General features: G+C 46.9%; 4 protein-coding genes across 4 annotated transcripts; 1 reads left to right on the top strand and 3 right to left on the bottom strand.

The window, feature by feature from the left end:
• The first annotated feature begins 640 nt into the window (after positions 1 to 640).
• On the top strand, positions 641 to 33,383 carry LOC116968432. The gene is made up of 5 exons (XM_033015200.1): positions 641 to 844; positions 8,111 to 8,818; positions 19,918 to 20,157; positions 24,817 to 24,877; positions 33,265 to 33,383. The coding sequence occupies exons 1-5, from the start codon at positions 641 to 643 to the stop codon at positions 33,381 to 33,383; spliced, it is 1,332 nt and encodes a 443-aa protein (XP_032871091.1).
• A 3,196-nt stretch (positions 33,384 to 36,579) lies between these two features.
• Positions 36,580 to 36,936, bottom strand: LOC116968433 (histone H2AX-like). The gene is made up of 2 exons (XM_033015201.1): positions 36,808 to 36,936; positions 36,580 to 36,705 (listed from the first exon to the last, which is right to left on the bottom strand). Exons 1-2 carry the CDS (start codon positions 36,934 to 36,936, stop codon positions 36,580 to 36,582), a joined length of 255 nt encoding a protein of 84 aa, XP_032871092.1.
• A 963-nt stretch (positions 36,937 to 37,899) lies between these two features.
• LOC116968632 (histone H2B-like) lies at positions 37,900 to 38,342 on the bottom strand. Its single transcript, XM_033015396.1, has one exon. It carries the CDS (start codon positions 38,305 to 38,307, stop codon positions 37,915 to 37,917), a length of 393 nt encoding a protein of 130 aa, XP_032871287.1. The 5' UTR covers positions 38,308 to 38,342; the 3' UTR covers positions 37,900 to 37,914.
• A 19,330-nt stretch (positions 38,343 to 57,672) lies between these two features.
• On the bottom strand, positions 57,673 to 58,317 carry LOC116968434 (histone H1-like). Its single transcript, XM_033015202.1, has one exon. It carries the CDS (start codon positions 58,315 to 58,317, stop codon positions 57,673 to 57,675), a length of 645 nt encoding a protein of 214 aa, XP_032871093.1.
• Between the last annotated feature and the right edge of the window lie 13,396 nt (positions 58,318 to 71,713).

Below are 71,713 nucleotides of genomic sequence, written 5' to 3' on the forward strand. Positions count from 1 at the left end.
GACTGATTCCTGGGATGGCAGGGCTTTCATATGATGAAAGACTGGATAGACTCGGCTTGTACTCGCTAGAATTTAGAAGATTGAGGGGGGATCTTATAGAAACTTACAAAATTCTTAAGGGTAGATGCAGGAAGATTGGTCCCGATGTTGGGGAAGTCCAGAACAAGGGGTCACAGTTTAAGGATAAGAGGGAAATCTTTTAGGACCGAGATGAGAAAAAAAAAATTTCACACAGAGAGTGGTGAATCTGTGGAATTCTCTGCCACAGAAGGTAGTTGAGGCCAGCTCATTGGCAATATTTAAGAGGGAGTTTAGATGTGGCCCTTGTGGCTAAAGGAATCAGGGGGTATGGAGAGAAGGCAGGTACAGGATACTGAGTTGGATGACCTATTCCTGCACCTATTTTCTATGTTTCTATGGACGTGCCCTGACCAAAGATGGCCGCCTCCCCTATCTCACCTCCCATTGACTTAAATGTGCCCTGACCAAAGATGGCCACCACCTGGAGAGGAGAGGGAAAAGAGATAGAGAAGGAGAGAGAGAGAAGGGAAGGTGAAGAAGAAGCCAGAGAAGGGGAGAGAGAAAGAGAAAGAAAGAGGGAGCGAGACAGAGAAAAAAATGAAGGTTACCATTAACTAAGATGGCCGTCCAGGGCTTCACTCCCATTGAGTTCAATGGAAGGCTGCCAGTAGCTAAGATGGCTGCCCGAGGCTTCACTCCCTATAGACTGCAATGGCAGACTGCCAGTAGACAAGATGGCCGCCTGCAGCTCCACAGGGAAATGCCAGCATCCAAAATGGCCGCCCCCGGCTTCTCTCTCATTGACCTCTATGGCTTGCTGCCAGTAGCTAAAATGGCGGGGGCGATGGGGGGGTGGGGTGAGAAGGGGGGGGAGAGAGAGAGGGGGGAGAACGTGACTATTTGGGGAAATGAGAGAATAGACGGTGAAAGTGGGAGAGAGAGGAGGGAGAGAAGGGGTAGAGAGAGGGAGGAGGGGTGTATGTGTGCGTATCTGGGGATTATTGCCTCCTCACCAACCCCTCTCCCTCCTCCTCCCCTCATTCCCTCTCTCTCTCCATCTCCCTCTCTCTCCCCATCTCCCTCCATCTCTCTCTCGCTCCTCTTTCCCCGGCGGCCATTTTGTTGTCAACCTCCATAGTTGGACCAATCTACAATACCTGCTTAATCTCACCCCTGGAGCGCTGCTGACCCCGGGTTCTTCCCCGGGAGAGCGCCCCGTTGGGAGGGAGGGAGGGAGGGATTGAGAGGAAGGGAGGGGCATGGAGGCAGACATGCTGAAGAAGACACTTACCCTGATGGTGGCCATTTTGTTGTCAACCTCCATAGTTGGCCAATCTTCCATCCTTCCTTAATCTCACCCCTGGAGCCCTGGTGACCCCGGGTTCTTCCCCGGGAGAGCGCCCCGTTGGGAGGGAGGGAGGGAATGAGAGGAAAGGAGGGCACAGAGGCGGAAATGATGAATTAATTAATAGGTTTATTGGCCAAGTATTCTCATACAAGGAATTTGCCTTGCTGCTCCGCCCACAAGTGACAACATGACATATAGTAACAGTTCGGAATGACATATAAAACATTAAACATTAATAATAACACATTAGCGATTAAACATGTGAATTAAATAAAATACCAGAGCAAAAGGGGGCGACAGATTTTTGATTACTACTCGTGGAAAAATAGCTGTTTTTATGTCTGGTTGTGGCGGCCATGACAGTCCGGAGTCGCCTTCCAGAGAGAGGGATTCAAAGAGAAGACACTTAACCTAACGGTGGCCATTTTGTTGTCGACCTCCATTGTTGGCAAATCTTCAGTCCCTCCTTAATCTCACCCTGGAGCCGTTTAAATTTCATCTCCTCCATTCTATACTTTTCTCTCTCTCTCCCCCCTCTCTCTTCTCTTTCCTCTCTCTACCCCCTCTCTCTACGTCTCTCTCCCCCCCGCTCCCCCTTTCCATCTCTTCCCTCTCTTTTTCCCTCTCTCTCTCTCTCTCTCTCTTTATAAACTAGTCAGCTAAACTATAATAAACTAAACAAAAAACTAAATCAAACTCTTTCTCCCCCCTCTCCCTGTCTCTCCCCGCTCTCTCTCTCCTCTCTCTCTCCCCTCTCTCTCTCTCCCTTCTCTCTCTCTCTCCTTCTCTCTCTCTCCCCTTCTCTCTCTCAAAACACTTACATTAACAGACACATGAGAAGGTTTTCCACAATGTTTTAAAGTCACGTTTATCGCTAGAGTTCGATCGACTGAATCTTCACACGTGTACGTTTGTTCCACTCTGTTGACATTTCCTAAATCAAAATAGAGCATTTCAGTTGAGTGTAGTTTATTGTCCCGTATAGCGAGGTACAGTGAAAAGCTTTCTTGTTGCGTGCTATCCAGTCAGCGGGAAGACTGACTCCGCTATCTTTAAGAGCCGTATTGAGCTCTCTATTGAAAGCATCCAGAGAACCGGCCTCCACCGCCCTCTGAGGCAGAGAATTCCACAGACTCACAACTCTCTGTGGGTTCCCTCAATAGCAAGAATGTCCTTCCTCAAATTTGGAGGACAAACCTGCACACAATAGTCCAGCTGTGGTCTCACTAGGGCCCTGTACAACTGCAGAAGGACCTCTTTGCTCCTGTACTCAACTCCTCTTGTTATGAAGGCCAACATGCCATTCCCTTTCTTCAAGCCTGCTGTACCTGCATGCTTAGTTTCATTGACTGATGAACAAGGACCCCCAGATCCCGTTGTACTTCCCCTTTTCCCAACTTGACGCCATTTAGATAGTAATCATATTTAGTATTTTGTTGCATATCCTTTGCATGCAATGACTGCATTGTCATTGAAAGAATATAAAGCAGAATAGTAAAAGCTTCTTTAGGTATCTGAAGAGAAAAAAAATAGTTGGACCATTGAAGACTGAAAAAGGGGAATTTATTATGGGGAACAAGGAAATGGCAGATGAGTTGAACAGGTACTTTGGATCCGTCTTCACAAAGGAGGACACAAACAATCTTCCTGATATAATAGTGGCCAGAGAATCTGGGGTGACAGAGGAACTGAAGAAAATCCACATTAGACAGGAAATGGTGTTGGGTAGACTGATGGGACTGAAGGCTGATAAATCCCCAGGGCCTGATGGTCTGCATCCCAGGGTACTTAAGGAAGTGGCTCTAGAAATCGTGGATGCATTGGTGATAATTTTCCAATGTTCTATAGACTCAGGATCAGTTCTTGCGGATTAGAGGGTAGCTAATGTTATCCCACTTTTAAAAAAAGGCGGGAGAGAGAAAACGGGGAATTATAGACCAGTTAGCCTGACATCGGTGGTGGGGATGATGCTGGAGTCAATTATAAAAGATGAGATAGCCGCACATTTGGATAGCAGTAACAGGATCGGTCCGAGTCAGCATGGATTTGCGAAGGCGAAATCATGCTTGACTAATCTTCTGGAATTTTTTGAAGATGTAACTCGGAAAATGGACAAGGGAGAGCCAGTGGATGTAGTGTACCTATACTTTCAGAAAGCATTTGATAAGGTCCCACATAGGAGATTAGTGGGCAAAATTAGGGCACATGGTATTGGGGGTAGAGTGCTGACATCAATAGAGAAGTGGTTGGCAGACAGGAAACAAAGAGTAGGGATTAACGGGTCCCTTTCAGAATGGCAGGCAGTGACTAGTGGGGTACCGCAAGGCTCGATGCTGGGACAGCAGCAATTTACAATATACATCAATGATTTGGATGAAGGGATTCAAAGTAACATTAGCAAATTTGCAGATGACAAAGCTGGATGGCAGTGTGAACTGCAAGGAGGATTCTATGAGAATGCAGGGTGACTTGGACAGGTTGGGCGAGTGGGCAGGTGCATGGCAGATGAAGTTTAATGTGAATAAATGTGAGGTTATCCACTTTGGTAGCAAAAACAGGAAGGCCAATTACTATCTAAATGGGGAAAGGGGAAGTACAGCGGGATCTGAGGATCCGTGTTCATCAGTCGATGAAAGTAAGCATGCAGATACAGCAGGCAGTGAAGAAAGGGAATGGCATGTTGGCCTTTATAACAAGAGTAGTCGAGTATAGGAGCAAAGAGGTCTTTCTGCAGTTGTACAGTGCCCTCGTGAGACCACACCTGGAGTATGTGCAGTTTTGGCCTGTTGGCCTTCATAACAAGAGGAGTTGAGTATAGGAGCAAAGAGGTCCTTCTGCAGTTGTACAGAATCCTAGTGAGACCACACCTGGAGTATTGCGTGCAGTTTTGGCCTGTTTGCCTTCATAACAAGAGGAGTTGAGTATAGGAGCAAATAGGTCCTTCTGCAATTGTACAGGTCCCTAGTGAGACCACACCTGGAGTATTGTGTGCAGTTTTGGTCCCGTTTTTTGAGGAAGGACATTCTTGCTATTGAGGGAGTGCAGCATCGGTTTACAAGGTTAATTCCTGGGTTGGCGGGACTGACATATGCTGAGAGGATGGAGCAGCTGGGCTTGTATACTCTGGAGTTTAGAAGGATGAGAGGAGATCTCATTGAAACATACAAGATTATCAAGGGTTTGGACACGCTAGAGGCAGGACACATGTTCCCGATTGTAATGTATTCATGCATATTCATTATATGCGAATTAGTTGGTCTTGTATATAAGTAGGGAATGTTGGGTAATAAATCTCTCTTGTGATCCAGCCAGCCTGCGTGTAAGTTATTGTTCATTCTACTGTCCGGAATATAACAAAATTGGCGACGAGGATGGGATAGAGTTTGTGAACTCATCCTTTAAATACAGTGCAGGACTGTTTTACAACACGCAGGATTGTTTAACAGTTTAAACAGTCAATACGGAGTTGTGTCGCAGTTGTTTGCGAGCTGGACACGAGAGGCCTGCAGATCCTTCTAGGCAGGGGGCTGTAGTAAAACAGCAGCTGGATAAATTGGCAAGAGTTTGTCAGGCTATCTCTATGTTGTGTCTACGTGGCAAGATGTCATCCTTGGGAGTGTACAAGATTATTGACTGAGTTTTCTTTGTTGAATTCCTCAAGCTGAATAGTCTTTGTACAGCTAAGTTTTAGGTGAATTGTTACACCAGAACAGACAGGAATTTGGGGTTTTGAACGGACCTTTTATTTAATTTTTTTTTTAAAAGAGAACGACACGATGGCAGCATCCACAGGCTACATTGGGAACCTTGGAAACTTTGACAAGAGTAGAGAGCCATTCAGCTCCTACATGGAGAGAGCAAACATGTTTTTCACGGCAAACAATATATTAGAGATTAGTGGTGAAGGAGAGATAGTGACTGAAACAAATAAGGCTGTTTGCGAACGCATGAAAGCAATTCTGCTCACGGAGATCGGTCCTGAAGTGTACGGCACACTCGAGAATCTCCTTGCACCGTTAAAGGCAAAAGACGTGCCATTCAATGACATTATAAATAGGTTGGAGGAGCACATCAACCCAAAGCCTCTGGAAATTGCAGAAAGCTATAAATTTGGCACTAGAAACCAGAAGCAGAATGAGACAATCAATGAGTACATTGTTGCCTTGAAAAACTTAAGTTTACACTGTAACTTTGGAACATTTCTTGGACGAGCACTACGAGACAGATTTGTTTGTGGTCTAGTGGATGAACGAATTCAGTCCAAACTGATGAACACTCCAGATCTCACATTCGAGAAAGCATGCAAGATTGTTACCACAATAGAGATGGCATCAAAGAATGCTCGCGTGTTTCGTCCACCACGGACTGCAGTGGCCGTTTACAGTCACAAGGCAGTGCCTATGGCCAAACCAAGAGGCGCTAAACCAAAACCAAAGTATGGCGGGGAGCCAAGTTTAGCCAGTTGTTATCGTTGCAACGGTAATCACTCATCACAATTTTGTCAGTTCAAAATGGCCAAGTGCTATAACTGCCAGAAGAAAGGCCATATCGCCTCAGCATGTCGGGCCAAGCATAAAACAGGAAACCAACAATCTGCGGGAATCAAGCAACAACACCGAAGAGGAGTTCACAACTTGGAGGTGAACCCAGATGGAAATGAACTTGGGTTGTACACCATTTATGCAACCAACATCGATAAGCCTACAACCAGCCAAGGCAAGGACTTTCGAACTAAACTATTGATTAATAAACAGTTAATCGATATGTGTATTGACACGGCAGCAGATTGTTCGGTCATGAGCAAAGACCTGTACGAAACAAAGTTCCCAGAGATACCATTGTTTGAGAGTAAGGTCAAGCTGAGAACCTACACGGGCGAAGTTTTGGAGACTTGTGGACAAATGAACTGTAAAGTTCAGCATAATGGTCAGTCAGTAACACTGCCTATCATAGTGGCCAGCTACAGAAATAAACCAACCCTCCTTGGAAAGGATTGGCTGAGTAGAATAGAATTAGACTGGAAGAACATTTTCAGCGTCAATTTATCCAAATCACGTCTTGAAAAAGTCATAAGCAAACATGCAAACATTTTTGCTGACAGTGACACGGGAATAACAGGGTACTCTGCACACATTCGACTTAAGCAAGATGTGAGGCCTGTGTATTGTCGACCAAGACCTGTACCATATGCACTAAAGCAACAAGTGGAGGTAGTACTTGACAGATTAGAGCGTAATGGAGTACTTGTGAAGACAGACCAGAGTAACTGGGCAACGCCAATTGTGGCCGTACCCAAGGCTGATAAAACTGTTCGACTATGTGGTGATTACAAATTCACAATCAACCAAGCCGTATGACGAACAATATCCGTTACCAACCTCACAAGATCTATACGCAGAACTTAGCGGAGCAAGAATCTTCACTAAACTGGATTTGTCTCACGCTTACGCCCAACTCAATGTTGACAAGGAAAGTCAGCAGTACTTGACTATCAACACACATAAGGGCTTGTATCCATATACAAAGCTGCCCTATGGTGTGAAATCATCCCCAAAAATGTTTCAGTCTGTCATGAATCAAATATTACAAGGCATTCTGCACTGTGTGCAACCAGGATGACCTATTGATATTCACAGAAGGCATGGTAGAACATCTGGAAATCGTAGAGCAAGTTCTCATAAGACTGAACTGCCACAATGTCAAATTGCGTCAAAGTAAATGTGCATTTGCACAGTCAGAGGTGGTCTACCTTGGACTCAAGGTAGACGCCAATGGACTTCGCCCAGTGAAAGCGAAAGTTGAAGCAATTGTGAATGCTCCAAAACCAAACAATGTGTCAGAGCTACGATCATTTCTTGGCATGGTGCAGTTCTATGCACGATTCCTTCCAGATTTAGCAACTGTGCTAAAGCCACTACATCATCTGCTACAAAAATACGTGAAATGGACGTGGGGAAAGGAACAGCAACGTGCATTTGACATCTACAAGGAAAACTTGACAAGTGACAAACTTCTTGTTCACTATGATACAACACATGAGATGAAACTTGCTTGTGATGTTTCAAGTTATGGTGTAGGTGCAGTGATCTTCCACGTAATGAATGACGGACAGGAAAAGCCTATTGCTTTTGCATCCCGCACCCTGTCGTCGAGTGAACACAACTATGTGCAGATAGAAAAGGAAGCACTCAGCATCGTGTTCGGAATCAAGAAATACCATCAGTTTCTTCTCGGCAGACCATTCACCCTGGTAACTGATCACAAGCCACTATTAGTGATACTGGGTCCCAAGTCAGCTATACCTTCCATGGCGGCATCAAGGATGCAGCGCTGGGCAATTTTGCTGTCCCAGTATGTCACAAGGTGGAGTACAGGAGCTCCAAGTGCAACGCAGTTGCAGATGCGTTGTCCCGGTTGCCCCATGAGAACTCTGATGTGGGAAGCGAGAACTCAATCTACACAATGCAAGTGGTAGATGAAGACTTTCCAGTGACTGCAACAGAAATTACAGCAGAAACAAAGAAAGACAATGTGCTGAAGTGGGTTTATGAACAGACATTGAATGGTTGGACTGAAATCGATAGTGGATTGAACTCAGTTCTGAACTCAGAGCTGAAGCCTTTCCATAATCGACGCCATGAATGATCATGTGAGCAGGGATGCGTTAAATGGGGTTACAGAGTGGTTGTACCAGAGTCTTTGAGAAACAAAATTATGAACGAACTTCATGCCGAACATCCTGGCATAGTAAGCATGAAATCAATTGCCAGAAGTTTTGTTTATTGGCCTGGTATTGACAGTGACATTGAGTCACTGGTGAGCAAATGTAGCGTCTGCCAAAATTGCCGGAGTAAACCACCAAAAACACCACTGCAACCCTGGTCATGGCCAAGTAGACCTTTTCAGAGAGTTCATGTAGATTTTTGTGAAAAGGGTAATGATCACTTTCTGGTGCTGGTAAGTCATTCCAAATGGATTGAGGTTAAACATATGGGGTCAAGCACTACTACTGAGCGTACCATAGATGAGTTGAGATCAATTTTTGCATGCCATGGTTTACCGGAAGAACTTGTTTTTGACAACGGGCCTCAGTTTCGTTCAGAACAGTTCAAAGATTTCATGCAGCGGAATGGTGTGAAACACACACTTGTTCCCCCATACCATCCAGCCTCTAACGGGGTGGCGGAAAGGTCTGTTAGAGTTGTCAAAGAGGCTCTCAAGAAACAGGTTTTGCAGGGTAGTTCAAAGCTCAGCATGAAACATCGTTTGGCTAGTTTCTTGCTGAAGTACAGAACCACACCACACACAACAACAGGTTACTCACCTGCAGAACTGTTGATGAAGAGAAGGCTAAGAATACGCCTAAGTCTAGTTCAACCCAATTTGGCTTTGAGAGTTGAACAAAAACAATTGTCAAAAACGTCACTTCGACTCCCACAAAAAGGAGAGGTACTTTTTGTACAAATAGGAAGCAGAGAGTGGGGATAAATGGTTCATACTCGGGATGGCAACCGGTAACTAGCGGGGTTCCGCAAGGGTCGGTGCTGGGACCCCAGTTGTTCACAATTTATATAAATGATTTGGAGGAGGGAACCAAGTGTAATATATCAAAATTTGCGGACGATACAAAAATGGGAGGAAAAGTAGGGGATGAGGAGGATAGGAAGAGTCTGCAAAAGGATATAGATAAGCTAGGTGAGTGGGCAACAACTTGGCAGATGAAATTTAATACTAATAAATGTGAAGTCATTCACTTTGGGAAAAAAAATGATAGGGCAAGTTATTTTCTAAATGAGGAGGAGCTGCGTTGTAATGCAACGCAAAGGGATCTAGGGGTATTAGTACATGAATCACTAAAAGTTAGTATGCAGGTGCAGCAAGCAATCAGGAAGGCCAATGGAGTTTTGGCCTTTATTGCTAGGGGGATTGAGTATAAAAACACGGAGGTCTTGCTGCAGCTGTACACAGTATTAGTGAGACCACATTTGGAATACTGTGTACAGTTCTGGGGTCCATACTTAAGAAAGGATGTACTAGCCCTGGAGGCAGTGCAGCGAAGGTTTACAAGATTAATTCCTGCAATGAGGGGATTGACATATGAGGAAAGGTTAAGTAGGCTGGAACTCTACTCTTTGGAGTTTAGAAGAATGAGAGGCGATCTCATTGAAACATATAAGATCGTGAGGGGCCTTGATCGGGTGGATGCACCGAGGATGTTCCCAATGATCGGGGAAACTAGAACTAGGGGACATAGTTGCAGAATAAGGGGGGGCTCTTTTAAAACTGAGATGAGGAAGAACTTCTTCACCCAGAGGGTGGTTAATTTATGGAATTCACTGCCCCAGGGAGCAGTGGAAGCAGAAACGTTAAATATATTTAAGACTAAAATAGATGGTTTTTTAGCTGCCAAGGATATAAGGGGCTACGGGGAGAGGGCAGGGATATGGACCTAGGTATGGTTAGTATAGTAAGACCTGAGTGATCTCCTGGACAAGTGTCGATCGCCTGGATTGGGGTCGGAGAGGAATTTCCCGGATTTTTTTCCCGAATTGGACCTGGGTTTTTATCCGTTTTTTTGCCTCCCCCAGGAGATCACGAGGTTCTTGGGGTGGAGAGGGGTGATAGCGGTATAAAGGGGAGGGTAGTGTCTTGTGTTCTGTGTCTTGTGTCTACTGTTTGTGGGTAAGTGTGTCTGTTTAGTGTTCAGCCATGAGCGAATGGCGGTGCGGGCTCGACGGACCTGGTGGTCTACTCTCGCACCTACTTTCTATGTTTCTATGTTTTACTTCAAGCCAGATGAGCATGTTCGTGTTCTCAGTCCTCCCAACAAGTCCAGTAGAGACAAATGGGACGTTGGGAAAATAGTGGAAGTGTGTGGAACAAAAAGATACTTAGTTGAAGTTGGAGATAGGATCAAAAGTGTTCATGTTGATCAAATGATTCCAGCCAAAGATGAACCAAAACTGAACATGAAGTCCTAATCCCTGAGTCTTTATCAGAAAGTGAGTTGGAAGAGCCAACTGTGATTGAAACACAAAGTTCAGTTAGTACAGACAAATAAACAGATTCCTCTGGTCAAAGTCAGAGTACTAAAAGAGAGCCAAACAAGTCTACAGTTGAGTCAACACCTAAACCTTTTTTTTTTTTTTTTTTTTTTTTAATTTCAAAATATACTTTATTCAATTGGAAAATATATACAATTTCTGAACCATTCAAACAAAATTCATCCGACATTTTCGGAGACTATACAAATTTTTTCCAGTACAATTTTTTTACATTTGTCAAATTTCACCAAACAGTCCCCCACCAGTGCCACTCTGTGGCCCCTGTCCAAGTAATAAATATATACAATGTGTACACAGTGCGAAAATTTCCATCTTCCAAATACATTTTCGTCGGCTATAGATTGTTCAATTCAATACCGTTTATGTCTTTTAAGTTCCACAAAAATGTCCCCCACCCGTGCCACTCATGTGGCCCCCTGGCGTGGGATACCTGCCCTTAATTTAATTTAATTTGAGGGGCGTCTCCACTATACCGTGCCCCCCATGTCCAGCAGCGGAAGGACCGTAGACTGTGGCCCTCCCCCACCGGGCCTTGGCGTTGGCTGCACCAAGCTTCAGCGAATCCTTAGCACGTACTCCTGCAGTCTGCAGTGGGCCAGTCGGCAACATTCCCTGACGGACATCTCGCTCTGCTGGGTGGTGAGCAACGCTCGGGCAGACCAAAGAGCGTCTTTCACCGAGTTGATGACCCTCCAGCAGCACTCGATGTCAGTCTCTGAATGTGTCCCTGGGAACAGTCCGTAAATCACAGAGTCCTCTGTGACGGAGCTGTTCGGGATAAATCGTTCCAGGGACCCTTTCATACCTCTCCAGACTCGTTTTGTAAACCCACACTCTGCAAAGAGGTGGGCAACCGTCTCCTCTCCATAGCAACCGTCCCGGGGGCAGCGTGCGCTGGTAGTGAGGTTCCGACGGTGCAGGAAGGATTTAACTGAGAGGGCTCCCCTCACCGCCAGCCAAGCCAGGTCTTGGTGCTTGTTGGTCAGTTCTGGCGATGAAGCATTTTGCCAGACAAGCTGGGCAGTCTGCTCTGGGAACCACGCCACCGGATCCATCGAGTCCTTTCCCTGCAGTGCCTGCAGGACATTCCGTGCTGACCACTGCCCGATGGACTTGTGGTCAAAGGTGTTGGTCCGGAAGAACCTTTCAACAGACGTCAGATGGGGCGGCAATGTCCAGCTGACTGGTACATTGCGTGGCATCTGCGCCAGGCTCATCCTTCGCAACACCGGGGACAGGTAGAGCCTCAGCAGGTAGTGGCACTTAGTGCCCACGTGCCTTGGCTCTACACTCCGCCTGATGCAGCCACACACAAAGGTGGCCATCAGGATGAGGGCGACGTTGGGCATGCTTTTACCCCCGTTGTCTGCCGACTTGTACATGGTGACCCGTCGCACCCGGTCCATCCTCGACCCCCAGATGAACTGGAAGACGGCCCGGGTGATCCCCGTGGCGTAGGAGGGAGGGACAGGCCACACCTGTGCCAAGTACAGCAGACCCGAGAGCACCTCACACCTGATGACCAAATGTTTTCCGGTTATGGAGAGGGAGCGTTGCCTCCACAGCTCCAGCTTCCTCCCCACCTTGGCTATCCGCTCCAGCCAATTCTTGTTACTCGACTCAGCCCCCCCGAACCAGATCCCCAGCACCTTCAAGAAGTCAGGCTTGATGGTGAAGGGGATGGAAGATCGGTCGGGCCAGTTGCCAAAGAGCATGGCCTCGCTCTTCCTGCGGTTCACCCTGGCTTCCGTGGCCGACTCAAACTGGTCACAGATGCTGATCAATCTGCGGACCGACCCTGGATCCGAGCAGAAGACGGCGACATCGTCCATGTACAGGGAGGTCTTGACCTGAATGCCCCCACTGCCTGGCAATGTCACTCCTCTTATGCTCGCATCCTTCCTGATGGACTCGGCAAAAGGTTCAATACAGCAGACAAACAAGACAGGAGAGAGAGGGCAACCCTGCCTGACTCCAGACCTTACAGGGAAACTGTCTGATTCCCACCCATTGATTTGGACGGCACTACGGATGTTGGTGTAGAGCAGTTTGATCCAATTTCGGATTCCCTCCCCAAAACCCATTTTGGAGAGCACGTCCCTCATGTACGTGTGCGATATCCTGTCGAAGGCCTTCGCCTGGTCCAAGCTGACTAGGCAGGCATCCACCCGTCTGTCCTGCACGTAGGCGATGGTATCTCTCAGCAGCGCTAGGCTGTCTGAGATTTTCCTGCCAGGTACAGCACAGGTTTGGTCCGGGTGGATCACCCGTCCCAGAGCAGACTTGACCCGGTTGGCGATGGCCTTAGACAGGATCTTGTAGTCTACATTCAACAATGTTATGGGTCTCCAATTCTTTATATCCTTCATCTCCCCCTTCTGCTTGTAGATTAGGGTGATGCTGCCCTTCCTCATGGAGTCTGACATGCTGCCGGCTAGAAGCATGTCGTTGTACACTTCCAGCAGGTCCGGGCCCACCCAGTCCCACAGAGCCGAATACAACTCGGCCAGTAAGCCATCGCTTCCGGGAGTTTTACTCGAGTCAAAGGAGCGGATGGAGCCAGTCAGCTCCTCTAGGGTCAGTGGTTGGTCCAGACTCTCCTTCTTGCTGTCCTCCAAGACCTCCGTGATAGAGGACAGGAAGTTCTGGGAGGCGGTGCTGTCTGTGGCCTTTTGGTCATACAATTCCGAGTAAAAGGATTTGCAGACCCTCATCATGTCTGTCTGCGAGGATGCTACCGAGCCGTCCTCCTCCCTAAGGCTGTTGATCACAGAGCTCCCCCTGTGAACCTTATGGAAGAAGAAACGTGAGCACGTCTCATCCTGCTCCACATGGCGGACCCTGGATCGGGGCCTAAACCTTTTTTTTTTAAATTTCAAAATATACTTTATTCAATTGGAAAATATATACAATTTCTGAACCATTCCAATAAAATTCATCCGACATTTTCGGAGACTATACAAACTTTTTCCAGTACAATTTTTTTTTTTACATTTGTCAAATTTCACCAAACAGTCCCCCACCAGTGCCACTCTGTGGCCCCTGTTCAAGTAATAAATATATACAATGTGTACACAGTGCGAAAATTTCCATCTGACATTTCAAGTTCCACAAGAGATGTCCCCCACCTGTGCCACTCATGTGGCCCCCTGGTGTGGGATACCTTCCCTTAATTTAATTTGAGGGGCGTCTCCACCATACTGTGCCCCCCATGTCCAGCAGCGGAAGGACCCTAGACTGTGGCCCTCCCCCACCGAGCCTTGGCGTTGGCTGCACCAAGCTTCAGCGAGTCCCTTAGCACGTACTCCTGCAGTCTGCAGTTGGCCAGTCGGCAACATTCCCCGACGGACATCTCGCTCTGCTGGGTGGTGAGCAACGCTCGGGCAGACCAAAGAGCGTCTTTCACCGAGTTGATGACCCTCCAGCAGCACTCGATGTCAGTCTCTGAATGTGTCCCTGGGAACAGTCCGTAAATCACAGAGTCCTCTGTGACGGAGCTGTTCGGGATAAATCGTTCCAGGGACCCTTTCATACCTCTCCAGACTCGTTTTGCAAATCCACACTCTGCAAAGAGGTGGGCAACCGTCTCCTCTCCATAGCAACCGTCCCGGGGGCAGCGTGCGCTGGTAGTGAGGTTCCGACGGTGCAGGAAGGATCTAACCGAGAGGGCTCCCCTCACCGCCAGCCAAGCCAGGTCTTGGTGCTTGTTGGTCAGTTCTGGCGATGAGGCATTTTGCCAGACAAGCTGGGCAGTCTGCTCTGGGAACCACGCCACCGGATCCATCGAGTCCTTTCCCTGCAGTGCCTGCAGGACATTACGTGCTGACCACTGCCCGATGGACTTGTGGTCAAAGGTGTTGGTCCGGAAGAACCTGTCAACAGACGTCAGATGGGGCGGCAATGTCCAGCTGACTGGTACATTGCGTGGCATCTGCGCCAGGCCCATCCTTCGCAACACCGGGGACAGGTAGAACCTCAGCAGGTAGTGGCACTTAGTGCCCACGTGCCTTGGCTCTACACTCCGCCTGATGCAGCCACACACAAAGGTGGCCATCAGGATGAGGGCGACGTTGGGCACGCTTTTGCCCCCGTTGTCTGCCGACTTGTACATGGTGACCCGTCGTACCCGGTCCATCCTCGACCCCCAGATGAACTGGAAGACGGCCCGGGTGATCCCCGTGGCGTAGGAGGGAGGGACAGGCCACACCTGTGCCAAGTACAGCAGACCCGAGAGCACCTCACACCTGATGACCAAATTTTTCCCGGTTATGGAGAGGGAGCGTTGCTTCCACAGCTCCAGCTTCCTCCCCACCTTGGCTATCCGCTCCAGCCAATTCTTGTTACTCGACTCAGCCCCCCCGAACCAGATTCCCAGCACCTTCAATAAGTCAGGCTTGATGGTGAAGGGGATGGAAGATCGGTCGGGCCAGTTGCCAAAGAGCATGGCCTCGCTCTTCCTGCGGTTCACCCTGGCTCCCGTGGCCGACTCAAACTGGTCACAGATGCTGATCAATCTGCGGACCGACCTTGGATCCGAGCAGAAGACGGCGACATCGTCCATGTACAGGGAGGTCTTGACCTGAATGCCCCCACTGCCTGGCAATGTCACTCCTCTTATGCTCGCATCCTTCCTGATGGACTCGGCAAAAGGTTCAATACAGCAGACAAACAAGACAGGAGAGAGAGGGCAACCCTGCCTGACTCCAGACCTTACAGGGAAACTGTCTGATTCCCACCCATTGATTTGGACTGCACTACGGATGTCGGTGTAGAGCAGTTTGATCCAATTTCGGATTCCCTCCCCAAAACCCATTTTGGAGAGCACGTCCCTCATGTACGTGTGCGATATCCTGTCGAAGGCCTTCTCCTGGTCCAAGCTGACTAGGCAGGCATCCACCCGTCTGTCCTGCACGTAGGCGATGGTATCTCTCAGCAGCGCTAGGCTGTCTGAGATTTTCCTGCCAGGTACAGCACAGGTTTGGTCCGGGTGGATCACCCGTCCCAGAGCAGACTTGACCCGGTTGGCGATGGCCTTAGACAGGATCTTGTAGTCTACATTCAACAATGTTATGGGTCTCCAATTCTTTATATCTTTCATCTCCCCCTTCTGCTTGTAGATTAGGGTGATGCTGCCCTTCCTCATGGAGTCTGACATGCTGCCGGCTAGAAGCATGTCTTTGTACACTTCCAGCAGGTCCGGGCCCACCCAGTCCCACAGAGCCGAATACAACTCGGCCGGTAAGCCATCGCTTCCGGGAGTTTTACTCGAGTCAAAGGAGCGGATGGAGCCAGTCAGCTCCTCTAGGGTCAGTGGTTGGTCCAGACTCTCCTGCTTGCTGTCCTCCAAGACCTCCGTGATAGAGGACAGGAAGTTCTGGGAGGCGGTGCTGTCTGTGGCCTTTTGGTCATACAATTCCGAGTAAAAGGATTTGCAGACCCTCATCATGTCTGTCTGCGAGGATGCTACCGAGCCGTCCTCCTCCCTAAGGCTGTTGATCACAGAGCTCCCCCTGTGAACCTTATGGAAGAAGAAACGTGAGCACGTCTCATCCTGCTCCACATGGCGGACCCTGGATCGGGGCCTAAACCTGTTACACCTGTTACTGTTAGACGATCAGGCAGGATCCGTAAACCAGTAGTCAGATTAGGTTTTTAAATTAAGTAACTCACTGTCTAGGTAGAATGAAAATGTGTAAATATGTAAAATAAATATATTGTGTTATCATTTAAAATTGAATAAAAACTGGTTTAAATCAAGTATCATAACAAGAAAATTGTAACTGTGTACTTAGATTTAATACTTAAAAAAGGAGAGCAGTGTAATGTATTCATGCATATTCATTATATGCTAATGAGTTGGTCTTGTAAATAAGTAGGGAATGTTGGGTAATAAATCTCTCTTGTGATCCAGCCAGCCTGCGTGTAAGTTATTGTTCATTCTACTGTCCGGAATATAACACCGGGGGAGTCCAGAACCAGGGGCCACAGTTTAAGAGTAAGGGGTAAGTATTAGAACGGAGACGAGTAAACACTTTTTCTCACAGAGAGTTGTGAGTCTGTAGAATTCTCTGCTTCAGAGGGCGGTGGAGGCAGGTTCTCGATACTTTCAAGAGAGAGCTCGATAGGGTTCTTAAAGATAGCGGAGTCAGGGGATACGGGGAGAAGACAGGAACGGGGTACTGATTGGGGATGATCAGCCATGATCACATTGAATGGCGGTGCTGGCTGGAAGGGCCGAATGGCCTACTCCTGCACCTATTGTCTATTGAAGTCTGTGATTCATGGACATCACCAGTTGCTCACCAGCCTCAAAAAGGCTGGCAGTATCATCAAGGACCCACACCATCCTGGCCACACACTCATCTCCCTGCTACCTTCAGGTAGAAGGTACTGGAGCCTGAAAACTGCAACAACCAGGTTCAGGAATAGCTACTTCCCCACAGCCATCAGGCTATTAAACCTGGCTCGGACAAAACTCTGATTATTAATAACCCATTAGATGTTATTTGCACTTGATCAGTTTATTTATTCATGTGTGTATATATTTATATAATGGTATATGGACACACTTATCTGTTTTGTAGTAAATGCCTACTATGTTCTGTGTGCTGAAGCAAAGCAAGAATGTCATTGTCCTATACACGGACACATGACAATAAACTCACTTGAACTTGAACTTGAAGTTGCTGGGTGTCTTCTCTGGTGATGCTCTGCCAGGCCTGCATTGCAGCCATCTTTAAGCTGATGCTTGTTTTGGGGCCTAGTCCCCTTCACTTTTCTCTTCAGCGTATAAAAGGCACGTTCCATTGGGTTCAGATCGGGTGAAACAGCTCAAATGTTAAATGCAACAAATGCATCGCGTTTGAATAACGTTGCACCCTCCTGCAATGTTAAATGCAGCAAATGCGTTGCATTCAAGTAATATTGCAACCCCCCGGGATGTGAAATGCATTAAATTCATTGCAATAATCTTGCAAAACCCCTCAGATGTGAAATGCAACAATGACGTCATAGAGGGGACGACGGGGGCGGGACATCCAGTCATCTGACTGATCGGACGTCCCCATTGGCGGAGAGAGATATCACTCAACCGGGCGGTGAGGCGGGACTTGCAGATGACCGGACGTGGCGGATGATTGGAGGAGAGGGACGTCAGTCAGAGGGAGGGAGAAGGAACCCGCCCCCTTGTCTCTCTCTGGTCCGCGTTGCAGACAGGAGTGAGCACTAAGATCTTTGGACAGGAGTGAGAGAGAGGGAGAAGGAGAGAGAGAGAGAGAGAGAGAGAGAGAAAGGAAGGAGTGTGGGCTGGGGAGGTAGGGAGGGAAGGTGAGGGGAGGGAGCGAGGGAGAGAGAGGGAGAAATTAAGAATTGAGTGAAAATTGAAGAATTGAGTGAAAGAGGGAGGGAGTGAGAGAGAGAAAGGAGGGGGAGAGGGAAAGATAGAGGGGAGAGAGAGAGGGAGAGGAAAAGATAGAGGGCAGGCGAGGAGAGGGGAGGGAAGAGAGATAGAGGGGAGGGAGAGAGAGGGAGGGAAAGAAAGAAAGGGAGAGATGGAGGGAGAGAGATGGAGGAGTGTGGGCTGCTGGAGGGATGAGGGAAGGTGGGGCAGGGAGAGAGGGAAAGAGAAATTGAGTGAAAAATGATTTGTGAAAAATTAGGATTTGAGTGAAAGAGGGGGAAGGTGTGAGGGTGGAGGAGGGAGGGAGGAAGGGAGGAGGGAGAGAGACAGAGAAAGGAGAGAGGGAGAGGGAAAGGTAGAGGAAGGGGAAGGTGAGAGAGGGGGAGAGAGATAGAGAGAACGAGAGAGCCGAGGATGAGGAGAGAGAGAGATGAGAGAGAGTCGCGGAGAGGATAGCGAGAGAGAGCTCTCTGAGATGGCTCGCGAGAGAGCTGCATGAGCGGAGCGGAGTCGTGGCTTTTGCTGAGGGCTCTTGCGAGCTGGTGAGAGGCTTGCCAGGGGTGCTGTCGCTTTCCCTTTGATTATCCGAAGTTCTCTCCGCTGTTCTCTTTGCCAAATCTCGTGAGGAGAGGGAGAGGGAGAGGGATGCATTTTAAAGGAATTGCAGTTTTCACTTTCGGAGCAGATTTGCAAGTTTGACCCCAGCGTCTGAAGAAGGGTCTCGGCTCGAAACGTTGCCTATTTCCTTCGCTCCATAGATGCTGCATCACCCGCTGAGTTTCTCCAGCATTTGTGTCTACCACCTATTAAATTCAATCATTAGTTAAGTTCAGAGTGATGGCGTTCGTGCGTGCGCGCTTGGAGGGCGTGCGTGTGTGTGGGCACACAATACACCATGTGTGGTCTCACCAGGGCCCTGTACAACTGCAGAAGGACCTCTTTGCTCCTATACTCAACTCCTCTTGTTATGAAGGCCAACAGGCCAAAACTGCACACAATACTCCAGGTGTGGTCTCACCAGGGCCCTGTACAACTGCAGAAGGACCTCTTTGCTCCTATACTCAACTCTTTCTCTGTTTCCTTTAGTGGCCTTTCCAAATAAAATGAAAACATCTTTTACACTCGATGTTTGAATTATGTACTTCAACCAGTTTAAACTTGGAGCTTAGTTTGGAGATACAGCGCTGAAACGGGCCCTTCGGCCCACCGAGTCCGTGCCGACCAGCGATCCCCGCACACTAACACTATCCTACACACACACACACACACATACTAGGGGATAATTTACAATCATTACCAGAAGCCAATTAACCTACAAACCCACACATCTTTGGAGTGTGGGAGGAAACTGGAGCGCCCGGAGAAATCCCACGTAGGTCACGGGGAGGGAACGTGCAAACTCCGCACAGACAGCACCTGTGGTGGGGATGGAACCAGGGTCTCTGGCGCCGTGAGGCGGCAACTGTACTGCTGGGCCACCGTGATGACCAGAGAGGGAGGGAGAGGTGAATACTTCTCTCTCCCTTGTCCCCCTCTCTCTCCCTGCTTCTTTCTCTCTCTCCCTCATCCCTCTCTCAATCTCTCCAAAACGTTCTCAAAAGTTTAACAAAACTTAAATTTTTTATCTCTTAAACTTTATCTCACACTCATTCCCTCCCTCTCTACCTCTGTCCCCCCCTCATTCCCCCCCCCCCCCCCCCCCCCCTCCTTTGTTCTCTCCATCCCACCCTCAATGCCCCAAAAAACAACAAAATCCACCCCGGAACCAACATTCGGCATTTCGCCCTCCACCCGGACGCCTGAGACCCGCCGTCCCGCTTTGCCAGCGCCGGTGCGCCGCCCTAAAGCGCCCCCTCCCTCCGGAAGCGCCTTTGTGGACAAGAGCCAGGAACTTGCTCGGCTACAGGATCTTTGCTTTGGACAAGAGGTCGCCACCAAAGATCTTAGAGCTCTGCTCCTTTGTGGACAAGAGCCAGGATCTTGCTCCGCTCTAAGATCTTTGCTCCGAACGGCTTCTGGTCACTTCATAGAGGATCATAGAGCGGAGTATCTTTGGTTACTTTTGTGTTTGAAATTCACCTGAGGTGACGAAAACAGCAGCCAAGAAGGGCGCCAAGAAAGCATTGGCGAAACCTGTAGGCAAGGCGGGCAAGAAGCGCAGGAGGTCAAGGAAGGTTCACCCTGACACCGGCATCTCCTCCAAGGCCATGAGCATCACGAACTCGTTCGTGAACGATATTTTCGAGCGCATCGCGGGCGAGGCTTCCCGCCTGGCCCATTACAACAAACGGTCGACCATCAGTTCCAGGGAGATTCAGACCGACGTGCGCCTGCTGCTGCCCGGGCAAACAATTGGGCTGCAGCCACCCGACAAGCAAATTTCATTTTGTGAACACAAACTTGTTAAAAAAGGCGAGGCAAACAATTGGGTTGCAGCCGCCCGACAACCAAAATTCAATGTGTGAACACAAACTTGTCAAAAAGGCGAGGCAAAGAATTGGGCTGCAGCTGGTCGACAACCAAAATTTTTTTTGTGAACACAAACTTGTCTAAAAAGGTGAGGCAAACAATTGGGCTGCAGCTAGCCGACAACCAAAATTTATTTTGTGAACACGAACTTATTCAAAAAGGCGAGGCAAACAATTGGGCTGCAGCCGCCCGACAACCAACATTCATTTTGTGAACATGAACTTGTTCAAAAAGGTGAGGCAAACAATTGGGCTGCAGCCGCCCGACAACCAAAATTCATTTTGTGAACACAAATTTGGTCAAAAAGGTGAGGCAAACAATTGGGCTGCAGCCGCCCGACAACCAAAATTCATTGTGTGAACACGAACTTGTTAAAAAAGGCGAGGCAAACAATTGGGCTGCAGCCGCCCGACAACCAAATTTCATTTTGTGAACACAAACTTGTCAAAAAGGCGAGGCGAACAATTGGGCTGATAAAAAAAGAGACAATTTTAATATAGAGAGATTGAGTGGTTGTAATTTGTTGTAATTCTCAATCCTCTGGACTCACTGAAGAATTTGTGCAAAACATTTTTTTGAGGCGGGGCTGTTGGGGTGGGATGGGGGGTTGCTTCTTCTTTCGTGAGGCGTGCACAGCCTAAAGTTGTAGGACAACTTGTTCTATTTGATCTTCTGTTTGTGCACGTCGAGTTGATTGCATTAGTCGAAATAGGGAGGACCACGTGAAGGTTGCAATCTTCCACCCCGGGGGTGGCAAACGTCCTGCAGCCGAGAGAGGGGGACTGCTTCAGGCGGGGGCTCTCGTGGGCTGATGAGGGAGGGGGTGTCCTGCAGCGGGGGATGGGGGGCGGCTTCAGGAGGGGGAAGCATCCTATAGCCAGGCGGAGGGCAGCGTCTTGAGGTGGGGATGCCAGTGGGGGGGGGGGGGTGGGGCGGAGGGGGGGGTAGTGAGTGACCCACTCATGGCCTCTGAACTCACTGCCTTGGGACTAACTCATGGTCTCTGGACTGACTGACTAACTCATGGCCTCTGGACTGACAGACTGAATCACAGCTTGTGGGCTGACTGACTTATGCCCGACTTCTGGAGTCACGTCCGACTTTTGTAAACTGAAAACTGTAACATCCACATTGAGGAACAGCTTCTTCCTGACAGCCATCAGGCTATTAAACATAACAAATAAGCTCTGAACTACGAAATACTGTATTATTTGTACTATTTGTCTCTCTCACACACATACACACACACTCTCAGACACACACACACACAGACAATCAGACATACATACAGACTCACACACGTACAGACACTCTCAAACACACATATACACACACACACAGACACTCTCTCACACACACACACAGCGGTGGACTGGGTCTAAAAATATTGGGTGCCAGGAGACAAAGAGGGCCCACCCACAACTACAATGCTATCATTTAACAGGAGCCCACTTGCCATCACTTCATCAGGGGCCCACTTGCCATCGGGCAAGCTGACACCCTGGCCAGTCCGCAACTGCACACACGCATATACGCACGCACACACACAGTTAACTAATTTACCGCTAATTGGAGGGGCAAGAGGTGGAGGTGTTGCATTGCTTGTCAGGGAAGAGATTACAGCAGTGCTTTGGCGGGATAGATTAGAGGGCGCGTCTTGGGAGGATATTTGGGTGGAACTGAGAAATGGGAAAGGTGTAGCAACAGTTATAGGGGTGTATTATAGACCGCCTAATGGGGAGCAAGAATTGGAAGAGCAAATATGTAAGGAGATAGCAGATATTAGTAGTAAGCACAAGGTAGTGATTGTGGGAAACACATTCTGTAAATGGGCTGGATGGTTTGGAGTTTGTAAAATATAACCATATAACCATATAACAATTACAGCACGGAAACAGGCCATCTCGGCCCTACAAGTCCGTGTCGAACAATTATTTTCCCCTAGTCCCATCTACCCGCACTCAGACCATAACCCCCCATTCCCTTCCCATCCATATACCTATCCAATTTATTTTTAAATGATAAAATCGAACCTGCCTCCACAACTTCCACTGGAAGCTCATTCCACACAGCTACCACTCTCTGAGTATGTGTGCATACTTTTGAAAAACATAAAAGTGGATAAACAGAAAATGTGTGCAGGATAGTTTTTTGCAGCAATACATAGAGGTACCTACTAGAGAAGGGGCAGTGCTGGACCTCCTGTTAGGAAATGAGACAGGTTAGGTGCAGAAGTATGTGTTGGGGAGCACCCTGGGTCCAGTGATCACAATACCATTAGTTTCAATATAATTATGGAGAGGGTCAGAACTGGACCTAGGGTTGAGATTTTTGATTGGCGAAAGGCTAACTTTGAGGAGATGCGAAAGGATTTAAAAGGTGTGAATTGGGACATTTTGTTTTATGGGAAGGATATAGAAGAGAAATGGAAGACATTTAAAGAAGAAATTTACATTTTAGAGTACAGAATCTTTATGTCCCTGTTCGATTGAAAGGAAATAGAAAAAATTGGAAAGAGCCATGGTTTTCAAGGGAAATTGGACAGTTGGTTCGGAAAAAGAGAGAGATCTACAATAATTATAGGCAGCATGGAGTAATGAGGTGCTTGAGGAGTATAAAGAATGTAAAAATAATCTTAAGAAAGAAATTTGAAAAGCTAAAAGAGGTTGCTTTGGCAAGTAAGGTGAAAGTAAATCCAAAGGATTTCTACAGCTATATTAATAGCAAATGGATAACGAGGGATAAAATTGGTCCATTAGAGAGACAGAGTGGACAGCTATCTGCAGTGCCAAAAGAGATGGGGAGATATTGAACAATTTATTTTCTTCGGTATTCACCAAGGAGAAGGATATTGAATTATGTGAGGTGAGGGAAACAAGTAGAGTAGCGATGGAAACTATAAGATTCAAAGAAGAGGAAGTACTGACACTTTTGAAAAACATAAAAGTGGATAAGTCTCCAGGTCCTTACAGGATATTCCCTAAGACATTGAGGGAAGTTAGTGTTGAAATAGCAGGGGCTATGACAGAAATATTTGAAATGTCATTAGAAATGGGAATAGTGCCTGAGGATTGGCATATTATGATCACTACCACCAAGCGGTTCCTTTACCTCAGGTTCTCTTATCATATCTGGTTCATTGGACAATACTAAATCCAGAATTGCTTTTTCTCTGGTAGGCTCCATTACACGCTGCTCTAAGAATCCATCTCGGAGGCATTCTACAAACTCTCTTTCTTTGGGTCCTTAACCAACCTGATTTTCCCAGTCAACCTGCATATTGAAATCCCCCATCACCACAGTGGCATTACCTTTGTTACATGCCTGTCTCATGCAAAATGAGAGCACATGATATTGGGGGTAGGGTGCAGGCATGGATAGAAAATTGGTTGGCAGACGGGAAACAAAGAGTATGGATTGACGGGTCCCTTTCAGAAAGGCAGGCAGTGACTAGTGGGGTACCGCAAGGCTCGGTGCTGGGACTGCAGCTATTTAAAATATACATTAATGATTTAGATGAAGGGATTAAAAGCAAAATTAGAAAATTTGCAGATGACACAAAGCTGGGTGGCAGTGTGAACTGTGAAGAGGATGCTATGAGGATGCAGAGTGACTTGGACAGATTGGGTGAGTGGGCAGACACAGTTTAATGTGGATAAATGTGAGGTTATCCACTTTGGTGGCAAAAACGGGAAGGCAGATTATTATCTAAATGGAGTCAAGTTGGGAAAAGGGGATGTACAACAGGATCTGGGGGTCCTTGTTCATGTCAATAAAAGTAAGCATGCAGGTACAGCAGGCAGTGAAGAAAGCTAATGGCATGTTGGCCTTCGTATCAAGAGGAGTTGAGTATAGGAACAAAGAGGTCCTTGCAGCGCAGGTTCACAAGGTTAATTCCCGGGTTGGCAGGACTGTCATATGTTGATAGAATGGAGTGCCTGGGCTTGTATACTCTGGAATTTAGAAGGATGAGAGGGTATCTTATTCAAACCTATAAGATTATTAATGGTTTGGACACGCTAAAGGCATGAAATATGTTCCCGATGTTGGGGGAGTCCAGAACCAGTGGCCACAGTTTAAGGATAGGGGTAAGCCATTTGGAACGGAGATGAGGAAAAAACCTTTTCATACAGAGAGTTTTGAGTCTGTGGAATTCTGACTCGGAGGGTGGTGGAGGCTGGCACCCTCGATGCTTTCAAGAGAGAGCTAGACAGAGCTCTTAAAGATAACGGAGTCAAGGGTATGGGGAGAAGGCAGGAATGGGGTACTGATTGTGGATGATCAGCCATGGTCACATTAAAAGGCGGTGCTGGCTCGAGGGGCCAAATGGCCTACTCCTGCACCTGTTGTCTATGTCTATTGCTCTGGATGTTATCGCAAAGCACTTACCGGTGCCGCTTTGCTCCGCATTCTCCCTGTCCTTTGCCTCCTTTCCCGCTGCTAGACAAGATGCTGCTTTACTCGAGTCGATGCTCAGTGACAATCTAACTGTTGTTGTCTCCTTCTATACGCAGCGCACCGACCTGCCAGGGAAATGCAGAGAAAGTGGCGAGGAGGGGAAAAGGGAGAATCAGAGTGACAGACAGAAAGAGGGACGCCTCTCATTTTCTAGCTCTGCCCTCGGTTTTCTGCAACTGCCCATTCTCAACCATCAATCAACAATAGAATTTAAATTTAGCTCCCCCGCTAATCCCTGCGTTGAATTGGTCGAAATAAGGACCTGCAGATGCTGGTTCAGACACAAGATAAGATGTTGGTTCACACTATGTGCTGGAGTAACCAGCATCTCAGGATAAAAGGCATAGGTGATGTTTTTGCTTGGGACGCTTCTTCAGCCTGAAATTGTGGAGGGGGAGTGGGGAAATTGAGGGTGGGGTGGGGAGGGCGTGGAAAGTTGGAGGTGAGAATACACCGGGTCAAATCAGGGCCGGCAACAATTTACCTTTCCGCCTGGACATTGGAGGAACAGCACCTGATGTTTAGCTTGTGAAGCGGTATGAACAGTGATTCTCTGTGTTTAAATGACTTCCACCAACACTCTCCTCCCTCTCCCTCTGCCCCCATCACCCATTAGTCATTTAACCAGATCCACTGTTTGCCCCATTGTATCCCTCTTGGGATAGCACCATCCTTGGCCACAAGTTTGCAACAAGATCTAGAGCAGTTGGGAAGGTGGGACAAGGAATGGCAGATGGAATTTAACTCTGACAAATAAGAGATGTTGCATTTTCATCTATGAAGGATCAGGGGTAGGATTTTTAAAAGTGCATCAAGGAGAATCTTTGTTTCAGTACATTAATAATCTCACTAGGGATGGGGCATTGATGGGCCCAATCCCAGGCAGTGAGGCTGGGCAAGTGGATAAAGTGTCAGTGTGCAATCACTTTTGGGATAGTGAGAGTAACTCAAAGTTTCAAAGTAGTTATGGAAAAATGAGAAGTATTTTCTGGAACTTAAGTGTCTGAATTGGAGAAAGGACCATTTCATGATCATTACAAAGAACCTGGCAAATGTGGATGGGGAGATGTGACTTGCAGGGAAATGTACATGTACAGGGAAGTTGGAGTTATTTCAGAGTTCATGTTCAACTTGCTCCATTAGGGCAGAAAGTCCAGGGATTCCTGAATCTCGAGGGATGTTGAGGGATTGATTAAATAAATTAAGAAAAGCAGTATAGAGAGATGTGGTTCACATGGACATCAAACAACCTTTGGCAAGGTCCCACGCAGAGACTTCATGAATAGAGAGAGGGGGCTGGGGGGAGAAGGTGGAATAAGAAAAAGTTGTGAAATAAATTCAGGAGGGAAAGAGGAATCAAGAAAATTAGTGGCAGCTCAGATCAAGGACAATCTCAGGAAGATTGCTAAATAGATTAAGAGCAAAGTGTTACCAGGGAAAGATTCAGGCCTGTTTGTTCTCTTATCTTTCATAAGTAAAATCATTGAGAAAGTTGTCCTCCAGCAACTTAATCACTTCCTGGCCTCAACTGGCTGCTACGCCAACTTCCAGTCAGGATTTCGACCTCTTCAAGCACCGAGACCGCCCTTATTAAAGTTGTAAACGACATCCATCTTAACACAGACCCTGGCAAAGTTTCAATATTAATGCTATTAGACCTCAGTGCTGCATTCGACACTGATGATCTCTCAATACTTTTGGACAGGTTGGAAAAATGGGTGGGGCTTTCAGGCACAGTCTTAAGTTGGTTCAGGTCATATCTACAAGATAGGAACTATTTTGTTTCCATTGGCGACTTTGTATCAGAACCAACCAACATGACGTGTGGAGTCCCGCAAGGTTCGATCTTAGGGCCGTCTTTATTCAACATCTACATGCTCCCACTAGGGCAAATCATGCGAAATAATAATATTGACCACCACTGCTATGCCGATGACACTCAAATCAATGTAGCGCTATCACCAAATGACTATCGCCCCATAGATCTGCTGTGCCAGTGCATTGAGCAAGTCAAAGACTGGATGTGCCAAAATTTCCTCCAACTAAATAAGGACAAAACGGAGATAATTGTTTTGGTGCTAAAAAAGAAAGGCTTAAAGAAACCCAACACCTTCACTCTCTGTCCCTGAAAACTTCAAACAAAGCCAGAAATCTTGGAGTTATTATGGATTCAGATTTACATTTCGACAGTCACATCAAATCAGTAACAAAATCGGCCTACTATCACCTCAAAAACGTAGCAAGATTAAGAGGACTCATGTCAGCTCAAGACTTAGAAAACCTTGTACATACCTTTATTACTAGTAGGCTAGATTATTGTAACGGTCTCCTTGCAGGTCTTCCGAAAAAAACTGTCAGGCAGCTACAGCTTGTTCAGAACGCTGTTGCTAGAGTTCTAACAAAGACCAAAAAATTTGATCACATTACACCAATTCTTAAATCTTTACATTGGCTCCCTGTATGTCAGAGAATTGATTTAAAAATCCTGCTGCTCACCTATAAATCACTACATGGTTTAGGGCCAAAGTATGTCACTGACATGCTTCCACTATATAAGCCTTCTAGATCTACTGAGAGCAATCTGTTAGTGATTCCCAGAGTAAATACAAAACATGGGAAAGCAGGATTTAGTTACTATGCAACAAATAGCTGGAATAAACTTCCTGAAGATTTAAGACTTGCCTCAACTTTGACCACTTTTAAAACAAGACTGAAAACTTTTATGTTTACTTTAGCTTTCGGCTAAATCTTAACTACATTGCACTTTTAACTTTGGCACTTTTTATAATGCATTTTTAATTTTGCTTTTCTTTTCTTTTAATTCTTCTATTTTATTTCATTTTATTATTTCATTTTATTGTATGACATGTTTTTATGTGAAGCACTTTGAGTCTGCCTCGTGTATGAAATGTGCTATATAAATAAAGTTGCCTTGCCTTGCCTTATAATTCATTATGGCTGGAGATTTTAAGTGTTAATTGAATTTCTCGAGATCACTCACATATCTTAACAGGCCGAAAGGTGGATAATTCCCTAGGACTGATGAAAAATATACCAGGCTACTTTGTTGGGCATGGAGATGATTACTGGAGGACTGACGGGGATATTTATATCTTTACTGGCTGAGATGCTGAGTGACTGGAAGACAACAAATGACGCACCTTTATTCAGGAAGGGCAACAGGGATAAGCCAGACAATAACAAGATAGTTAGTTTAGGGGCACTTGTGTGGGAATTCTTAGAAAAAGCTTTGAGTGACGGGAATAATCTGCATTTGGAAAGGCTGGGATTGTTCAGATAGCACTGATTTGTTGGTGGGAGATCCAATCTGACTAATGTAATTGAGATTTATGAAAAAGTAACTAAATATATTGATGATGGCTCTTTGGTAGATGTGGTTCACATGGACCTCAGACAGGCCTACACAGAAGGCTGGTCCAAAACATTAGACCCATGGTATTCACAGTAATGTGGCCATAAGTATCCAAAAGTAGCTTGGTGATAAGAGATGGAAGGTGATGTTAGAAGGTTACCTTTCTGATTGAAATCCGGTCACTTGCGATATTTGTCTTTATTGGTCAGAACACACGTCTTACTAGAACCTTTGGTGAGGACACAGCTGGAACTATTTGGACTTCTCTGGTGCCATATTGTAGGAAGGACGAGATTACACTGGAGAGGAGATTCACCAGGATGTATCCTGAGGGGCAATCATTCAGTTATACGGAGAGACTGGACAGGCTGGCTTGATTTCCTTGGAGCAGTGGAGGCTGACCAGGTTAAGACGTATATGATTATGTGTGATCATTGTGTACTCCTACCTGGTTTAACTTCAAAATGCATCACTACACACTTGTCCAAATTAAGTTACATTGCCATTCCCATGCCCGCTTTCCCAGTTGATCAGTATTCAGTGTAAACTTAGATACCCCTCTTCACTCTCCACTCTACCACTAACTGTGGAGTAATCTGTAAACTTTATAATTATGCCACTTATTTATGTAAATATACATGATACGCAACAGCAACCAACACTGATCCCTGCAGCATCTTAAAAGAGAAGAACATAGAACATCGCAGGAACAGGCCCAAATGATTCCGACTACGGCTACCGTCTCGACGGAGTTTGTCCGTTCTCCACATGACCGTGTGGGTTTTCAATGAGATTTTCGGTTTCCTCCCACACGCCAATGACGTACAGGTATGTAGGTTATTGGCTTGTCTTGGTGTAAGTATAAATTGTCCCTCGTGTGTGTAGGATAGTGTTAATGTGCGGGGATTGCTGGTCGGTGCAGACTCGGTGGGCTGAAGGGCCTGTTTCCACGCTGTATCTCCAAACTAAACTAAACAAGCATGATGCCAAGTTTAATAAATCCCCTCTGCCTTCATGTGATTCATATCCCTCTATATCCATGTATCTACCCAAAAGCCTCTTAAATGCCACTATTCTATCTGCCAGTACCATCACCCAAGCAGCACATTCCAGACACCATGCCACCCTGTGTAAATCAGCGGTCACACACATCTGTTTTAAACTTTGTTTCTCAAAGCATAAAGCTAAGCCATTTAGTTTTTGACAATTTCAGCCAGAAAAAAAGGATCAGACTATCCACACTATATATGCCCGTCCTAATTCTATCTACTTCTTAATCAGACTCCGATGCTCCAGAGAAAACAATCCAATTTTATGCAACCTTGCCTTACAGCTAATGCCTTCTAATCCAGGCAGCATTCTGGTAAACTTATTCTGCACTCTCTCCAACATTCTTGTAATGAGGTGACCAGACAATACACCAAGGCTGCAACTTGGCTTCCTGACCCTTTTACACAATACACCGACTGACAAAGTACATCAAGTCAAGTCAAGTTTATTCGTCACATACACATACGAGATGTGTAGTGAAATGAAAAGTGGCAATGCTCGCGGACTTTGTGCAAAAAGACAAACAAATAAACAACCAAACAAACTACAAACAGAATGGAACAAAATCACATATACTTTTTCATATTAAATATTGTGGGCGGAAGGAAAAAGGGAAAAAAACAGCAATTTAAATAAAAAGCAGTAGAGTGGTACAGTAAAGTTAGTCCCTGGTGAGAAAGGAGTTTACAGTCCTAATGGCCTCTGGGAAAAAACTCCTTCTCAACCTCTCCGTTCTCACAGCATGGCAACGGAGGCGTTTGCCTGACCGTAGCAGTTTGAACAGTCCGTTGCAGGGGTGAAAGGGGTCTCCCATGATTTTATTGGCTCTGGAGTTGCACCTCCTGATGTATAGTTCCTGCAGGGGGGCGAGTGAAGTTCCCATAGTCCGTTCGGCCGAACGCACTACTCTTTGCAGAGCCTTCTTGTCCTGCGCAGAGGAATTCCCAAACCAGATTGTAATATTTCCGGAGAAGATGCTTTCCACAGCCGCTGAGTAGAAGCACTGGAGGATCCTCGGAGACACACTGAATTTCCTCAATTGCCTTACTCACGAGTGCTGCGGCGTGTGATGTCCATGTCATATCCTTAGAGATGTGGACTCCCAGGTATTTAAAGCAGCTCACCCTATCCACAGTGTCCCCATTTATCCTCAATGAATGAATGAATGAAATCTTTATTGTCATTCAGATATACACCTAGACACAGTGCACCTTGAACGAAATTTCGTTGCATTTGACTCTCCAATCAGGTAAATAGTAAAAGTAAAAGTGCTAGGTGCATCCATAAAAATGCCTCATGTGCATGGTTCTGTAAAATAAATATATATAAAAAGTTTTTTTTTAAAGTGTCGATATTTAAAAGTTCTAGCCTCGGTTTTGTTGATTGTTCAGTAATCTTATGGCCTGGGGGATGAAGCTGTTGCAGAACCTGGTTGTCCCGCTCTTCATGCTGCGGTACCTCCTCCCAGAGTTAAGCAGTATAAACAGTCCGAATTGTGGGTGTGTGGGGGCTCTGGTAATGCCCTTAGCTCTAATCAGACAGCGCTTGTACCCCATGTCCATGATTGAAGGAAGAGAAGTCCCAATGATTTTTTCCGCTGTCCTCACCACTCTCTGAAGGCACTTCCAGTCCGCAGCTGTACAGCTGCCGCACCACATAGAGATGCAGCTGGTCATGACCGACTCAATTGTGCTTCTGTAGAAGGTGGCGAGGATGGGAGGGTGGAGGTGTAAACTTCTCAACCTGCGGAGGAAGTACAACCGCTGCTGTGCCCGTTTTGCCAGAGATGTAATGTTTGTGGACCAGTTTAAGGTGTCCGTTATATGCACCCCCAGGAACTTGATCTTTTTCACCTGCTCCACTGCTGAGTTGTTGATGCAAAGTGGAGTGTGACTGGGCTGAATTTTCCTTCTGAAATCGACGACAATCTCCTTGGTTTTGTTCACATTTAGGAGAAGGTTGTTCCTGCTGCACCAGCTCACGAGCTGTTCCACCTCCTCTCTATATGCCTGGTCGTCGTTATTGTGGATGAGGCCCACTACTGTTGTGTCATCCGCGTATTTGATGATATGGTTAGTAGTGGACCTGGCGACACAGTCATGTGTCATCAATGTGAAGAGCAGCGGACTCAGGACACAGCCCTGAGGGGATCCGGTGCTCAGTGTGATGACCGAGGAGGTGTTCTTCCCAACCCGCACAGACTGGGGTCTTTCAGAAAGGAAATCCAGGATCCAGTTGCATAGTATGGTATTGAAACCTAGGGGTGCCAGTTTGCTCACCAGATGCTGGGGGATTATCGTGTTAAATGCTGAGCTGAAATCAACAAACAGCATCCGCACGTGGGTGTTCCTCTCCTCCAGGTGTTGTAGGCTCAGGTGGACTACAGAGGAAATAGCATCCTCTGTGGAGCGGTTCGGGCGATAAGCAAACTGGAACGGGTCAAAACTGGAGGGGAGTTTAGAGACCATGTGCTGCTTAATAAGCCTCTCAAAGCACTTCATTATTATTGGTGTGAGTGCTACGGGGCGGTAATCATTCAGGCAGGTTATTGTAGATGGTGGCTGTCTTGAAACATGATGGAACAATGGCCTGGTTCAGGGAGATGTTAAAAATGTCTGTCAGAACCAGAGCCAGCTGGTCGGCACATCCCCTAAGCAGACGCCCCGGTATGTTATCCGGTCCGGCTGCCTTTCGCTGGTCAATACCCTCCAGGATTTTGCGGACTTCAGCAGTTTCAAAGGACAGTGTCTGTTCTCCTGGTTGAGGCTCTAATTTCCTCATTGTAGTGGTGTTCAGTGCCTCAAACCTGCCGAAATGATTATTTAGTTCATTTAGAAAGTCTGTGTCATCCTTACAAGACATCTGAGGTGCCTTGTAGTTTGTTATGGCCCGGATGCCTTCCCACATGTTCCTGGTGTTGGTATCATCCTGGAAGAAACCCTGGATTTTCTGTCCGTGGGCGCGCTTTGCTTTCTTAATTTCGCGGTTGAGGTTGGCTCTCGCTGTTCTCAGAGCTCCCAAATCACCAGATTTAAAAGCCGCATTTCGTGCTTTCAGCATGGCACGCACCTTTGCAGTAATCCAAGGTTTGTGGTTGGCCCGGGTTGTGATGTTCCTGATGACAGTGACGTCCTCCATGCACTTCTGTATGTAGCCCGACACTGACATGGCATACTCATCCACATTGATGTTTCTGTTATGAGTGGCTGCTGTCCTGAACATGTCCCAGTCCGTGCACTCAAAGCAGTCCTGGAGTGCTTCTGTAGCTCCCTCAGACCAGACTCTAACCTGCTTCACAGTAGGTTTCTCTCTGATCAGAAGGGGCTTATAGGCTGGGATGAGCATTACAGAGAGGTGGTCAGAGGAGCCGAGGTGAGGCCGGGGTACTGCTCTGAAAGCCTGCTTGATGTTGCTGTAGACCCGGTCCAGCGTATTCTCTCCACGTGTAGCAAAGTCCACATATTGATGGAAATGAGGGAGGACAGTCTTCATGTTGGCCTGGTTAATATCCCCAGCAACAATGACAACGCCCTCTGGATGATTTCTTTGCTGCTCACTGATGGAACGGTAGAGAATACGCAGAGCCTCCTTAGTGTTGGCTGCGGGGGGGATGTATACAGCAGTAATGCTAACCACAGTAAACTCCCGTGGCAGATAGAATGGCCTGCATTTCACAGTCAAAAGCTCTATGTCCGGAGAGCAGTGGCTGGAAACAGCGGTAGCATTATTACACCAGCTGTTGTTTGTGTAGATGCACACACCCCCACCCCGGGATATACCAGTCAAAACAGTGTCCCTGTCGAGCCGGAATGTTGTTAGCCCCCCTAAGCTAACAGCCGCATCAGGTACAGATGAGTTTAGCCATGTCTCTGTCAGGACTATAGCGCAGCAGTCTCTCACCTCCCTTTTTATTGTGAGATCCAGATGTAGATAGTCCATTTTATTTTCCAGAGAGCGGACATTCGACAGGAGAATGGATGGGAGCGGTGTCCTCCACGGGTTAGCCTTTAGCCTCGCCGTTAGCCCCCCTCGACAGCCCCGCTTCTGTCTTCTGTAGCGCCGCCTCCGTGTTCTTCTGTAGCGGCCAGTGCCTGCGAAAGTCTCCGCAATTCTGCAGGCCGCTGGGTTCTCCCGACACAGCAGTCCGAGACAGTGCAGGCGTTCCTCGAGTTCAACGTCCACGCAGTCTCTACTGCTTAACCGTTGTAATCTCAGTAATGCCCCATGATCGTACATTAACTTGCAGCCTGCCTGCTGCAAGTTATGAAGCCGAACCTTAGAAAACTTACCGCTATCCCTAACGAGAGTCAAAGCAGCCGCAGCCAACCAGGGCGCCGCCATCTTGGACCATCCTCGTTGGACCATGTTGTGTACGTCCTCGGATGATGTGCCCTCCTAAAGTCCACGATAAGCTCCTTCGTTTTTTTGTTGTTCAAGAGGAGGCTGTTGTCCAGATACCAGATCAGCCACCTCCTCCCGGTAGGCCTTCACATCATTGTCTGAGATCAGGCCCACCACCACAGTGTCATCAACAAACTTAATTATTGAGTTGAAGCTGAACCTAGCCACACAGTCATGTTTGTACAGGGAGTACAATAGGGGGCTGAGGACGCAACCCTGGGGCGATCCTGTGCTCAGGGTGAGGGACTTTGATGTATTCCCTCCCATCTAGACTACCTGGGGCCTGGCGGTGAGACGGTCCAGGGCCCAGGCACACAGGGGGGTGTTAAGCCCTAATTCCAGTAGTTTCTCGGCCAGTCTGGTGGGGACTATCGTGTTGAAGGCTGAACTAAAGTCTATGAACAGCATCCTCACGTAGCCCCCCTTCTGGCTGTCAAGATGAGAGAGAGCGGTATGCAAAACCTGGGAGACTGCATCGTCCGTGGATCTGTTCGGACGGTATGCGAATTGCAACGGGTCCAAGTTGCGAAGGAGGAAGGCACAGATGTGTTTCTTCACCAGCCTCTCAAAGCATTTCATGACTACCGAGGTGAGGGCCACCGGACGGTAGTCATTCAGACAGGCTGGGGAGGCATTTTTTGGTACCGGTACAATGATGGCTTTTTTGAAGCAGGCAGGGACTACGGACTTGTCCAGGGAGAGGTTGAATATTGTAGTGGGCACCGGAGCTAGCTGCATAGCACAGGACTTGAGTGCACGTCCCGAGATGCCATCGGGGCCTGCAGCTTTCCTCGTGTTCACCCATGTCAGAGCCCTCCTCACATTGTGCTCGGACAGCGAGAATGTGTGCACATTCCTCCCTTCAGCTTCGTTAGCCAGCCCGCTGGCGGTATTGTCGATAGTCATCAGACCTGGGATGGTGTTGCCCATCTCGAAACAGCTCCCTGAAAATGGTGAGTCAGGTGGACAGTGTAGGCGGTGTTTTGCATGTTTTACTTCACTGGGAAGGATATAGAGTACAAAAGTTGCCACAACATGATGCAGCTGCACGTCGTTGGTGAGACCATGTTTGCAGTATTGGATGGAGTTCTGGTCGCCCAGCTTTTACAAGAATGTCATTAAAGTGGAACGGATGCAGAAGAGATGCACCATATGTTACCTGGGCTTGCATTATAGGGAGAGGATGGATGGGCTGGGACTTTATACTTTGAAGCATTGAAGGCTAAACAGTGACCATTTTGATGTGTACCTGAAACTGATGGGCAGGATAAACTGAATGAACAGTTTTTCCCCCAGGGTAGAGGATTCATAAAAAAGGCACACGGTGAAGGTGAAATGAGATAAACTCAAGAGAAACCTCAAGGGCAACACTTTTATTCAGAGTGTCGTCCACATCTGGAATGAGCTTCCAGAAGAATCTATAGGAGTGGATACAATTATGACATTTGGACAGATACAAGGCCAGGAAGGTTTTAGAGGGATATGGGCCAAAAGTAGGTGAAAGAGACTAGCGTAATATGTCAACTTAGTTGGTATGGACAAGGTTTCCATGCTGTACAGCTCTATCACTTTATGACTTGTATTTTATCCAATGACAGATGACTGGCACTCACTGTGTGAATTAAAAACATTTAGGTTTATTATTGTCACGTGTACCAACAGGAAACAATAAAACTTCCCTGCACTGTACTGCAAGGAGACAGGCCTGGACAACACACTATTTGACCATCACACCGCACAATAATGTAATGACATGGACCTCACACTTCCCTGTGGGGCAACAGATTTTCAACACCAACCCCGCGTGTACAGATAAAGACAGGAACACCCCCTGCACTACACTGTGAAGTCACAGCCCAGTACAGACCACACAGCCTGTGGTCTGAGAGATTTGCACTAGTCACTCCCAACACTGTAAGGGCACAGACCTGCACAAACCATCTCAGTACTGCATGGAGACTGCCCAGTACAGCTCCAGCACTGACAGCAGGGAGATGGACAAAGGGAAATCAACCACAGTCCAAGACCAAGCTCAGGGAACTGGGTCTCTGCACATCCATATGCAACTGTATCAAATTCCTGGGCATGCATATTTCTGAAGATCTGTCCTGGCCCCAGCAAAGTGCATCAATGTTTCTACTTCTAAGACTGGGGAAATTCAGTATGCCAACAAATACGTTATTTAATTTCTATAATTGCATCATGGCCTGGTTCAGCAACTTGAACGACCAGAATCAAAGATGAATGCACAAATGGATGAACACTGCCCAGTCCAAAGACACAAAAAGCTGGAGTAACTCAGTGGCACAGGCAGCATTTCTGGAGAGGGTGACGTTTCAAGTCAAGACCCTTCTTCAGGCTGGTTAGGGAAAAGGGAAAAGAGCGATATGGAAAGGTAAAGAACAATGAATGAAAGATATGCAAAATAGAAACAATGATAAAAAGTAACAGGCCATTCTTAGCTGAGAAGCTAGTGCGTCTTAGGTGGGAGAGGGATAGAGCGAGAGAGAATGCTGGGGCTAACTAAAGTGAGAAACATAAAATAAGGTGCAGGACTGGGCCATCCGGCCCTTCGAGCCCCTACCACCATCATTATGATCACGGCTGATCATCTAAAATCAGTACCCCATTTTGGCTTTTCCCCCCATATCCCTTAATTATTTCAGCCCTACGAGCAAAATCTAACTCTCGCTTGAAAACGTCCAAAAAAGTGGTGTTACAGTGGCTACCCTCCAGTGCACAGGAACTGATTCAGAGTCGAGTGAAAATTGGAAAATGATCACCAATGCATCCATGATTTCTGGGGTACACCTTGAGTACGCTGGGATGCAGACTATCAGACCTTGGGGATTTATTTTCCTCCAGTCCCAACGGTTTACTAATAGAAGGAACACTTGTTGTCCCGCACTAAACATAATCGATGATCAGCCCTTCCACAGACATGGTGAGTGGCTCTGAAAAGAGCCTTTGGGTCACTATGTTTAGTTTCTCTCGCTTACTTGCTCGCTCCGCCGGTTTTCTTGGGTAACAACACGGCCTGGATATTGGGCAACACACCGCCCTGAGCGATGGTCACCCCTCCCAGCAGCTTGTTGAGCTCCTCGTCGTTGCGGACGGCCAGCTGCAGATGATGCGGCTCTTCTTGTTGTCCCGGGCCGCGTTTCCGGCCAGCTCGAGGAATTCAGCCGTCAGATACTCGAGCGACAGGGGCTCCTGCACCCACCCGCTTAGCATAGTTGCCTTTCCTCAAGTGCCTATGAACACGACCGACCGGGAACTGCAGTCCAGCCCGGGACGAGCGAGACTTGGCCTTGGCCCGAGCTTTGCCGCTGGTTTTTCCTCGTCCAGACATCTCCTGATGTTTTGTACACGCAGAATGAGAAAATGATCACAGACTCGCCTTTCTTATACCTGTTTGAGGAATCCAGAGAACCGCTGGTGATTGGTGAAAAAGGACATGATCTCATTGGTGTGAAGAATGACCCAATCACAGAACTGTTTTATCTACCAATCAAAACCCACAACAGAAAAGCGCTGAAAATAACTGCCAGTCCCTCCAAAACTCGAACTTTGAAATAGCCGCCAAACTATAAATCTGTATGTCAATACAATTTGCTACATCACATAATCATTGCTTTTTTGATTATAATTTTTTATGTAAGTGCATTGCGTTAAGATGTTAATTATACTGCTGCGAGTAAGAATTTCATTGTTCCGTTCACGGTACATATGACAATTAAATACTCTTGATTGTTGACCACCTTGAACCCCGGGCAATACAGCACAACACATATAATTTACGTTTTATTTGGGTCGGTAACATATTACAAAAAACGATCCTCGGCATCAATTAGCGATCGGTCACTATGTAAACGGTCTCGGATTATAGTCTGGTTCATTTTCACAAAAATCGGGATATGGGCGACAGTGTGAAACGTTCCTCCTTGAAAGACTGGACGAATTGCCGAGTAGAAATGCAATTCAGTACACTTACAGAGATGAAGACAATAAAACAGTAACGGCAGCACTAGTCGACAGGCCGTGGGCTCAATTTATGATGACTGGGACAAGCTGACGTGAAGGGAAAGGAGTTTTACTTCTGTTTGATGGACAGGAACGCAACATGGATCCCGGAAATATCCCGCGTATATTGGAATTTAATTTAATCACTAAACAGAATGTGAAATAATTCGTCAATCAAAAATATCCTGAAACAATTCTGCTGCGATTCAATGTCGAAACATTAGTACAACTCTTTCTGCGAAAATGTGGGTGGCTCTTATAAGAGCCGTTGGGGGTTTTGGGTGTTTTCTCAACAATGTGTGGATCTTTATTTGGAACTGGTGTACTTGGTCACCGCCTTTGTCCCTTCCGACACGGCGTGTTTGGCCAGCTCCCCGGGAAGAAGCAGGCGCACGGCGGTCTGAATCTCTCGGGAGCTGATGGTCGCCCGCTTGTTATAATGCGCCAGGCGGCAAGCCTCGCCCGCGATACGCTCGAAAATATCGTTCACGAACGAGTTCATGATGCCCATGGCCTTGGAGGAGATGCCGGTATCCGGGTGAACCTGCTTCATCACTTTGTAGATGTAGATGGAGTAACTCTCCTTCCTCGACCTCCTGCGCTTCTTGCCCCCTTTGCCTGCGGATTTCGGCAAAGCTTTCTTTGCGCCCTTCTTGGCGGCTGTTTCCTTCTTGGCGGCTGTTTTCTGCGGATCAGGCATTTCCTCGGTGGATTTCAAACACGGAAGTGACCAGCTCGGAGTCGGAGCGCGGATTAAATAGGCAGCGACGTCACTCTATGCTAATGAGGGATGGAGCAGAAGCGGATCATTGGACGGTCGGTGAGATGTTTGATGACACTTCTCCTGTAAACGCTCTGTTTGGATATCTAAGGGGAAACGTCACAATCGCTTGCTCGCTCCGCCAATCAGAAGCCGCTCCCACAGCAAGGGTTCCCAACCTGGGGTAAATGTCGCCGACCCAGGGAGTACATTTGTTGATTCAACATTTGTACATATTTGTTCTCATTGAGTGACTGTGTTTGGTTCTCGTGTACCAGTATATATCTGTTCATCATTAGTTGTTCATAAATAAGTGAAATAACATTGTTATGTACTATTAAGGATGCCCGAGGTAAACTGGATGGAAAAGGTTGGGAACCCCCTGGTCCACAGGATAACTGGAAGATTGTATTTTGTGATCAGTGCTGTGCTGCAGGGGTCGGTGCATAGTTCAATGTTGTTTGTAACCTACATTCATGTTTTGGATCACAATGCAGGTAACATTGTGAGTAAATCTGCAGATGACACCATTGTAATCAATCCGACGTGCAAAATCAAATTACATCAAATAGGACAAGTTCTCCTACAACTTTAGGCTGTGCACATCATACGTAGGAAGTTTGGATTGGTGGGGAATGACAAATATAATTTAACTCTGACAAATGTGAGATGTTGCACACTGATATGCAAATCCAGGGTAGGACTTGCACAATAAATGGTAGAACCCTGGAGAGTGTTGTAGAACAGAGATCTCGGATTACAGGTGCATGGTTTCTAGAACATCGTAAGATGGGTGGTGTGGTGAAGGCTTTGCCATACTTGCCTTCAATGGGTATTGAATACAAAGATTTGGATAGCATGATGCAGCTTTGTATTGGTGAGACTACACCTGGAATAGTGTATGTAGTTCTAGGTGCTCAGCTGTAGCAGGATGCCATTATGCTGGAAAGGGTGCAGAAAATGTATACCAAGATATTTTGGGGACTTGTGTTTGAATTATAAGGAGAGGCTGGATAGGCAAGGATTTATTTGGGAGCATAGGAGGCCGAGGGGTGACCTAAATAAAGTGTGAAAAATCATGAGGGGCATGGATATTGAACACTCAGTTTATTTTCCCCAGGATAAAGGATTCTGAAACTAGAAGTATTGGCCCAAGGTGAGAGGAGAGAGCTTTAAAAGGGACCCCAGGGCAACATTTTAACTGAGAGGGGTTCTTATCTGGAATGAGCTGCTGTGGAAACAGGTACAATTACAATGCTTAAAATATATTTTGACCAATATTGGGATAGGAAGGGATTAGAAGCTAAGGGTCAAATGTGGGCAAGTGGAACTGACCCAGAATGAGCACTTCAACTCCCCCTCCCATTCCCAATCCGACCTCTCTGTCCTGGGTCTCCTCCATTGCCAGAGTGAGCAACACCGGAAATTGGAGGAACAGCACCACATATTCCGCTTGGGGAGCCTGCATCCGGCGGGCATGAACATTGAATTCTCCCAATTTTGTTAGCCCTTGCTGTCTCCTCCCCTTCCTTAGCCCTCGAGCTGTCTGCTCCCATCCCCCAACTCTCGGGCTCCTCCTCCTCCTTTGTTTCCCTCCTTCTCCCTGCCACCCCCTATCAGTCTGAAGAAGGGTTTCGGCCCAAAACGTTACCTATTTCCTTCGCTCCATAGATGCTGCTGCATCCGCTGAGTTTCTCCAGCATTTTTGTGTACCATCGGAATGCAGACATGATTGCCATGGCCAAGGTGGACCAGGCGCCCTGTTTCTGTGCTATAAAGCTCTATGACTCATTAAATCTAGAAATGTTACACCGTTCCAATGGCCGGTGTCAACATCCCAGGCCCAGCGCAGTATGCAGGTGGGGAAATGAGAGCGGACAGGGGTTGTTGGCATTGGATTGCACGGGGATTGATAGGGAGATCCTCCAGGGTCCAGTGCTGCAGATTCCACTCTCTGGTACAGTGTGAAACTGTGGGGTTCATTCTGTACCTGCCAGTTCCTGGTACAATGTCTGGTCTTTGACTTCCAGCACTGTTACAACAAGGCCCGACACAAGCTCAAGGAACAACACATCATCTATCACCTGTGCACAATGCAGCATGTAGGACTCTATGCTGAATCATCTTGTTGATATCAGTCTGACCAAGTTTGCCTGCCATCTATCTTCCTTACTCTTGCAGTTGTATTGTCTGGCCCACTCAGAATGTACCAGTCGACCAGACTACACCAGATTAGGTGTGTTGGAAGGAACTGCAGATGCAGGTTTACATCAAAGATAGACACAACATTTTGGAGCTACTAAGGTCAGACATGCTGTCTGGAGAGAAAGGATGTGTGATGGTGGCCGACTAGGAAAAGGGGAGATGCAGCGAGAACTGGGTGTCATGGTACACCAGTCATTGAAAGTGGGCATGCAGGTGCAGCATGCAGTGAAGAAAGCAAATGGTATGTTAGCTTTCATAGCAAAAGGATTTGAGTATAGGAGCAGGGAGGTTCTACTGCAGTTGTACAGGGTCTTGGTGAGACCACACCTGGAGTATTGCGTACAGTTTTGGTCTCCAAATCTGAGGAAGGACATTATTGCCATAGAGGGAGTGCAGAGAAGGTTCACCAGACTGATTCCTGGGATGTCAGGACTGTCTTATGAAGAAAGACTGGATAGACTTGGTTTATACTCTCTAGAATTTAGGAGATTGAGAGGGGATCTTATAGAAACTTACAAAATTCTTAAAGGGTTGGACAGGCTAGATGCAGGAAGATTGCTCCCGATGTTGGGGAAGTCCAGGACAAGGGGTCACAGCTTAAGGATAAGGGGGAAATCCTTTAAAACCGAGATGAGAAGAACGTTTTTCACACAGAGAGTGGTGAATCTCTGGAACTCCCTGCCACAGAGGGTAGTCGAGGCCAGTTCATTGGCTATATTTAAGAGTGAGTTAGATGTGGTCCTTGTGGCTAAGGGGATCAGAGGGTATGGAGAGAAGGCAGGTACGGGATACTGAGTTGGATGATCAGCCATGATCATATTGAATGGCGGTGCAGGCTCGAAGGGCCGAATGGCCTACTCCTGCACCTAATTTCTATGTTTCTATGTTTCTATGATAGAGAGTCAGAACTAAACCAAGGTAATAATAATAATAATAATAAATTTTATATTTAATGGGCGCCTTTCATACAAAATCTCAAGGACACCTTACATAGTAATCGGAATAAAAACATATAATCGGAGTAAAACAAGTAATTAAAGACATCACAATGACACAAATTAAAAACAGAATTCAATCCAAAAACAGAAAATCAAAAACACAGTGTGAAGAGAGAGCAGCGGCAACCAATTCGTGCCAGCGTCCACTCTCCCTTCACGGCAGCCATCTTGGACACAGACCTACAATACTACAGTTAGACAAAAAAAATCATCCCCCCACAGTGGATAGCACTGTGGAGGAAGGCACAATGTCCAGTCCCCACCCCATGTTCACCCCAAAGTCAGGCCTATTGGGGCCACCGCAATTGCCTCTACGGAGGCCCGATGTCCCTGGCCGTTCTCACCGGGTGGTCTTGCCCCGGCGTCGGGAGAGTCCTTTCGGCGGCTGGGCCACTTGGAACGGCCGCTTCCTGGTTGGAGCCCGCGGCTGCCGAAGCCGACAAGGCCGCGCCGGTTTGGCGCTCCTAGGCTCCAGATGAAAAAGTCGGCGCCCCGCTCTCCTCACTGCCGCCATTGCCGCCTCTACGCACGCCGTCTCTCCGCACGCCGCCTCTCCGCTCCGCAAACCCGCAGCCCGGAGATGTTGCTCACGGCGGTCCAGCTCGCCAGAGCTCCAGCGCGGCGACCCAGGCAAGGCATCGCCCGCTCCGCTCCGCTCCAGCGCTCCAGCATTGGAATGCAGTGCCGCCACGCAAGCCGAGGTGCTGGGTGGTTCCCGCCAAGAAACGGCGCTCCAAGCCCGCTGGTAGGCCACGACGACGGGTCGACGGGCAGCCCGGAAAAAAGGCTGCCACACCGACCAGGTAGGGACCTATAAATAAAGTAACACCTACCCCCCCACATTAAAAGACCATATCCCCTACAAACAAAAAAAAAAAAAAAAAAAAAAAAAAAAAAAAAAAAAGGTAAGCACATTTAATTATTTATCTCACGGAGACCTGCTGACTCCGACCTCATACTCCCTCACTGTTTATGCTTCCCACACACCAGATCATTTCCCCCTCTAGCCGCTGCTCCCAATCCACTTTCACTGGTCATGTAGAAGAGTCAAGAGTGTTTTATTTTCATCCTAAGTGGGACCCGTTGGGTCCCATGATCACACGGGAGGGCTGGTTCCCCAACACAATATTCCACATCTCCATCAATTCCAATATTGGTGGCCAGTGGGGAGGGGGCTTTCTGTAGTGCTAGTATGGGTGTTGTGGGCTGAAGGGACAGGTTTCCAGAAGGCCAGTATGGAAATTGTGGGCCGAATGGATTTTTGGGCTGGCAGCTCAGTCACTCAGGCCTGGTGGGCTGGCAGGTCAGTCACTCAGGCGCGCGCGTGCATGCGTGCGTCTGTGCGTGCAACCTCGTGTGGGCCCAATGGATTCTTGGGCTGGCAGCTCAGTCACTCAGGCCTAGTGGGCTGGCAGCTCAGTCACTCAGGCCTGGTGGGATGGCAGCTCAGTCACTCAGGCCTGGTGGGATGGCAGCTCTGTCATTCAGGCCTGTGTGTGTGTGTGTGTCTGACCTCACCCCAGTATTTTTCTCCCTTCATTGCCTCCCTGTGAGATCCAGGATTGACTATCAAGGTCCTTCACGGCTGGTGGACTGGCAGTTGACTCACTCACAGCTGGTGGGCTGGCAGTTGACTCAATCACGGCTGGTGGGATGGCAGTTGACTCACGGCTGGTAGGCTGGCATTTCACTCACTCATGGCTGGTGGGCTCTCACACATACACACCCCAATCTCACACACACCCTCCTTCTCTCACACACACTCACACCCTCCATCACACACACACTCACACCCTCCTTCTCTCACACATACACACGATTCAAGATTTCAAGATTTCAAATTTATTTTGTCACATACACCTTTCGGTGTAGTGAAATTCTTTTTGCCATGCAGCACATAAAAAAAGAATACAACATAACAGTAGTAGATAGTTTCAGATAGATACATCAAAACATCCCCCCACAATGGTTCCCATTGTGGGAAAAGGCACAAAGTCCAGTCCCATCCCCATGTCCACCCATAGTCGGGCCTCCTTACTCGAGACGCGCAGCTCCGCCGCCGATGCCGAACCGGCACCGCTGCCGCCGCTGCTGAGCCGGTGCCGCCGCCGCCGCTGAGCCGGTGCAGCCGCCGCCGCTGAGCCGGTGCCGTCGCCGGTGTTGAGCCGGTGCCGCCGCCGCCGCTGAGCCGGTGCCGCCGGTGTTAAGCCGGTGCCGCTGAGCCGGTGCCGCCGGTGCTGAGCCGGTGCCGCCGCTGCTGCTGAGCCGGTGCCGTCGCCGATGCTGAGCCGGTGCCGCCGCCGATGCCGAAGCTCCAGTCCCCTCAGGAGACGCCGCTCCAGGCCCGCTGGTAGGCCGCTGGGACGGGTCGAAGCTGCAGCCCGGAGAAAAGCTGCATCTCCGACCAGGTATGGACCCTGAAAATTAGTTTCCCCCTCCCCTCCCCCCTCCCCCACACATAAAAAGCTAGAACTCCTCAAACCAAAACACTAAACTAACTAAAAATAAGAAAAAGAGACGAAAAAACAGACAGCTGCAGGCTAGGCAGCCATTGGACGGCGCCCCTGGTGGTCCTACACACACACTCACACAACATATATATGACAGTAAAATTCTTGAATCTACTCATGTTGTTGAGCGTGGCCTCTCCACTGAGCGGGACTTCCAGAATGAGCACAACCTCTCCACTGAGCAGGACGTCTGGAGTGAGCGGGACTTCCGGAATGAGCGTGACATTTGGAATAAGCACAGTGCACGCCAACAACCGAGTTGATGCACGGTGCAGGCCAACAACTGAGTTCAAGCACAGTGTAGGCTAACAACTGAGTTCAAGCACAGTGCAAGACCAAAAACTAATTTCATTTCCTTTTCGAGCACAGTGCAAGGCCAACAACTCATTGAATTTCCATTTCAAGCACAATGCAGGCCAACAGCCCATTTCATTTCCATTTCAAGTACAGTGCAGGCCAACAACTCATTTCAAGCACAATGCAGGCTAACAATTCATTTCAAGCACAGTGCAGACTCACAGTTCACTTCACTCATGGCGTAGACTCACAGTTCTGGACTCAACTTTCACTCACATTCTTCCAGAGTGACTGACTCATGTCCAGTCTCTGGGGCTTTATTTTCCTAGGTCCCCGGAAGGGGCGTGACATGCATCTTGGTGACTGACAGGCGAGAAGACCAATCAGCTGATCTCACATTTTTTTAAACATTTATAATTTTTTATTATTTCACCGATCAGAAAAAAACCTTGGGGAGGCTGGAGGAGAGGTGGATGGTGAGTAAGATGGCAAAAAAAATCATAGCAATATATGGTAGCGTTTTTTCTATAATTTATTTACAACGTAGACAGGAAGTGCTCAAGATGAGAATTTTAGTAATAGTATAGATATCCCAGATAGAACAATGAAATTCTTACTTTCTGCAGCACAACAGAATATGTAAACAACAGAGTATGTAAACATACATAAACAAGAGAAAAAAGTTCAGTGTGTATATATACACATACACACATACTCATAAAACAAATAATTATAGTGCAATAATAATAATACTCTCTTGTACTTCAGAGCTTATTTGTTAATGTTTATGTTTAATAGCCTGATGACTGAAGGGAAGAAGCTGTCCCTGAACCTGGGGGTTATAGTTTTCAGGCTCATGTACCATCTTCCGAATGGCAGTGGTGAAATGAGTGTGTGGCCAGGATGATGTGGGTATCGATGGTGTTTGCTGCCTTTTTGAGGCAGTGACTCCGATAAATCCCTTCGATGATGGGGAGGTCAGAGCCGGTGATGGACTGGGCAGTGGTCACAACATTTTGCAGTCTTTTCCGCTCCTGGACATTCAAGATGCTGAACCAGGATGCAACCAGTCAATATGCTCTCTACTGTACACTTGTAGAAGTTCAGGAGAATAGTAAGATTAAACGAGAACTTACCAGTTTAAAGTTTGATCTTTATTTTATAAGGAGTTATGTCGAGGGACTACGTGAAGAAGGCCGTCCAGGCGCACGCGTGTTAAACTTCAAAGCAGCGGTGTGAAATCACAGATGATATACTCCGAAGCATAATAGTAAGCTACGTGATACAAACTTAACTTACCTTTGATCTTATTAGGGTGGGAGCGGAGGGCACGTAGTCCCTCGACGTAACTCCTCATAAAATAAAGATCAAACTTCAAACTGGTAGGTTCTCGTTTAATCTTACTATTTTTTACTTCGGTGACTACGTGAGGATTTTAAAGCTTCTGTGATTTCAGGCCGTAGATTGGGTTCCGGCGTATAACTGCATTTTGTTTGACTCTATGAGTGAAAAAGTCAATAACATGCAAACCATCATACTTGATTAATTAATTAATGGTTTATTTTATGGTAAAACATTATGTGTCCCATTTTAATCTCTAGAGACATTTAATACTGAATTCAAAATAGTACCACCAAATACACCAGGGTCTTGAATTTCTTTGTGATAATACTTGTGCAACATCCTTTCATTTTCCCAACCTGCGGCCGCAAGGATATGGTCTATTGGAATGTCCAAATCCTTGGCCACCAATGTTGCCGCCGCTTTGGTGGAATGAGGTTTAAATTTGTCAGTATCAATTCCTGCATCCAATAGCACCTTCTTCAGCCATCTTCAAATTGTTTGTGTTGTCACTTTTTTGTGTGGCTTTTATGGCTGATGAATAATCCAGATTCTACATCGCTAAGATGTTGGGTAGTCTCAATGCAGCATTTAAAATATGAAACTACACAAAGTCTTTGATCTGCAGAATATGCTGAAAATCAATTTACACCCAGAGATTCCTGGTCTGCTCTGTTTTAGCAGGTCATAGACATAGAATGTAATTTTCTCTGTTTTCATTCCCATTCTGTCTATCCTTAACTTGTGTAATGTTTGTACTCTTTGAGCTGATACTAAAGCCATTAACATGACTACTTTTATCGTAATTTTGTCTAACGACAAATTTGAGATGGGATCCCAATCCCTAAGTAGCATTAAAGATGCCCTTCATGTATCTACCAGTTCAAAGGGTGTGATCCTAGAACTTGATGTTCCGATGGTCTCGATAAGTATGCCGACAAAGCATTCCTTACTGTGTTGATCACACTATAGCTTAAATTATCATCAAAATGTAATTTTGACAAATTTCTACAACATCTGAAGCGTCTGCAGTGTGGTAAGAAATATTTTGTGTTGAAGAACTGTTCCCATTTCTTAATGTAAGAAATGTACTGCTTCTACGTACTTTTTAGAATCTGCAAATCACTAAATCAATATGATCATGTAAAGGATGAAATTCACCAGTTACAGGGTGCACAAGTAGGTTTTCTTGTCTAAAGACATGCATAATGGGTTCAGTCACCATTTTAACCCTAATGGATACCATGTTTGTGTGGGCCAATCTGGAACCACCAACAATCCTGAAGCATAATCTTGTTTGATCTTTTGTAGACACCTATCGATGAGACAAAAGGGAGGAAATGCATACAATACATTCCACCCCTGGTGTTTCCCAAATTTGTTCACAATTTTGTGGAAAATGTCACGATTTAACATCCATTTTGTGTTGTCATTGAAATTTCTTGACCTGGTATCTGCAATTATGTTGAATTTACCTGGTAGGTAAATTGCAGAAAGCCAAATATCTTTCTCAATGAACCAGTGCCAAATCATGTTTGCCAATTTGTCACATGCTTCTGACTTGATTCCACCCATGTGATTGACACGTGCCACTGCCGTAGTGTTGTCAGTCTGAACCTGTACATGCAAATGTTGTACCTTTCGGCAATGGGCTTTCAACCCATGCAATACACATAGTAATTCAAGATAATTTATGCCATGTGTCTCGAGCAAAGGTTCTTCCGCTGCATTCCATCTATCTCCACAACTTGAGATGGCATCCGCAGCTCCCCATCCCAGTGCACTTGCATTTGTTTGTAAAATGGTAACTGGTGATTCAATCAGAATTTTCCTGTACGAGTAATCCACCATTTTATATCCTCAATTGCTGTGTTAGTTAGTTGCATTGGCCTATCGAAATGTCCAGCATGTCTTCCCAATCCTGATATCTTTGCTCACTGCAGCTGCTGATAATGCAGTGGTCCAAACTGAACAGCTGGAAATGAAGCAATTAACTTGCCAATTAGACTTGCTACTTGCCTGATTGATGGTTGTTTGCCTGCAATTAGCTCCTTACAACCCTTAATCACTTGCAACTTTTTGTCCTTGGGTAAGCTCACTGTCTTGTGTTCTGAATTAATAGTGAACCCCCAAGTGATCAATTATTTTGTTGTGTGTCAGTCTGAATTTTTCTCGGTGAATCACAAAGCCCAGTTATTGAAATGTAAGTTTAACTTTTAAAACTGAGGTTTGTTGCCATGTCTTCAGTGTCTCCCACATTAACATGTCATCCAAATAAGCCATTATCAAATGGCCTTGAGCTCTTAACAATGCTAAGATTGGTTTCAGCAGTTCTGTAAACAATCTAGGAGCTGAAGTTAACACATTAGGTAATGCTTTGAATTGCATAATTAGTTATCCAGACAAATTTGAAATCTCTACGATCTTTATCTTGGAGATGTATGCTTGCCATATAGCATTCTGTTGAAATTAATTGCAAAGCATTAGTAAAATCTCCATTTTGAAATGTTTATACTGTACAAAAAAGGTTTGAGATTTGTGAGTTTTTTTTATGTTGTTTTCTCTATTACCCCTTTTTTACTCAAAATATCAATTTCTATTTGAATTTTCTAATCTCTTCTTTACAGAACATTGAATACTTTTTGGAATATGTTGAGATGGGGAATTTCATTCTGTTAAAATTCAATTCCAAACCTCATTATACTGCACAGTATATATACATCAGATGTTATTAGTTTCCATTCTTTTAAAAAGAATTGTAACCTACCCCCAATTTGTAAGTAGGACACATCTGATATTCTTTCAGAACCAGAACCACCTACCTCAGGGTTTACCGGTATCACTTTTTGTACCTTGCCCCTTGTGGGAATACCATGTCCTCCACGTCCTGGGGTTTTATTCCGTTCCCCTTCGGTATGGATATTGCCTTCTAGCTGTGCTGCCAAACATCGGTGGCTTCATCATCCCAATGGTTATTGATTCTTCGTTGAGAACCTTCAGTTTTTTGGCAAGCACCACTCCAAAGAGTAAGTGTAGCAATTATATATTAGATGGTTTACATAGCCCTCCAAACTTATGATGTATGTTAGGTCTTATTACAGACTTACTCCAAAATGTGCATTACACATCATTCCCATCACATCCTGTTGTGACATTGTCACATTTCCTTCTTCCAGATCTCCGGCAAATGCCGTAATGCTTGACCCCATTAATTTTAATACCCGCTGTAATCTCATTTCTTGAGCTCTTACTGCAGTACCCATATAATTCCACACTTCTTTGTTAACAGCTGGAACTCCTAACCGAGTACAGTTCTGCGGGATTTTATATTTGTTCACAATTTCATCCATCGTTGGTATTCCAACTGATGGGAAAGCAGGTAATTTATACTCTCTGCTATCTCCTCTGATAGAGGTTGTCCCTTGTTTGTGGGACTAGAGAACTTTTGGGCCAGCCCTGGCACTTTTCTTTTTTGCATTGGCTCTGGTCCTCAACTGATTCGTTATCAGAGTATTCTGGATATTCCTCCTCATAATGGGTTTCACCTGGATTTTCAGATCAGGTATTACATGCGATGGCTCTATGATAGGCCTACGCTTTTTTGTCCCTCTTTGGGGTACATCAAGCTCTTCATTTGAGCTGTATATTGGCAGCCCACTTTTGGGTGCTGCTTCATATTCTGGGTCTCCTGTAGACCAGCGTCTGTATTATCTTTCAGACATTTCTGGTGCTGCCTCCCTGTCAGGCCAGCCCTTTTTCCTCTTTGAGGTACATCGAGCTCTTGCATTGAGCTGTATATTGGCAGCCCACATTTGGGTGCTGCTCCATATACTGGGTCTCCTGTAGACCAACGCATGTATTGTCTTTCAGACATTTCTGGTGCTGCCTCCCTGTCAGGTCAGCCCATATATTCATCTTTATCATCAGGCATTTCGGTCGCTGGCTCAAATCTGGGCCAGCGTTTCCCAGAACCTCTTCTGGGTGTTCCATGCGGTTGCTCTTTAAGCCCGCATCTTTTATACTCCTTCTGGAGTTTGTTTTACCCATGAGGAATTCCAGTTTATAAATTCTATATTCCAGACTCCTCTGAGTCTTCCAGGCCTATTATTTCTTTATGGCCTTGCTCCCTATGGGAGTTTCAACGGGACTTTTTCCCCCGTGTAAAATAGTTATTTCTTTGCAATCGACTTTTTAGTCGGGCGCCCGCTACTCTCAGACACTTTGTCTAATTGAGTGCTTACTGCGGTGCGCTTACTATTCTTCCTCCCACCTTTCTCCATACATAAGACTTGCCTGTGTTTCTGCACGCAGTCTCCGGAGAAAAGCAGCCTGATAGTAAAAGTAGAAAATACTTACATTCAGGTTTTCTTTCACTCACTGCTTGGAGGTTCCACACCTCCTACCGCGGTCGCAGCGCAATGCTTCTGACGAGATGACGCGCATGCGCCTGGACGGCCTTCTTCACGTAGTCACTCACGTGACTCCGAAGTAAAATCCTCTTTGACATACCAAATCTCCGTAATCTTCTCAGAAAGTAGAGGCGCTGATGTTTAAGAAAGAACTACAAATCGAAGGTAGAAAAAAAATAATGGGGAAACTCAGCGGTGAGGCAGCATCTATGGAGAGAAGGAACAGGCGACATTTTGGGTCGAGTCCCTTTTTCAAACTGATGTCGGGGGGGCAAAGAAAGGAAGACGCGGAGACATTAGGCTTTGTGGGAGAGCTGGGAAGGGGGAGGGAGAAAGCAAGGGCTATCTAAAATTAGAGAGGTAGAGTAGGACTATGGAGTAGAGGCGCTGATGTGCTTTCTTTATAATTGCATCAGTGTGCTGTGTCCAGGATAGATCTTCAGAAAAATGCACGCCCAGGAATTTGAAGTTTTTGACTCTCTCCACCATCGTCCCATTGATATAAACAGGATTGTGGGTCCTCATCCTTCCTCTTCCAAAGTCAACAGTCAGTTCCTTGGTTTTACTGGTATTGGGTAGCCAGGTTGTTGTGCTGGCACCATTTGGTCAATCGGCCGATCTCACCATCTGACTCATCACCATCTGTAATGCATCCAACAACGGTGGTGAACACTATTGAACTCCAACTTCTCCCAGTTAAAGACCCTGTTTCACAAACAAAACAAATTATTTTCACAACTACCTTGAAACAGATCGAACCATGGCCTCTGTATGGAAAATGTTTTTGCCATAGATACACCTATCAACTTCACATCCTCGTTCCCCAAGATAAAGTCCGGTACTGCCCCTCCCCAGTAGCATTCTCTACTGCTTCAAAACATGCTCTCGGATGGCAAAACATGCTCTCGAATTTACAAATTCTTCCATCAAAACCCTTTTTACCGAGGCAATCCCCGTCAATATTGAGGAAGTTAAATGCCATCACTTTTACACCCTTCCTCATTCTCGTATCCTCATATCAGTCATACAACACAGAAACAGGCTCTGCAGCCCAACTTGTCTCTGCCAACCAGGCTAAGTCTGTCCTGTGTATCTGTGTTTGACCTACACCACTCTGAAGTTTTCCTATCCTAACAGTCCAAATGGCATTTTAAACATGGTTACTTTACCTGTATCCATCACATTATCTGACGTCTCATCTCATTAACACACCACCATGTATGAAAAGGTTGCTCATCAGATTTCCATTAAATATTTCACCTCTCACCTTACACCAAGGTATTCTGGTTCTTGATTCCCCAAACATTGATAAAATACAGTTTCATTAACTCTGTAATGGTTTGATCTTTTCGATAAGATCACCACTCGGTCTCATATGCTCTGAGGAATAAAGTCCCAACCTGCAAATTCTCTTCATGTAATTCAGACAAATGCTGGCAATATTCTTGTAATTATTTTCTGCATCTTTTCAGCTTATTTGCACGTTTCTTTGTAGCACAATGCCCTAAACCGAACAGCACACTCCACACGCAGCCTCACTAATGTCGTATGCAACTGCAATGTAACACCCAACTTCTATACTTACTGCTCTGACTGACGAAGGTCAGCATGCCAAAAGCCCTCTTCACCAACCTGTCTACCCATGATGCCACTTACAGGGAACTAAGTAATTGTACTCTTGGATCCCTCTTTTCTACAACCAGCCACGGGGCACTACCATTCACTGTGAACTTCTGTTTTGTCTTTCCAAACTGCACACCTTGCATTTATCTCAAATGTAACTGATTGAAATACCAATATAATTCTTGTAAATCTTCTTCTTTGTTGACAATACCATATATTTTGCTGTCACCTCCAAACTTACAAATCATGTCACATACTCTACATGGTCCACTATGCCCATGTAGAATTAATCTCCTAAATCTACACATGATCCATATCCTTGCATTCACTGCACATCCATGTGCATTTCAAGAAGCCTTTTAAATGCTGGTGTCATATCTGCCTCCACCACTATCCTCGGGTGGACGTTCCAGGCTCCCAATGTTTTCTGAATAAAAACTTTCCCTGCACATCTTTAAATGTTGGTCCTGTCACCTTAAGAGTATGCCATCTGCACATGTCCAGGGATCACTTGATAGCAGCTGGCTGTACCTGAACACTCCTTCCTTTTTTCTGACCAGACCCTCCATACCCTGTGACCCAGAGCTCCCTCCTCCTGCTGGCCCTGCCCTTCACTCCAACAGGAATATTCAGAACTTGACCGCTCACTATCTCACTTGCTGGACGTTCCTTTATACTCAAACAACATACTCCTATCATTTTTTGTAAGATTCTGTCATATACTGTTAACATTTGTCGAGCTGCAGTTTATAACTTTAGCTTGTGGAGCAGTTCTGTGTTTTTCCATAACTGTATTAACACAAATAGAACTAAAGTGCCTCCCCACCTACATTTCAGGCACTTGCCCTATTTCACAAGAATAGTTTAAGCTTTGCCCACCCCATCTAAGCCCCAAATCCTAGTCTATATCCAGAAAGGTAAAATCCACATCACAGCCTTTGTTATTCTTGCAACTTTCTCCAATCATTCTTCATTTTGCTCCTCTAATTCCCAACAAGATCACCCCCATATTTCAATGTTCCATTCATAAATCCTCAATACTTTCATCTTAGATAACTGTGTGATGTTCCCTCTCATCAAAAACTCAACTACTTCTCCTCTCTTTCTCCTGCTCCATCTCGCCTGTCGCGCTGGTACCCTGGAACATTAAGCCACCAACCTGACCCTCCATTAACTATATTTCTGCAGGAGCTATAATATCCCAATCCCATGTACTTATTCACGTCCAGTGTTCGACGATCATATTTGTCCGGCTTCTTTTACTGAAATAAATGTCATTTAATCTTCCCTGGTATCGTGAGCAAATCTGCCCGCCAGAATATTGGTCACCCTCCAGTTCAGGTGTAACCCGTCCCTCTTGTGCAGGTCATTGCTGCCGCAGAAAAGATCCCTATAATCCAATAATCTGACTCCCTGCTCCAACTTTTCAGTTATGCATTCATCAGTCCCATCTTCCTCTTCCTATCCTCACAGAATTTCCTTCTTTTCCCCTGACTATCAAGTATCCTATCACTGTCGCCTGACTGGTCTCATTCATCCCCACTGTGCACATTGATTTCACATCCTTCCTCATTCAGCCTACATGTCTGGTCTCCTCATGCATGCTGACTATTGAGAGGCAGACAGTATAATCCCATCATAGTGATTGTCCATTTCTTATTACCAAGTTTTAATCATAAAGTTCCATGAGTCGATCCCTCCAGGATATCCCAGCTCACCCATCTTACCCGTGAGACTCCTTTCATTCAAGTAAATGCAGTTAACCCCACCGGCCCTTCGCGAGATTCCCCTCCTGTCTCTGTCTACTCATCCCACTGGATTTTACTGTCCCATTTTCTACATAGCCCACCTGATCAGAGTCACTGTGGATCCCAGCCCCCTGCATCACTAGATTAACTACTGAGTAGCCCTGGTGCAACTATCAGCGAACTTCACTCTGTTCCACCCACTGCCCTCCCCAGCCCTCTCTGCTGCTGAGACACATTTCTTTCTTCCTCTGTTCCAATCAAGCATGTCAGAATTAAAATGTCAGCCATTTCTCTTTCCACAGATGCTGTCTGACCTGCTGAGTTTTCCACCATGTCCTACATTTCTTCACATTGACATCAGAGTTGTCGCTTCTCATCAACAGCACGGCCCAGTGCTGGGACCCCAGCTATTTACGATATATATTAATGATTTGGACGAGGGAATTGAATGCAACATATAATCTTATAGAATTTTGTCGAGGATGTAACTAGTAGCGTGGATAGGGGAGAACCAGTGGATGTGGTGTATCTGGACTTCCAGAAGGCTTTTGACAAGGTCCCACATAAGAGATTAGCATACAAACTTAAAGCACACGGCATTGGGGGTTCAGTATTGATGTGGATAGAGAACTGGCTGACAAACAGGAAGCAAAGAGTAGGAGTAAACGGGTCCTTTTCACAATGGCAGGCAGTGACTAGTGGGGTACCGCAAGGCTCAGTGCTGGGACCCCAGCTATTTACAATATATATTATTGATCTGGATGAGGGAATTGAAGGCAATATCTCCAAGTTTGCGGATCACACTAAGCTGGGGGGCAGTGTTAGCTGTGAGGAGGATGCTAGGATACTGCAAGGTGACTTGGATAGGCTGGGTGAGTGGGCAAATGTTTGGCAGATGCAGTATAATGTGGATAAATGTGAGGTTATCCATTTTGGTGGGAAAAATAGGAAAGCAGACTATTATCTAAATGGTGGCCGACTAGGAAAAGGGGAGATGCAGCGAGACCTGGGTGTCATGGTAAATCTGAGGAAGGACATTATTGCCATAGAGGGAGTGCAGAGAAGGTTCACCAGACTGATTCCTGGGATGTCAGGACTGTCTTATGAAGAAAGACTGGATAGACTTGGTTTATACTCTCTAGAATTTAGGAGATTGAGAGGGGATCTTATAGAAACTTACAAAATTCTTAAGGGGTTGGACAGGCTAGATGCAGGAAGATTGCTCCCGATGTTGGGGAAGTCCAGGACAAGGGGTCACAGCTTAAGGATAAGGGGGAAATCCTTTAAAACCGAGATGAGAAGAACTTTTTTCACACAGAGAGTAGTGAATCTCTGGAACTCTCTGCCACAGAGGGTAGTCGAGGCCAGTTCATTGGCTATATTTAAGAGGGAGTTAGATGTGGCCCTTGTGGCTAAGGGGATCAGAGGGTATGGAGAGAAGGCAGGTACGGGATACTGAGTTGGATGATCAGCCATGATCATATTGAATGGCGGTGCAGGCTCGAAGGGCCGAATGGCCTACTCCTGCACCTAATTTCTATGTTTCTAATATCTCCAAGTTTGCGGACGACACGAAGCTGGGGGGCAGTGTTAGCTGTGTGGAGGATGCTAGGAGGCTGCAAGGTGACTTGGATAGGCTGGGTGAGTGGGAAAATGCAAGGCAGATGCAGTATAATGTCGATAAATGTGAGGTTATCCACTTTGGTGGCAAAAACAGGAAAGTAGACTATTATCTGAATGGTGGCCGATTGGGAAAGGGGGAGATGCAACGAGACCTGGGTGTCATGGTACACCAGTCATTAAAAGTAGGCATGCAGGTGTAGCAGGCAGTGAAGAGGGCAAATGGTATGTCAGCATTCATAGCAAAATGATTTGAGTATAGGAGCAGGGTGGTTCTACTGCAGTTGTACAGGGTCTTGGTGAGACCACACCTGGAGTATTGCGTACAGTTTTGGTCTCCTAATCTGAGGAAAGACATTCTTGCCATAGAGGGAGTACAGAGAAGGTTCACCAGACTGATTCTTGGGATGGCAGGACTTTCATATGAAGACAGACTGGATAGACTCGGCTTGTACACGCTAGAATTCAGAAGATTGAGGGGGGATCTTATAGAAACTTACAGAATTCTTAAGGGGTTGGACAGGCTAGATGCAGGAAGATTATTCCAGATGTTGGGGAAGTCCAGAACTAGGGGTCACAGTTTAAGGATAAGATGGAAGTCTTTTAGGACCGAGATGAGAAAATCATTTTTTACACAGAGAGTGGTGAATCTGTGGAATTCTGTGCCACAGAAGGTAGTTGAGACCAGTTCATTGGCTATATTTAAGAGGGAGTTAGATGTGGCCCTTGTGGCTAAAGGGATCAGGGGGTATGGAGAGAAGGCAGGGATGGGATACTGAGTTGGATGATCAGCCATGATCATATCGAATGGCGGTGCAGGCTCGAAGGGCCGAATGGCCTACTCCTGCACCTATTTTCTATGTTTCATCCTTTCGAATCAGCTTGTGCCAGTCATCATAAGTTGTGTCCACGGGGAGCCAATTAGTGCTATTGTTGCTGTTTTATTTGCTGAAGGTATTGCGGTTTATTAACTTCTGTCCTCATTTATTTAACTGTTCTGAATCACATAAGTACTGACATCGGAACAGGAGTATAATAAGGCTCTAAACAGAATATCAAACAATAAACACATATCTATACATCTGTAATTCTGGAACCCGGACAGTAGTGGATCGTTGTTTGCTGTAGATGTTGGCTTTATTCATGAGGACGTAACGGGGAGTGAGAGTTAGCCCGGGTGGTTTATAACAAGACGCGCGAGTGGAGGCTCGTCCACACAAGACACACGAAGCGATCCGCTGAACGGAAATACCCAGCCGGTGCTCAGCCCTTTGATAGTCACTGTAGGTGGCTCTGAAAAGAGCCTTTGGGTCGTTAGATTGAGGTTTCGCTGATCTTCTTGCTCTTGGTGCCAGAGGCTGCGCTGGTTTTCTTGGGCAACAACACCAAAGATCTTTGGTGTGAAATACAGGGACTGAATAACGGAGCCGGCTCTGGGACCCGCTTTTGTAGCATTGGTGAAGGGCCGGCCCACAGACTCTGAATGGATGGAGCAGAGATGTCACTCACGGTGTCCCATCCCTGCGTGTGGCTGCAGGTCTGTCAGCACCAGGCGGCTGTTTCAGAAGGTCTGAGGCGAGAGTGGGGACAGAGGGGAGGGAGGAGGGGAGGAGGGTGGAAGCGATACAGAGATGTGTGACCTGCGGGTGGGGTGGGGAAGCTCAGCCAACCAGAGAGCACACACTCTATGAGTGTTATTGGTTGAGGATATATTTTCAAATTGCCCGTCAATTTCGTAGCAGCCAGTAAACGAGGCCAGTCTTTTGTCTTATAATTCTGAATTCATTCAGATTCTGTCAACATGACATCAAATTCACTTCAACTTCTCCCTTAAATAATTGACCGAATATGCGGCGCGGATTTACAGACCGGATCCCGGTGCAGAGGGAATTTGTCTCCGCCCGTGACTGGAAATAAACAACTGTTACCCGGGAACGGTTTGGAGTCGCTCCTCCTATTGCTGCATTAATCACGAGGTACATAGGTAAAAGGGAAACTGACATCGCTTTGTGTATGATGTTTTACTGTCGTCTGTCGATATTCTTTGCATCGCTAATGAACGCGGGGATCAAGCTAAACACTTTTGTGTTCAGTGGTTGAACTAAAGGTTTTATTAAAGTACATCGCAATCTGCATCCACTTTCATCCCGGGTCACTGCTCTCTCTGTGGTTGGCTCTAAGAGCCTTACAAGAGCGTCTGAAGAAGGGTCTCGACCCGAAACGTCACCCATTCCATCGCTCCAGAGATGCCGCCTGACCTGCTGAGTTTAGCTTTTTGTGACTATCTTCAGTGCGTATCTTCACATCCACGGCAGTTACGCTTGACGTGCTCAGTGTCGGTGACCGCATCCCTAATCATATACAGGGAGAGGGGGATGGGAAGAGAGGGACAGCGAGTTAGGAGGATGAATCCCGGTTTAATTGCAATGATTTCCGCCTCGCACTGAGCCTGGTCCCGGGATCGCTTGAGTTTAGATCAGCTCTTTCCTGATATATGTGGGTGGCTCTTAAAAGAGCCGTTGGGTTCTGGTCTTTACAGACAGTGCTTTTTATTTCACTTTTTGGACGCTGCCTTCTTGGATTTCGCCTTCACCTGGCGTTTTACCGGCTTCTTTGCTGCCTTTTGGGGGGTTTTCGTCGCCGCCTTCTTGGGCGATGCTTTCTTCGCCGCCGTTAGTTTAGCCGCTGGTTTCTTGGCTACAACTTTCTTAGTGGAAACTTTCTTGACCGCTGGTTTCTTGGCCCCAACTTTCTTGACCGCAGGTTTCTTGAGGGTAGATTTTTTTGCCAGTGATTTCTTGGTCGGGGATTTCTTGGGCGTAGTTTTCTTGCTCTTGGATATCTTGGCTGCTGAAATCTTCGCTTTCTTTACTGATTTCACGCCCGCTTCTCCCTTGCCGGTCTTGAAGGAGCCTTTGTTCTGGACCAGTAAACCGTTTACTAATCTCCTCTTGATGCACATCTTGATCAGGTGGCGGCACTTGTCCACATCGACGCTGTTGGCGGCCAGACCCTTCTTTATCGCAAATAAAGACAACCCTCTGCGATCGCGGCAATCCGCCACAAGCTTGTCGATCTGTTCGCCCAGCTTGAGACCGGCTGCCTTGCTCCGGGCGGGCGGCTTCTTCTTCTTGGGAGCCTTAGTTTGAGCGGTGGGGACGGCTTGAGGAACCGCTTCAGCGGCTGCGGTCTCCGTCATATCGGCCACTATGCACAAGCTCTCTCTGACACTCAGAACTGAGTGAGAAATGAAGCGAGTGGCGGCGGCACTGAGCAACTTAAAGGCAGCGAGCGGACGGGGCGGAGACATCCTGCTGTCAACTCCCGGCCCCTCCGCCTCGCTGTGTTTCTCTGTCTTCAAAAATCATGTAATTCCAATTAAAATCGGACAACTCGGAGACCAAAACTGGCCTCGGTACATCTCTGAGACCGGAATGTTTATTGTAGAGTAAGTCTGATACGAATGAAAGGCAGCGCTTTCCATTTAGCCCCGTTTCACTGATGCACTGAGCGCGTTATCTGTCCACATCACTGACATGCTCGCTGCTTTTCGACAGAAATATCCAAACCAACGTAAACTTTGCAGTTAATTCCCACTTCACGACTGAGCTGGGAAGTGGGGCGATTCCCTGCCACTGATATATTTACATTTTTCACCAGAGGGGCTGGGAAATCCGTCCAAGTGTTCGGACCCACAAACACAGTGACATCAGTCTGAGCCGCCCGCCCCTTCAATACACTCTCTGACACAATATTCACATCTACACATTCACAGCTCAGACAGTTGGCCCGTTGCACAGTTCCCAGGGTGGGATTACCTCTCCGCTCGACCCATGCTGTGGATTCTCGGGTGTTACGTGTAGTTTTCCAGTTCAGTAAACTCGCTGAAGCCGCCGCTCATCAGAGTCTCTGATCCCTGGATTCGAATTCGTCTCGTCTCTTTCTTACATGAGTGACCCTGCATTTTTAAACAGTCCAACACCGGACACAAACTCCAGTTGTGGTTTCAACATTCACTGTATGTCTGAAATGTAATTGATTTACTTTTTTATATAACGGATAGTATTACGGTCACTGTCTCCCCACCGACTCTTCAGTCACTTGCTCTGCCTAACCTCCCAATAGGAGACCCAGGGTCGCCTCTCTGTCAAGCCCTTCCACATATTATTCGCAAAAATCTTTCCTGGAATTCTACCCCTTCCATAGCCTCAAATCTATGGCAGTCCCAGTCCCAGAAGTTTAAATCACCTACCAGTATAACCCTGTTATACTTGCAGCTTTCTGCAACCCCCCTCCCCTACATCAGGTAACCCGTTAAGTTCACTAATTCACAAATTCTTTCTGAGTCTGCTTGGGAATTGTCGCAATTCAGGCAGCAGGGCCCTAAGATCTCTGTGAACCTCGGGCCTTTGTCATCTCAGTATTTGGAGTTGGTTTATTATTGTCACGTAGCAATATGCTGTGACAACGTTTATTTTGTATATGATGCAGGCACATCGTACAGTCACAAAATACATGAGTACAAAAAGGAAACAAAGTGCAAGGGGCCACAACGAGGTGGATTGGAAGATTGGAAACATATGAAAGGTCTCTTCAAGAGTCTGATACCAGTGGGCGGATAGCTAATCTTGAATCTGGTGGTATGTGCTTTCAAACTGTCATATTTTCGCCTGACAGCAGAGGAGAGGAGATAGAATGACCAGGTTGTGAGTGGTCCTTGGATTATGTTGGTTGCTTTCCCGAGGCAGGGTGAAGTGTAGATTAAGTTGATGGAGCAGGCTGGTTTGTGTTGGACTGGGCTGTTTCCACAACTCTCTGCATTTTATTGAGATCCTGGACAGAACGGCAATCTATGATGCTTCTGGATAAATGATTTCTAGGTGGTGCATCAGCAGAAATTGCCAGTCATTGGAGAGCTGCTAGATTTATTTGGTATTCTTTGAAGTAGAGGCGTTGGTGTGGCGCTTATCATAGAATCAATGTATTTGTACCAGAACAAATAGTTGGTGATATGTTTGCAGAACATGCATCTTTTCCCCCCCAAATTTGATAATTATGTATTCAGATGTACAGATTCATACATCCAATAAACAGAGCCTTTGGCCCACCACATCAATGCTGACCTTTTGACCCATCTATATTAATCCCATTTGCTTGCATTGGGACTTCATCTTCTGTGCCTTGCTAATATATCTGTCTGTCCAAATGTGTCTTAAACATGGTGACTGTATCCAATTCCACCACCTTCTCTGTCATATTTCAGATATCAACCAATCCCTGTGTAAAAAAAATACCCCTCACATTCCCTTTAAATTTCCTTATGCTTTACCTCAAACCTATCCCCTCATGTTTTTAAAAAACTGACCATAAGAAAACAATATTGATTATTTACACTTCCATATAACCATATAACAATTACAGCACGGAAACAGGCCATCTCGGCCCTTCTAGTCCGTGCCGAACACTTACTCTCACCTTGTCCCATCTATCTGCACTCAGACCATAACCCTCCATTCCTTTCCTGTCCATATACCTATCCAATTTATTTTTAAATGATAAAAACAAATCTACCTTCACCACTTCCTCTGGAAGCTCATTCCACACAGCTACCACTCTCTGAGTAAAGAAGTTCCTCCTCCTGTTACCCCTAAACTTCTGTCCCTTAATTCTCAAATCATGTCATCTTGTTTGAAACTTCCCTACTCTCAATGGAAAAAGTTTATCCACGTCAAATCTGTGTGTCCCTTTCATAATTTTAAATACCTCTATCAAGTCCCCCCTTAACCTTCTGCACTCCAAAGAATAAAGACCTATCTTGTTCAACCTTTCTCTGTAACTTAGTTGCTGAAACCCAGGCAACATTCTGGTAAATCCCCTCTGTACCCTCTCTATTTTGTTGACATCTTTCCTATAATTGGGTGACCAAAATTGTACACCATATTGCAGAATTGGTCTCACCAATGCCATGTACAATTTTAACATTACATCCCAACTTCTATACTCAATGCTCTGATTTATAAAGGCTAGCACACCAAAAGCTTTCTTTACCACCCTATCTACATGAGATTCCACCTTCAGGGAACTATGCACAGTTATTCCTAGATCCCTGTGTTCAACTGCATTCCTCAATTCGCTACCATTTACCATGTACGTCCTATTTTGATTTCGCCTGCCAAGATGTAGCACCTCACACTTATCAGCATTAAACTCCATCTGCCATCTTTTAGCCCAAATGGCCTAAATCTCTCTATAGACTTTGGAAATCTACTTCATTATCCACAACACCACCTATCTTAGCATCATCTGCGTACTTACTAATCCAATTTACCACACCATTATCCAGATCATTGATGTACATGACAAACAACAGTGGACCCAACACAGATCCCTGAGGCATCCCACTAGTCACCCGCCTCCAACCTGACAAACAGCCATCCACCATTGCTCTCTGGCATCTCCCATTCAGCCACTGTTGAATCCATCTTGATACTCCTGCATTAATACCCAACAATTGAACCTTCTTAACCAACCATCCATGAGGAACCTTGTCAAAGGCCTTACTAAAGTCCATATACACAACATCCACTGCTTTACCCTCATCAATTTCCCTTGTAACCTCTTCAAAATATTCAAGAAGATTAGTCAAACATGGCCTTCCAGGCATAAATCCATGTTGACTGTTCCTAATCAGACCCTGTTTATCCAGATGCTTATATATATTATCTCTAAGTATCCTTTCCATTCATTTGCCCACCACTGATGTCAAACTAACAGGTCTATAATTGCTAGGTTTACTCTTAGAATCCCTTTTTAAACAATGGAACAACATGCGCATTACGCCAATCCTCCGGCACTATTCCCGTTTCTAATGACTATTGAAATATTTCTGTCATAGCCCCTGCTATTTCTACACTAACTTCCCTCAATGTCCCAGGGAATATCCTGTCAGGACCTGGAGACTTATCCACCTTCATATTTTTCAAAAGTGTCAGTAATTCTTCTTCTTTGAATCTCATCGTTTCCATAGCTACTCTACTTGTTTCCCTTACCTCACATAATTCAATACTCTTCTCCTTGGTAAATACCTAAGAAAAGAAATTGTTCAATATCTCTCCCATCTCTTTTGGCTCTGCCAATAGCTGTCCACTCTGTCTCTCTAATGGACCAATTTTATCCCTTGTTATCCTTTTGCTATTAATATAGCTGTAGAAACCCTTTGGATTTACTTTCCCCTTACTTGCCAAAGCAACCTCATATCTTCTTTTAGCTTTTCTAATTTCTTTCTTAAGATTCTTTTTACATTCTTTATACTCCTCAAGCACCTCATTTACTCCATGCTGCCTATAATTATTGTAGATCTCTCTCTTTTTCCGAACCGTGTCCAATTTCCCTTGAAAACCAGGGCTCTTTCCATTTTTTACTATTTCCTTTCAACCGAACAGGGACTTAAAGATTCTGTACTCTTAAAATGTCCTCTTTAAATGTCCTCCATTTCTCTTCTACATCCTTCCCATAAAACAAAATGTCCCAATTCACCCCTTTTATATCCTTGCGCATCTCATCAAAGTTAGCCTTTCTCCAATCAAAAATCTCAACCCCTGGTCCAGTTCTGACCCTCTCCATAATTATATTGAAACTAATGGTATTGTGATCACTGGATCCGAGGTGCTCCCCAACGCATAGCTCCGCCACCTGACCTGTCTCATTTCCTAACAGGAGGTCCAGCACTACCCCTTCTCTAGTATGTACCTCTATGTATTGCTGCAAAAAACTATCCTGCACACATTTTACAAACTCCAAACCATCCAGCCCATTTACAGAATGTGTTTCCCAGTCTATGTGTGGAAAATTCAAATCTCCCACAATCACTACTTTGTGCTTATTACTAATATTTGCTATCTCCTTACATATTTGCTCTTCCAATTCTCGCTCCCCATTTGGCGGTCAATAATACACCCCTATAAGTGTTGCTACACCTTTCCCACTTCTCAGTTCCACCCAAATACCTCCCTAGACGAGCCCTCTAATCTATCCTGCCAAAGCACTGCTGTAATATCTGCCCTGACAAGCAATGCAACACCTCCACCTCTTCTTCCAATTCTATCACACCTGAAGCAACGAAATCCTGGAATATTTAGTTTCCAATCACAGCCCTCCTGCAACCATGTTTCACTGATCGCCACAACATCATACTTCCAGGTGTCAATCCAGGCTCTAAGCTCATCCACCTTTCTTACAATGGTCCTAGCATTAAAATATACACATTTAAGAAACCCACCGCCTCTTATTCTCTGTTTATTATCTTTTTCTTCATTCTCCCCTACATTTTGGGTCCGAGTGCTTCCCTTCTCTGCCTCCTGCCTCACACACTGTCTACTAGCTTTCCCTATTTCAGTCCCTCCCCCCAACCGTTCTAGTTTAAAGTCTCCCCAATGGCCTTTGCAAATCTCCCCACCAGGATCTCTTTCATTAATTTTTCACTGATCTTTTTCATTGCTACCGCCTGGGAAACAAGATTTTATTTTGTTCAAGTTTCCGTCTTGAGAAAACAGTTTCTATTTTGCTTCCCCAGTTGCAGAATTTACACCAAAATGTCTCCATGAAGCCAGGAAACAATGTGAGAGTCATGTGTTTTAATTTCTCCAGTGGCTTTACCACCATCAGGCCTGCACTGCTAGGCAGCAAACTGACGATGATATGGGTGGATGCTCCATTAGTGTCCTGGCTCACCAACTACCTGACTGGGTGACCACAATGAGCAGCACATTTGGAAAGTGGTGAAATCATTGGACAAAGTCAGCATGGATTTACGAAAGGTAAATCATGTCTGACGAATCTTTCGAGGATGTAACTAGTAGAATGGATAAGGGGGAACCAGTGGATGTGTTATATCTGGACTTTCAAAAGGCTTTCGACAAGGTCCCACATAAGAGATTAGTATACAAACTTAAAGCACACGGTATTGGGAGTTCAGTATTGATGTGGATAGAGAACTGGCTGGCAGACAGGAAGCAAAGAGTAGGAGTAAACGGGTCCTTTTCAGAATGGCAGGCAGTGACTTGTGGGGTACCGCAAGGCTCAGTGCTGGGACCCCAGCTGTCTATCTATCTATATATTATTAAAGTCTGTTCTTGACCGGTTTTGGCCATCTGTGCTACGATTTCCGAGAGAACGCCGCCACCTACGGCCGTCATTTTTGACCACCTTGCTCGGAGCCCCCCTCCTGCCGAGGATTTTTCCTGTCGATGAAAAATGACAGAGATATTAATGTTTTTACAAAATTCCCCATTCTCTCAGCTGCCCCCGCTGGAGGCAGGGGAAGGGACTATAAAACCAGGAAGTGGTGTGCCTCAATTAGTCTCTGCAAGCTGGAGCTCTGTCAATTAGTCTCTGTCACTCTGAGCTATGAATGACACTGAACAAATGTCTACAGCACTGTAAGTACCCTTAATTTGGTTTGAAAATGAAAATATAGTTAGTTTGAAGTAAAAAAGCACTGCCTGCAAATGGTTGTTTGGGTTGAATTAAAAAGGCACTCTCTCTCTCTCTCTCGCTCTCCCCTCCTCTCTCTCCCCACCTCTCTCTCTCCCTATCCCTCTCTCTTTCTCTCTCTCTCCCCCCTCTCCTCTCCCCCCTCCTCTCTCCCCTCCTCTCTCCCCCCTCTCCTCTCTCCCCCCCTCTCCTCTCCCCCCCTCTCCTCTCTCCCCCCTCTCCTCTCTCCCCCCTCTCCTCTCACCCCCCTCTCCTCTCACCCCTCTCCTCTCCCACCTCACCTCTCCCCCCCCCTCACCTCTCCCCCCCCCTCACCTCTCCCCCCCCCCCCTCACCTCTCCCCCCCCTCACCTCTCCCCCCTCTCCTCTCCCCCCCTCTCCTCTCCCCCCTCTCCTCTCCCCCCCGCTCCTCCCCCCCCCTCTCCTCTCACCCCCTCTCCTCTCCCCCCCTCTCCTCTCCCCCCTCTCCTCTCCCCCCCCCTCTCCTCTCCCCCCCCTCCTCTCCCCCCCCCTCTCCCCTCCCCCCCTCTCCTCTACCCCCCTTTCCTCTCCCCCCCTCTCCTTCTCCCCTCTCCTCCCCCCCTCTCCTCTCCCCCTCTCCTCTCCCCCTCTCCTCTTCCCCTCTCCTCTCCCCCTCTCCTCCCCCCTCACCTCTCTCCTCCCTCACCTCTCACCCCCCTCTCCTCTCCCTCCCTCTCCTGTTCCCCCTCTCCTCTCCCTCCCATCTTCTCTCCCCTCCTCTGCCCCTTCTCCTCTCTCCTCCCTCTCCTCCCCCTCCTCTCCAACCCCCCTCTCCTCTCCCCTCTCTCCTCTCCCCCCTCCTCTCCCCTCTCTCCTCTCCCCCTCCTCTCCCCCCTCTCCTCTCCTCTCCCCCCCCTCCTCTCCCTCTCCTCTCCCCCCTCTCCTCTCCCCCCTCTCCTCTCCGCCCTCTCCTCTCCCCTCCTCTCCTTCTCTCCACCCTCCCTCCCCCTCCCTCCCCCCCCCCACCTCTCCCCCTCCCCTCATCTCACCCCCCTCTTAGCACACCCTATCTCTCCCCCCCTCCCCCCTCTCCCCCCTTCTCCCCCCTCCCCCTAGATATCTCAGTAGATAGGGTGGTTATGGGGTAAAAGGAGCAAATTAATAATATTAATATAATATCAAGGAGGGTAATTAGCGTGTGTGCGGGGGGGATAGTTAGTGTGTGACGCTGCATGCCTCCTCCCCCCCCCCCCCACAACCGCACGTTGGGGGAACAGACCCAACGGGTCTGCACTTGGTCTAGTTTACAATATATATTAATGATTTGGACGAGGGAATTGAATGCAACATCTCCAAGTTTGCGGATGACACGAAGCTGGGGGGCAGTGTTAGCTGTGAGGAGGATTCTAGGAGGCTGCAAGGTGAATTGGATAGGCTGGGTGAGTGGGAAAATGCATGGCAGATGCAGTATAATGTGGATAAATGTGAGGTTATCCACTTTGGTGGCAAAACAAGAAAGTAAACATTATCTGAATGGCGGCCGATTGGGAAAAGGGGAGATGCAACGAGACCTGGGTGTCATGGTACACCAGTCATTGAAAGTAGGCATGCAGGTGCAGCAGGCAGTGAAGAAAGCGAATGGTATGTTAGCATTCATAGCAAAAGGATTTGAGTATAGGAGCAGGGAGGTTCAACTGCAGTTGTACAGGTCTTGGTGAGACCACACCTGGAGTATTGCATACAGTTTTGGTCTCCTAATCTGAGGAAAGACATTCTTGCCACAGAAAAGGTTCACCAGACTGATTCCTGGGATGTCAGGACTTTTATATGAAGAAAGACTGGATAGACTTAGCTTGTACTCGCTAGAATTTAGAAGATTAAGGGGGAATCTTCTAGTTCAAGTTCAAGTGAGTTTTTATGTCATGTGTCCCTGATAGGATAATGAAATTCTTGCTTTGCTTCAGCACAACAGAACATAGTAGGCATTGATTACAAAATACATGAATAAATATACTGATGAAGTGCAAATAACAGATAATGGGTTATTAATGTTCAGAGTTTTGTTCGAGCCAGGTTTAATAGCCTGATGGCTGTGGGGAAGTAGCTATTCCTGAACCTGATCGTTGCAGACTTCAATCTCCTGTACCTTCTACCTGAAGGTAGCAGGGAGATGAGTGTGTGGCCAGGATGGTGTGGGTCTTTGATGATACTGCCAGCCTTTTTGACGCAGCGACTTCGATAAATCCCCTCAATGGAAGGAAGGTCAGAGCCGATGATTGACTGGGCAGCATTTACTACTTTTTGTAGTCTCTTCCTCTCCAGGGCGCTCAAGTTGCCGAACCAAGCCACGATGCAACCGGTCAGCATGTTCTCTACTGACATTTACATGGTGTCAGATAAGAGACAACTCGCGTCTCCTGTTTACCGGTTTTTATTTTCTTTCATTAAGTGTTTATTTTCATTTTGTCGATTGCTTCTTCCTACCGAAAGCCTGCCCAGCTCATCCTCGATTCGGATATCGCGGAGCGCTGGGCTACTTTTGAATTGGACTACCGCCACTACATGAACATCGCTCATCGCAATGAACCAGACGAAGTTAAAGCCTCTCTTCTACTCAACCTTGCCGGCCCAGATGCCATGAGAAGAGCGAGCACTTTCCGGTACTCCCCAGCGGTCCTGGGTGCCGACGATCAGGTACTGATACCTGTAGAAACAGCCGATGACCCGAATGTCCTGTTACGCAAATTCAGGGGGATTTGCGACCTGCCCTCTAATCACATTTTAGAAAGGGCGCGATTCTTTACTCGCAAACAGTTGCCAGACGAACCTGTTGAGAGCTTTATCGCTGACTTACGTTATTTAGCCCAGAGGTGCCGATTCGAAGCCATGACTGACCAGTTGACCAGAGACATTTTGGTGACAGGGATGCTCGATCAAAAGCTGAGATCTGAGCTCCTTCGCAAACCCGATCTGACCTTAGACGAAGCTGCGCACGCCTGCAGAACGGCAGAGGTCATTGACCCACCAAACAGTCAGCGCGATTCAGACACCAAATCAATTAATCTGACTGGGTTCAATAGACCGCGGGCTCGAACGGAGAATACAAAGTTTATGTCTCGGGCCAACCCTGCATCTAGTAGTGAGCACCCCATGAAGTGCCCAAATTGCAACTATCTGCACTCCAGGCAGTCGCCCTATCCTGCCTACGGAAAGGCCTGTAACTATTGTAAGAAAATGAACCATTTCTCTGCTGCCTGTCGTTCTCGTGGGAAAGTTCCTCCAGGTTCCAGACCTAACCTAAACATGCTGATGCAGGTCGATAACAAATATGGCTCCCCGTCCTTGCTCGGCGCTGCCCACGATGCCGATCCAATTAATTCGCAAGGGGAGGCAAGTGTGTACTCACTCCTTCATGCACCTGTCCGGCTACCCGATCCAACTGTTCTGATAACTGTCAACAACTTCGACTTTCATGCTAAGCTCGACACGGGGGCGAAAGTGAATGTAATGTCAATAAGCCTTTTCAACAAGATAAGGAATAATGAGCTCCTGATTGCAGACCGCTACACTCTGCATGCCTATGGGGGCGAGGTGCTGATACCGCTGGGAAGAGCAACTTTCACTTGCGTGCTGAAAAGACAACGCGCGCTTTGACCTTCTACGTCTTGAACTCTAACTCTGTGACTCTGCTGGGCAACCAGGCGTGCCAGGATCTGGGACTGGTGTCGTTCGACAAAACTGTCCACAAATTGCTGCTATCGATGGACCCGATAAAGGAATAACCTGATCTGTTTGATGACAAACTGGGCAAGCTGCCCGTCACCTACAAAATATCTACCGACCCGAAGGTAGCGTCTGTTATTCGTGCACCGCACCGTGTGTCGCACGCCATGAAGGACAAAGTTGAGTTAAGCTAGACAACATGGTCTCCATGGGTGTGCTAGAAGCGGTCAGTGAGCCCACCGAGTGGGTGTCTACCATGGTTGCCACATTAAAAAAGGACAAGAATGAGATTCGTGTGTGCATCAACCCAAAAGACTTGAACCTTGCCATCAGGTGCCCCCACTATCCCATGAGGACAGTTGAGGATGTTGCAGCACAGGTCGGACAGGCCACCATCTTCTCTGTCCTCGATGCGAAGAGCTCGTTCTGGCAGATACCGCTGGACAAAGAGTCATCAGACCTCACCACGTTTTCAACACCGTTTGGCAGATTCAAGTTTCTACGAATGCCATTCGGCATCAACTCTGCCAGTGAAGTGTTTCAGAGGACCATGGAGCAGCTATTCGCTGGCCTACCATGCGCTATCACTGTTGACGATATCCTGGTCTACGGCAAAGACGCGATAGAGCACGACCAAAACCTACGGTGCGTCCTGGAATGGGCACGCCAGATCAACCTCGAGCTCAACCCCAATGTGCAAGTTCCGGGTCTCCGAGGTCACCTACGTTGGTCACGTATTCACCCCCGCCGGACTCAAGCCTGATCCACAGAAAGCTGCTGCCATCACTGAGATGCAGGCCCCCTCCGACGTGCTCGGCCTGCAGCGTTTCCTGGGTATGGTGAACTATCTTGGAAAATTTATACCAACATCAGCGAATTGAGCTCGCCCCTGCGACAACTGACTAGAAAGGACTTGGTCCTGGTACCCGCAGCACCAACAGGCTTTCGATGTTTTAAAGTCCAAGCTGACCAGTGCTCCAACTCTGACATTTTTTGATTTGAAACGCCCTGTAACTGTCACCTGTGATGCGTCACGATTTGGGCTCGGTGCAGCCTGCCTGCAGCCTTCTGCCGATGGTTCCCTGCTTCCTGTTTCCTATGCCTCCCGTACCATGACCGACACAGAACAACGCTACGTGCAGATCGAGAAAGAGCTGCTCGCTGTCGTTTTCGCCTACTCTAAGTTCAAGGACTTTATCTTTGGGAACACTTTCACGGTCGAAACAGACCACCAGCCGCTGGTGACGATATTGAACAAACCCATCCACGCCGCACCTGCTCGACTCCAACGCATGATGTTGCAGCTCCAACGTTTTGACTTCACCCTTGTTTATAAAAAAGGTACTGACATGCACGTTGCCGACACCCTCTCCCGTGCACCTCGAGCATCCTGTGACCGCCACCCCTATGAACAGGAAGACCTTCTAGTACTCGGCGTTGACTTCGTTCCCACTAAACAGCTACATTGCCTAGCCGAACATACTGCTGCCGACCCCACTCTCCAAAGACTGTCATCTGCGATTAAAGGTGGTTGGCCAGACAAGCGCGCTAGCGCTCCAGCAGAAACACAGCTGTTCTTCCTAGTCCGCGACGAACTGGTCATACAGGACGGCGTTATAGTCAAGGGCCACAAAGTCGTGATCCCTTCATCGTTGTACGACAAATACTACTGTGAGGCACACAGCGGTCACCCGGGAGTTGATGCTGCACTCGCCCACGCACAGAGCCGGTTCTACTGGCCGGGGATGGCCAAATACATACGGGACCGTGTCTCGTCTTGCCCCACCTGCAACAGTCTCGCACCCCACCAGCAGAGGCAGCCCCTACTGCTACAGCCTGCACCAGCCCTGGCCTGGACTTCGGTGGCAGCTGACATTTTCGAGTGGCGCGATAAGCACTACCTCGTCCTTGCAGACCCGTTCTCAAACTGGTTTGAAGTAGAACTCCTGACCTCTCTCACGTCTGAAATGGTCATCCGCAAGCTGCGGAAACACTTTTCCACATTCGGTTCACCTGTCCGTCTGCAGACCGACAACGGCAGACAGTTTACCAGCCACGAGTTTAAGATCTTTGTCAACCGATGGAACTTCCACCACGTTACGAGCAGCCCTGAGTACCCGCAGAGTAACGGACTTGCTGAACGGGCTGTCAGGAGTGCTAAACAACTGATGGAGCAAGCGCGCCTGGCGAATTCGGACTTTTACCTTGATCTCCTCAACCTCAGGAACATAGCCAGAGACGAAACCCTGGGATCACCAGCCCAGCGGCTTATGTCCAGAACGACACGACCACCGATTCCGATTGCTCAGCACAAGCTGATACCTCGTGTGCTGGAGCCTGCCTCCATCCAAACGCCCATTCAGGAGAAGCACAATATTCAGAAACGGTCACACGACAGGTCATGCAAACCCCTCATGCCTCTGCTGCCGGGACAGGTTGTTCATCTACAAACTGCGAGTGGATATTCCTGCCTGGCCACCGTGGTTGGCACAGCTGACGCGCCTCGATCTTACCTTGTGGACTATGAGGGGACAGTTTACCGCAGAAGTCGTCAACATCTGTTGGCTGTGCAGGAACACTGTCCGCCGCCCCGCCAGCAGGACCCTATGCTCCACCGCTTCTGTTCCAGCCGTCTGCTGCAGATCCAGTTACCAGCCCCAGCATGCCCCCCACCCCTCGCATGTTCCGTTCTCCTCTGCGTGGCGCGGCTGTGGCTAACCGCAGATTAACCCCTCCTGTTTGTTTATCCCCTCCGCCGCCTCCAGCCCACTCCACGGCCTTCTCGCCTCCGGGTCTGTCGCCGCCCTCTAATCTTTCCGATAAAGGGGGGGAGGGTTTGGTCCGTACGTGTTCGGGCCGTGTCAGTAAACCGCCTGTTAGATATGGTGATTTTGTTTAACTTTAATGGCACGAGTACCCACCATACTCAAGCTTCTAAGGGGAAGGATGTAGATTGGTTTATGAATGCAACCAATCATATATATCTCAGCATCACTAATCCCGCCTACTGTATCATTTATACTAACACCCACTTCTCCCGCTACATAATTCAGTAGCAGGCTGGAGTCAGTGACTACTATTATGTTGTTAAGTCTGAATGTATATTAGAGACTATCTTGAAGTTACACGTGTGTAATGTCTCATTTACAGAGTCTTCCTTGACAAACCGACTCTCCGTAATCTTCTCAGGAAGTAGAGGCGCTGATGTGCTTTCTTGATAATTGTCGAATATTATGTTCAGAGTTTTAATGATAATGATTTTATAGAAACTTACAAAATTCTTAAGGGGTTGGACAGGCTAGATGCAGTAAGACTGTTCCCGATGTTGGGGAAGTCCAAAACAAGGGGTCACCGTTTAAGGATAAGGGGGAAATCATTTAGGACCGAGAGGAGAAAGAAATTTTTCACACAGAGAGTGG

The sequence above is a fragment of the Amblyraja radiata genome, chromosome 45 (genome assembly GCF_010909765.2).
Source record: "Amblyraja radiata isolate CabotCenter1 chromosome 45, sAmbRad1.1.pri, whole genome shotgun sequence".
Classification (NCBI taxonomy): Eukaryota; Metazoa; Chordata; class Chondrichthyes; order Rajiformes; family Rajidae; genus Amblyraja; species Amblyraja radiata.

Excerpts from the sequence above, each read along its gene's own strand:
- LOC116968432 (XM_033015200.1), top strand. The coding sequence starts at position 641 with ATGGCCGTCCAGGGCTTCACTCCCATTGAGTTCAATGGAAGGCTGCCA. Across the intron at positions 20,158-24,816 it reads CCAGGGAGATTCAGACCGAC|CGCACCGACCTGCCAGGGAA; the intron begins GTGCGCCTGCTG and ends TTCTATACGCAG. Across the intron at positions 24,878-33,264 it reads GGGGAAAAGGGAGAATCAGA|CGGCCAGTGCCTGCGAAAGT; the intron begins GTGACAGACAGA and ends GTTCTTCTGTAG.
- LOC116968433 (XM_033015201.1), bottom strand. The coding sequence starts at position 36,936 with ATGTCTGGACGAGGAAAAACCAGCGGCAAAGCTCGGGCCAAGGCCAAG. Across the intron at positions 36,706-36,807 it reads AAGGCAACTATGCTAAGCGG|CTGGCCGTCCGCAACGACGA; the intron begins GTGGGTGCAGGA and ends CATCATCTGCAG.
- LOC116968632 (XM_033015396.1), bottom strand. The coding sequence starts at position 38,307 with ATGCCTGATCCGCAGAAAACAGCCGCCAAGAAGGAAACAGCCGCCAAG.
- LOC116968434 (XM_033015202.1), bottom strand. The coding sequence starts at position 58,317 with ATGACGGAGACCGCAGCCGCTGAAGCGGTTCCTCAAGCCGTCCCCACC.